Source organism: Somniosus microcephalus, chromosome 23 (genome assembly GCF_052327205.1).
Source record: "Somniosus microcephalus isolate GS21.2 chromosome 23, FLI_Smic_1.0, whole genome shotgun sequence".
Taxonomy (NCBI): domain Eukaryota; kingdom Metazoa; phylum Chordata; class Chondrichthyes; order Squaliformes; family Somniosidae; genus Somniosus; species Somniosus microcephalus.
Genome location: NC_141009.1, coordinates 42,352,146 through 42,424,234, shown reverse-complemented (window position 1 = coordinate 42,424,234; position 72,089 = coordinate 42,352,146).

The window sequence follows — 72,089 nt, the reverse complement described above, 5'->3', positions numbered from 1 at the left end:
CCACTTTGGTGTCAAAAACAGGAAGGCAGATTATTATCTGAATGGCAATAGATTGGGAGAAGGGGAAGTGCAACGAGACCTGGGTGCCCTTGTGCACCAGTCGCTGAAGGTAAGCATGCAGGTGCAGCAGGCGGTTAAGAAGGCAAATGGTATGTTGGCCTTTGTAGCGAGAGGGTTTGAGTACAGGAACAAGGATGTCTTGCTGCAGTTGTACAGGGCCTTGGTGAGACCACATCTTGAGTATTGTGGGCAGTTTTGTTCGCCTTATCTGAGGAAGGATGTTCTTGCTGATGTAATAAAGACTCGCTACGCATTTGGTTGAATATAAAGCAAGGCTTTAATCGACTTGTAACAAAACATGGAGGTCTAGTTGGTAGTCACTAGCTTCCTGTTTCCAGATTGTCTCTGGCCAAGTTGGGCCCACGCCCGAGTATTTATACTCCTCGGACGGCGCCCTCAGCTGGCCGTCCAGTAGTAATTCCTGAGTTACTTCTTGTAGAAGTTGCGATTTATGACATTCTTCCTCCCTAAAAGGTTTGGAAGTCCAGTCTTTCTTTAACAGACTAGGTGGACCAAAAATAGCCGTAGTCATTTAGCTTTCTGCTTGTGACCGGAAGGCATGTCTCCCCGGACCATGTCCTGGTCCCTGGGTCGCTTGGCCCGTACCGGTAAGTCAGTAGAGTCCTCCTGTGGAGGACTGGGAATATCATGACTCCGGGTGCGGGTCCCCACAGGCGCAGAGCTGGCCTCATCCTAGGTCGTAGTCGGAGATTGTCCGGCGTCCTGGTTTCGGGTCGCCATCCTACGGGGAGCGTTCGGCTCCCTGAGTTGATCCGGTAGCACTGCCGGCAGATCCCTCGATGTCCCAGGTAGGGCGTCATCTTCATAGGGGTGCGGAGTGTTGACATCATCGTCGTGGGACCCTTCATCATTCGGGCCCGTGTGACCGGTTGGGCAGGGAGCCAGATCTCTGAGCGAGACGGTGGACTCCCGAACATCAGGGTACCGCACGTGCGCATACGTGGGGTTTACCTCCGTTAACTCCACCTCGTCAACGAGAGGGTCGTTCTTGGCAGACCGGACGAACCTCCGGCGTAGCAAAGGGCCTGGAGCCACCAACCATGATGGTAGAGATGTCCCATGTGTAGAGCGACTTGAAGAATCGCTCATGAGGCGTGACATTAGTGGATGTGGAGAGAAGAGACCTGATAGAGTGTAACACGTCGGGGAGCACAGTTTCCCACTGCTGGTCTGGTAGGTTGCATGACCTCAGTGCCAGACGGACAGCGTTCCAGATGATGGCCTTGTATCGTTCAACCTGTCCATTGCCGATTTATGGTGTCGTCTTACTCGAGGCGATTCCCCGTTTGGAGAGATAACCTTCAAGTTCACTCGACATAAAGGAGGGACCCCGATCCGTGTGGATAAAATTGGCCATCCCGCAAAGGGAAAAGACCTGATCGAGGCATTTAATTACCGTAGAGGTAAGCATATTAGGACAGGGGAAGGCAAAGGGAAAGCGTGAATACTCGTCTACCATCATAAGTAGGTAGGTGTTCCGCGTCGACTAAGGCAATGGCCCTTTAAAGTCTATGCTGAGCCTCTGCGGAAGAATTGTGGTTTCAATTCTGCATAAATCCTACAGAAGGGCCATGTTTTCTTTACATCCTCCGTTGAGAATGGTAGACTTTTGGAGCGCACAAAGTGCAACATCCGGGTAACGCCAGGATGGCATAAGTCCATATGCAGATCCGCCAGAGTCGACATTGACATTGAAGAGCAAAATGCTCGTGTGAAGGTATCTGGAGCCACATTCTGTTTGCCGGGTCGGTAACAGATAGTATATCCAAAGGCGGCCAGCTCCATCCTCCAGAGTTGAATTTTATTATTTTTGACTTTCGTGCGCTTCCGGTTATCCAACATGAAGGCCACGGAGCGCTGGCCGGTATCCAAAACAGGCTGTAGAGGGCCCCACACAAACCCTCCCTCCCAAGTATTTTCCTGGCCAACGTCAGGTCACTAGAAAACAAAATGGATGAGATCAAACTGGATCTCTCCACACAGAAAAGGACAAAGGAATGCTGCGCCATGATCTTCACAGAGACCTGGCTGAACAACGGCATCCCTGACACCACCATCCAACTAGAAGGACGCACGGTCTTCCGCGCCGACAGAACTGCAGACTCCGGTAAGAGCAAGGCAGGCGGTTTGTGCATTTACACTAACAATGCCTGGTGCACTAACACGGACATAATCGATAGATCCTGCTCGGCTGATTTGGAATTCCTCATGGTAAGGTGCAGACCCTTCCACCTGCCTCGGGAATTCACGGCTGTTATCATTACTGCGGTCTACATCCCACCACACGCTAATGCCAAACTAGCACTGAAGGACCTCTACAGGGCCATCAGCGAACAACAAACTGCGCACCCAGACAGAGCTTTTATCGTCGCGGGGGACTTCAATCACATAAACCTAAAAACTGTACTACTGAAATTCCACCAGAATGTTTCCTGCCCCACAAGAGGGGAGAACACTCTGGATCAAGTCTACACGAGCATTGTAGACGCTTATAAGGCCATTCCCTGCCCCCACGTTGGGAAGTCTGACCACCTCTCCCTGTTTCTAGCCCCGGCATACAAACCGCTCATCAAAAGAGGGAGAACATCAGTGAGAGCAGTGAAAGTATGGCCAGAGGGGGCAGTATCGGAGCTTCAGGATTGCTTCGAACGCACTGATTGGGGCATGTTTGCCCATAATGACATCGAGGAATACGCATCCACAGTGCTATTCTACATTAACAGCTGCATCGAGGTCGTCACGACCCATAAAAATATCAGGACATACCCCAACCAGAAACCTTGGATGAACGGAGAGGTCCGCTCACTGTTGAAAGCACGCGACGCAGCATTTAAATCTGCTAGGACCAACCTAAAAAAGGGGATCAGGACTGCCAAAAGGAAACAGACACTGCAGATAAAGGATCATTTCCACAACAACTCGGACCCCCGGCGCATGTGGCAAGGCATCCCGTCCATCACTGACTACAAGGGCAAAAACACCAGCCCCCCGGTTAGCGATGCCTCCCTTCCGGAGGAGCTTAACAACTTCTACGCTCGCTTCGACAGGGACAACAGGGAGCCGGCTACCAAAGCCTTGCCACCCCCGGAAGACCAGGTGCTCACTCTGTCGACCTCCGACGTAAGTGGTGTTCTACGCGGAGTGAACACACGAAAGGCTGCTGGACCGGATAGCATCCCTGGACGGGTACTCAAGGAATGTGATGATCAGCTGGCTGATGTCTTCACCGCCATCTTCAATCTGTCATTGGCCCAGGCAGTAGTCCCTACATGCTTCAAGACCACTACCATTATTCCTGTGCCAAAACAAACGGCTGTGACGTGCCTGAACGACTATCAACCTGTCGCACTCACACCCATCATAATGAAGTGTTTCGAGAGACTGGTCCTGGCTCACATCAAAGCCAGTGTTCCCGCCTCTCTTGACCAACACCAGTTTGCCTATCATGCAAACAGATCAACGGAGGATGCAATCACAACTGCTCTACACTCGGCACTGAATCACTTAGATGGTAAGGAGACCTACATCAGAATGCTGTTCATAGACTACAGCTCAGCATTCAACACTATCGTCCCCAACAAGCTGGCCACCAAACTCCAAACTCTTGGCCTGAACACTTCCCTCTGCAACTGGACCCTGGACTTCCGAACAAACAGACCCCAGTCTGTCAAATTAGGTAACCACACCTCCCCCCCCGACCCTGAACACGGGGGCCCCACAAGGATGTGTGCTGAGCCCCCTCCTCTACTCCCTCTTCACCCACGACTGTGTGGCTGTTCATGGTTCCAACACCATCATCAAATTTGCGGATGATACCACGGTAGTAGGCCAGATCACCAACAACGATGAGTCAGCCTACAGGGAGGAGGTCCAGCATCTCGTGAAGTGGTGCGCCGATAACAACCTGGCCCTTAACATCAAGAAAACCAAAGAAATCATTGCGGAAGTCACACCCCCATCCACATCAATGGGGCTGTGGTGGAAAGGTGGACAGCTTTAAGTTCCTCGGAGTCCACATCACGGAAGACCTCTCCTGGTCCCTCAATACCTCCTCTCTGGTGAAGAAGGCCCAGCAGTGCCTATATTTCCTAAGGAGGCTGAAGGGATGTAATCTGTCACCCCTGATCCTCTCTAACTTTTACCACTGCACAATAGAGAGCATCCTGACAAACTGTATCACAGTATGGTATGGCAGCTGTAGCTACTATGACCGGAAAGCCCTGCAACGGGTAGTCAAAACTGCCCAACGCATTACCAGCACCCGGCTACCGACCATAGAGCACATATACCAGAAACGCTGTTTGCAGAGGTCACGGTCCATCATCAAAGACCCTACCCACCCCAGCCACAGTCTGTTCGCCCTCCTGCCATCTGGGAGACGCTACAGATGCATTTGCACCCGTACGACCAGATTTAGGAACAGCTTCTTTCCCAGGGCTGTCATCCTACTGAACTCCACAAATAAACGCTAAAGCCTGCACATCTGCCAATGCACTTTATTATGGTTATGTTTATGTTAATGTATTACAAGCCAAATGTATGTTGAATGTTTAAATATCTTAATCTAAATGTACACTCTCGGGAGCCGCAAGCCTACATTTCGTTGTACTGCACTTGTGCACTAACAATGACAATAAAAGATGATTTGATTTGATTTGTTATGAGTGTGAAATGACGCCGAGCAAGAAAATGACTCCATTGGCGTACAGCCTCGATGATGGCTGTAGCCTTCTTCTCGACGAGGGGGTAATGGAGCTCGCTACCCTGCAAGGTTCTGGATAGGAATGTCACGGGTCGACCACCTTGATTCAAGGTAGCTGAGATCGCCACCTCCGATGCATCGCATTCGACCACAAAGGGAAGGTTTTCGTCAATGGAGCGAAGCGTGGCTTTCTCCAGCTGTTGTTTGAGGAGGTTGGAGGCAGAAATAGCCGTTGCTTCCAATGGAAAAGACTTCGCATGAAGCAGGGGCTGTAGTTTATCGGAGAAGTGAGGTATCCACTTTGCGTAATAAGCAAACATGCCAAGTGCCCGATGAAGAGAGCCAAGATTTGTAGGGGGAGGGAGCTCCTGAAGTGGACGAAGTCGCTCTGGGTCCGGTTTAATAACACCGTTGCCCACCCAGTAGCCGAGAATGTTCACTGATGGCACCGATTTCACCGATTTGGATTCGTTTAACGTTAAGTGGCGACGACGGAGAACGTCAAAAAATCTCTGAAGATTGGCGTCATGCTCCTTTTGATCATGGCCGGCAATAGTGATATTGTCTAAATACGGAAAGGTATCCTTCAAGTTCTCTTGCCGGACTAGGCCATCCATTGCCTGTTGGAAGACGGCCACCCCATTGGTGACCCCAAATGGAAGGCGACGAAACTGATAAAGCCGACCATTGGCCTCAAAGGCCGTATACTTTTTGTCAGAGTCTTTCAGCGGTACCTAATGGTACATGCTCTTTAAATCGAAGGTTGAAAATACCTTGTATTTGGCAAGGTTGTTGACCATGTCATCTATGCGTGGTAGCGGGTAGGCATCCAGATCGGTATATTGATTAATAGTCTGCGAATAATCAATACACAGACGTTTCTTATGTTGTTTTAAAGGGTTTTTCACAACGACGACTTGAGCCCGCCAGGGAGATGAACACGGCTCGATAATACCTTCAGCTAAAAGGCGAGAGATTTCTGCCTCGATAAATGCTCGGTCATCTTGGCTAAAGCGCCGCGATTTGGTGGCTATGGGTTTAAGGCGGGGGGAGAGATTGGCAAACAGGGTGGGCTCACCGAGTAAGGCCACCGAGAGTGCACAAAACGGCACCTTAGAAATGGTAAGCTCCGGCTTCGACCCTCCAAACTCAAAAGTGAGTCTTTTGTGCTGCTTCTGGAAGTCCTGTCCCAGAAGCACATCACTGCATAAGTTTCCGAGTACTCCGAGCCGGGTGGAGGAATAAGTGCGGCCATTGAGGATGAGGTTGACAAGACAGAAGCCAGAAGAATTGGTGGTCAGAGTCGTCAGAGCCATTGCAATCTCCCTGTCCAAGGGATAAATGCGCAGTTTTAACCTGCTGACAGCCCGCTTACTAATGAAGCTGTCAGAGCTGCAGGAGTCGATTAGCGCGCTTAGATTGTGCCCATTTACTGAAACCTTCGTGGCTGCATGGGACAAACTTTGGGGAAAAACAGCTGTGATGGGAGGAGGGGTAATTTTTCCTTCGGCAGCTGTAGCCTTAGCAGTGGTTCTTGGGGGAGGAGCAGCTCAATAGATAGCAGCTATGAAGCTAACAGGAGCTCTCGACCGGTATACTTTAGAGGAGCGGCCTTTCTTGTTAGCAGAGGCCCGTGACTGGAATACCTTGGAAAAGTGTCCTTTCTTGCTGCAATGATTGCAGGTCGCATTACGAGCCGGGCAAAATTTTCTGCAATGGAACGTACCTCCACAAAAGAAACACTTTCTTCCTGATTGCCAGGATGCTGCTAGGGCGGGGTCATCATCAGCGAAGGCCTCTAGGGTAGGGTCGTCACCCGTTTGAGTAGAGTCATCATCAGCGGGGGCATCCGCCCGAGACCTATCGAAAGACTCATTAAAGGTGATAGCCGCCGCCCGTGCACGTGGTGGGAGATAAGTGTCTGCATTCTTCTTGGCCAAGTCCAGGGAACACGCCTGGTCATAAGCAGCCCGTAAGTTGAGGGTTTTATTTTCCAGCAGGCGCTGACATATAAAAGGGGACGCAATCCCATTGATAAAGGAATTGCGGATTAGTTCCTCTTGATACTGTTCAGCTGTAACCGCTTTAAGGTTACAATCTTTGCTGAGCCTGCGAAATTTCTGGAGGAATTCATCGAGTGATTCCCCAGGCTGCTGCCGAGTTGTGGCCAGTAGGTGTCGAGCAAAGATTTCATTCAGGGACTTGACATATAGCTACTGTAAAATTTGGATAGCAGCGTCGTAGTCTATACAGTCCTCAATATAATCATACACATAAGGGGATACGTAGTTAATAAGCATTCGTAACTTATTAGGGGCATCCGCCCCACATTTTTCAAGAAATTTGCTAAAGGTACGAAACCAATGCTTCCATACGTTTGCTGCCGCAGGTGCATTTGGGTCCAGGTCGAGACGAGCGGGTCTAAGGAGTTTTTCCATGATGGATCAGTTTCTTGCCCAAGTTCCTTTCTGTGGTTCGAGTTGCAGCTGGTTGTTCCAAATCACCCAAAGCATGGAGACGATAGCAAGTCGATTAAATTGACATAATAAAGATTCACTACGCACTTGGTTGAACATAAAGCAAGGCTTTAATCGACTTGTAACAAAACATGGAGGTCTAGTTAGTAGTCACTAGCTTCCTGTTTCCAGATTGTCTCTGGCCAAGTTGGGCCCACGCCCGAGCATTTATACTCCTCGGACGGCGCCCTCAGCTGGCCGTCCAGTAGTACTTCCTGAGTTACTTCTTGTAGAAGTTGCAATTTATGACACTTGCCATGGATGGAGTTCAGCGAAGATTCACCAGGCTGATACCTGGGATGGCAGGAATGACGGATGAGGAGAGATTGGGTCGATTGGGCTTATACTCGCTGGAGTTTAGAAGAATGAGAGGGGATCTCATTGAAACTTATAAAATTCTGACAGGACTGGACAGACTAGATGCAGGAAGGATGTTCCTGATGGTCGGGGAGTCCAGAACCAGGGGTCACAGTCTAAGGATAAGTGGTAAGCCATTTAGGACAGAAATTAGGAGGAATTTCTTCACCCAGACACTGGTGAACCTGTGGAATTCTCTACCACAGAAGGCAGTGGAGGCCAATTCATTAAATATATTCATGAAAGAGTTGGATATATTTCTTAAGGCTAAAGGGATCAAGGGATATGGGGAGAAAGCAGGGACAGGGTACTGAATTTGGATGATCAACCATGATCTCATTGACTGGCAGAGCAGGCTCGAAGGGTCGAATGGCCTACTCTTGCTCCTATCTTCTATGTTTCATTTAAAAGCTTGTGCTGAAACAAGTTGCTTCCAGACATGGGTGGCCTGGTGGGGCTTCCTCTGGAAATTGAACATGGCTGGGAGAAACCTTCATTCTGCAGCAGTCCTCTGTGCCACCTGTATTTGACCCACCATGGCAAGTCAAATTCTGGCTACTGGGCGACAAGGGTTATCCATTCATGACAAGGCACATATCTCCAGTCCAGAACCCATGCACACGTGCACAGCAGGCCTACAATCAGAGCCATGCTACCACAAGGAACATTATAGAGCACACCATCGGAGCCCGCATGCAATGCTTCCGCTGCTTGGACCACTCTGGAGGCGTCGTGCAGTACTTAGTTGAGCGGGTATCAAGATTTGTGGTAGTATGCTGCATGCTGCACAATCTCGCCATTAGGAAGGAACTGCCTCTGCCACCACCTATCACGGCACTGTAAAAATAGCTGACGTGTCCCTACAGGGAGTAAGCATTCCATTGTACTAGTACATATGGCAAATAAAATTGAATTGAATTGAATTGAAGCTGAGGATCAGCAGCAGGAGGAGGATGAGGTTTAACAGGAAGTGGAGAAACACAAAGAGGAAGGGAGGCTACAATGTGGACAGCCCCTTTCTGCCTGTGCTCTGCATGATCAAATAATTCATGAGTGATACCAATAACCTCAACCACACCTCCCCAATCACCAACAGTCCCATATTTCTTACCTTTCCTCTATCACTGCCCATCATATCATCCTCTTTCCGACAACACAAAAATAAAAACCACCAGAAAATGAACATTGTCATCCAATTTTATAAATTAAATCATTAAATAATGCATGCAAAAATAAACAAATCACCCTTGTGCATTCTCTTAGGGCCTGTCTCCCATGTGCCTTTGCCTATCCTAGTGCTCCTACGAGGTGCTTCGCCAGTGGCTGCAGCATTGCTGGTGGAAGGCTGCTGACCTTCAATTGAGGAGAATGCAGATGGCCTTGGAGGACGACCTCGAGCAGTTCTGGGCTTAGAGGGCCCAGTTTCAGACTGCACCATCTTGGTCTGGGTTGCAGCAGTCTGGGCTGGCTGGCTGACAGCCAACAGCAAGGGCACTGGCGGAGTGGCAGTGATGGGAGCAGGAATGCTGTCATCCTGAGGGAGGACAGCAGACTCATGCTCCGTGGAACCACTGCCACTCTCCCAGGGGGGCGCCTCAGCAAACCTAGTAATCTGTTGGAGAACAGATTGTTGGACTGCTGTGATGCTCTGGAAGCCCCTTTGAACAGGAGTATCGAGAGACACGATGGCAGTAGTCTAAGCTTGCACTACAGCACTCAGACCTCTGATGGAAGCTGTTTGTGCTGCAATGGAAGCTGTTTTGGCTACAATACAAGCTGTGACAACATCCATCAGATGCTGCACCATGTTGACCCCACAGTTGTGCTGATGGAGGTGACCACCCATTCCATGTTGAAAAGGATGGGCTCCAAGCTCTGGGCAAAGCCCTGTGCCAAGTTGGTGCTGGAATCCTCCATGCTCCTTGATATTGTACACAAGCTTTCTGGTAGGCTTTCCAGTACATCAAGTATTTGGTTATGTACACCCATCAGTCTTCTCCTGTAGCCAGGCCCATCAAAGTCCTCATCTGACTCCTCTGCAGCAGAACTAGTGTGTGGCCTCGCCCTACAGCAAGCTGGCATCTGTGCTATCCTTTCCCCCCACCCTGGTTCCTGCGCACTTGTGCCTGGTCTCTCACCACGTGTAGATCCCTCCTCAAGCCTAGCCTCTAAAATACACACCATGTCAGTCTCTGAGCTGCTGGCTGCGAGTGTACAATTGAGTGGCAGTGTCTCTTCATCTTCACTGTCTTCTTCCTGTTCCTCCTCTGACTGGGAAGGTTCCAGTTCTTGGGTATCTCAAATAAAAAAGCGACAAGGGTTGGGTTGTGGTGAGGGGAGAGGAGAAAGTAAGAAGTGCGTGCTTACGTTATCTGCAGCTTGTGAGTCATAGGAGATTGTGGGATGAGGGAGAAATGGGAAGAGAGAAGGAGGATTAGGTCTGCAGATACACTCATCATCAATCCCTCCAACCCCACCAGTGGCCACGGCCTCAGGGATGCCGCTTCCCACGATGGCCAGCATTGTCTCCTTGGGGGTTAAAACATGCAGGTGCACTTTTCCTCCTCCACTTCTTTCCTGCTGCCTCCTGTTATGCGCCACCTTCTCCTGCAAGAAACAGGGGAGTGTTTGGTGTTTTGCTGGTATGGCTGTTATGCTTGAACAGAAGCCAGTGAGTGCATATTTTGAGTTGTGTGCCATGAGGCTTGCAACAATGTGTGAGGGTGAGCTAAAGCATATGAATTGAAGGGTTGAGTACTGATTGATGGAACTTGTTGGTAGGTGGGTGATGGGGGTGTGGTGAATCGAGCAGTTGAATTAGGCTAGTGGTGCAGTTGGTAGTAAGTGTCAAATCTCGGTGTTTTCAATTATCATTATTCAATTAAAGTTTGCCTGTAGGAAGACTGTAACCTTAAGAACTTGTGTCAATTTAGGAAAGGAGACTGGATTAAATTACCTGTCTGATTTGCGGCATGCAATGGAGATTTGTGGTGTTTAACATCAAGATAGTGATGACCAAAACACAGCTTTACGAATAATTAGAATAATTCTCTCTCAATGGTCCATAGTGCAAATATATTCTTGAGCCTTGTTTCAACTGAATGTTTATGCTACACAGCTTGCATTCTGATATCTTTTAGTTAGTTTGTTGAGATACCGCGGCAAACGTGGGAGTCGAGACAGAGCTATTGAAAACACAACTGCTTTATTCTGACCACATGGCAAACAGGAGCTAGAAAAGCCCGCACATCCACTTAAATACTTCCCAGACAGGAAGTGCTCCCGGCAGCCTGTCCCTGCGGGAAACAAGTTGCTGGAGGAAAGGGCCCCCGGCTGGGGGCTTCTGCTTAGACTGTCTGTGCCGCCGTGAGCGGATTATGTCCAGTGGTGGCGTGTCGCCACAAGTTTTCCATTCACATAAATTGTGGTGGGAGTGTTGTGACATCATGAAAACCCACACAGGTGTGTCACGGCACAATTTCTTGACTACAATTACTAGCAAGTCACCTATGAATACTATTTTTGAAAGAGCTGAAGGGATTCACCATAAAGTTGCTACATATTTAAGTTTTGAAGCCAAGGTTACTTGTTTATTTGTCATCTGCCATGATTCCTTTCATCCCAACCAAAGATTTGGTACCTGCTCCTGATTAGATCCCCTCTGCAGTTGTTCATTATCTTCAGTCGCAAGAGTGGGACTATGGATCGCCCACCTACCTCAGGACAGTGTCCACCTCCAACAAGAGAGAATCTAAAACCCTTCCCTTGACATTCAATGGCATTACCATCATTGAATCCCCCACCAACAACATCCATTAACCAGAGTCTGAACTTGACCAGCCACATAAATACTGTGGCTACAAGAACAGGTCCGAGGCTGGGTATTCTGCAGCAAGTGACTCACCTCCTGACTCCCCAAAGCCTTTCTACCATCTACAAGGCACAAGTCAGGAGTGTGATGGAATACTCTCCACTTGCCTGGATGAGTGCAGCTCCAACAACACTCAAGAAGCTTGATACCATCCAGGACAAAGCAGTTTGCTTGATTGGAATCCCATCCATGACCTTAAACATTAACTCCCTCCACCACCAGCGTACCGTGGCTGCAGTGTGCACCATCTACAAAATGCACTGCAGCAACTCACCAAGGCTTCTTCGGCAGCACTTCCCAAACCCGCGACCTCTTCCACCTAGAAGGACAAGGGCAGCAGGCGCATGGGAACACCACCACCTCCAAGTTCCCCTCCAAGTCACACACCATCCTGACTTAGAAGTATATCGCCGATCCTTCATTGTCGCTGGGTCAAAATCCTGGAACTCCCTAACAGCACTGTGGGAGTACATTCACCACACGGACTGCAGCGGTTCAAGAAGGCAGCCCACCACCACCTTCTCAAGGGCAATTAGGGATGGGCAATAAATGCTGGCCTTGCCAGCGACACCCATATCTTGTGAATGATTAAATAAGATATTTTTTTAAATCATTGCTGATGGCCTGCTCTGCAATCAGCCGGCAGGTGGAACTGCTGTGATGGAGCTTTTTAACTTTTCTTGCCCTTGCTATTTCTGTTAAGTAGTTAATCAAGTAGCCTGGCAGCTGCTCAAACATGCCTGCTAAGGGAAACATAAGTGAAATGAATCAGAAGCAGGATTTGTACTTGAGTCTAAATTATTCAAGTCTAGTGTCATGTTAGTTAGCACTGCCCCCATTGCAATCAGCTTAAATTTGTTCTAAACTGCAATTATGAATGCTCACTTCATTTTCCTACCCAGCATGTCATAATTTCTTTAAACAGGTTATACTTTTCTAAAGCACAGTGGGAGGGGGAGCACCTGGTAGCCCATGATATGGGGGAGCGACAAACGATGCTAAAAATAGGCAACGTCCATATTTTGAACGAAAACCAATATCGACACAGTGGAGGAGCTGATTTCTTTTGCCCATATCATAAAATCGGTCCTCTGGAGAGTAAATTCCAGGAGTTTTTATACGTGAAATCCAATGAGCTTTTCATGCATGAGGGAGCACAAAACTATGATTTAAGGTTTAATTTCCACAGAAAAAGTAATGGGCGAACTCCAAGAACTAGCATTGGAAATTAAGCTGCCTTGCTGAGGAATTCAGGCGGAGTTGTCACATGAGCAGGATCAATGATCAGAATCAAGGGGCTCCTGACATGTCAGCTCGAGCAAATATGATTGGTCATTAGCGTAGATGACAAGGAAGGGAAACTGAAATTAGAATCAAAACTGCAATGTGAAGTATTTAGATACTGCAGTGCGAACTTGTGCGGATTAGCCCAATAAATAACTTACGCATGGTGCTTGCTTTGAACATGATAACACCGCCTAAGCTGTCAGATAGAAGTATGGGATAGGCTGGAAGCAGTGTGCCACTTGTGGAGTAACAGAGCATGGTGTGTTTAAGTTGTTTTCCTATTGGTCTTTTAAGTCAGATTCTGCATCTGTGGTGTTAAATCCAGTTTCTTAGACCTGCAGTAGACTTGTAAGCCTGTATCTACAAGTCTGTCACTGATCTCTGAAAAGCGGATTTAGCACCACAAATGCCAGGAGCTGGCACACAGACACTGGACTCCTAGAATACGACTTCAAAAAAGTTCAACATTAAAGGCCGTGTAGGAAATTTCCTAGAATGAATGGGTTGATCAACAAAATCACTGACTGGATTTGAAGAGACCAAATGGTCAAGCTAGAACACTGCCGTCTAAAGCTAACGTTTTAATTTGAGTGAAAGCTGCAAGCCGATATCTTTCGTCAACCTAGGTTTTACAATTTTGGCTAATGTATTGATCAAAAAGCTGGAGAAAGTCCTCAGGAAAATTATTTGGGAAGACTAGGTTGGCTTCATCAAGATTCAAAAGTCAGTAGACAACATGAGGTGACAACATAAGGTTGCGGGCTGGGCTTGTTTTCAATACAGTTACTAAAAAAAAATTTGCTGCATGTGGGGAGGAGGGAAATATGTTTCAAACACTGCACTCCAATATCTAAACCTTCTGAATTGGCCAGCATCGTGAAGAATTAGCTTGTCTATATAACAAGTACACCAAAATTAAAAAGGGATGTGAATCATAATAAATTTGGAGGGTATCAAACAGATGGAGAGCTAAATATAATTCCTGAACTAGGGATGCATAGTATCTTAAAAATAATTTTTTTAATAAGACTTGCATTTATATAGCGCCTTTCACGACCACGGGACATCCCAAAGCGCTTTACAACCAATGAATTATTTTTGAAGTGTAGTCACTGTTGTAATTTAGGAAACTAGACAGCCAATTTATGCACAGCAAGATCCCACAAACAGCAATGTGACAATGGCCAGTTTCAGTGATGTTGATTGAGGGATAAAAATGTGAACCCGAAGTTAAGTTGTATACAATGACAGTTCTTTACAAAGCTTCAAATATTTTAGGTGCAACTATCTGAAGTAAGACAAAAAGGTAACGCAAGAACGGCAATCAGTTTTGGGGTCATGGTTTTACCTAAATTGATCTTTCGTTTCTTCAGATTCCTGAAGAACGTAGGAATGCATTGTGCAGGGTTCAGATCCCTTAGTTGCTGTGGTGTAGAGCAGAGAAGAGGCAAACACAAGTAGCGAGGTTCCAGATGGTTCTTTCACCACTCCCCACGCTTGTTCCCCCCCACCCCCCAATCCCCTTTAAATTTACTGAGAACATGAAAGCCTACCCAGTAATTCATCAAAACTGGATAAATATACAGTGAATAGTTGGGATCCTACAGCCAAACACAGGAAACAATGAAAATAGGAACAGGAGTAGGCCATTCAGCCACTCAAACCATTCAGTTAGATCATGGTTGATCTGTATCTTAACTCCATTTACCCGCCTTGGTTCCGTAACCCTTAATACCCTTGTCTAATAAAAATCTGTCAATCTCAGTTTTGAAATGTTCAGTTGGCCCAGCCTCAACAGCGTTTTTGCAGGGAGAGAGTTGCCAGATTTATACTACCCTTTGTGTGAAGACATCACCCTGAACAGCCTAGCTCTAATTTAATGTGGATGAATGTGAGGTTATCCACTTTGGTGGCAAAAACAGGAAGGCACATTATTATTTGAATGGCAATAGATTGGGAGAAGGGGAAGTGCAAAGAGACCTGGGTGTTCTTGTGCACCAGTCGCTGAAGGTAAGCATGCAGGTGCAGCAGGCGGTTAAGAAGGCAAATGGTATGTTGGCCTTCGTAGCGAGAGGGTTCAAGTACAGGAACAAGGATGTCTTGCTACAGTTGTACAGGGCCTTGGTGAGACCACATCTTGAGTATTGTGTGCAGTTTTGGTCGCCTTATCAAAGGAAGGACGTTCTTGCCATGGAAGGAGTGCAGCAAAGATTCACCAGGCTGATACCTGGGATGGCAGGAATGACGTATGAGGAGAGATTGTGTCGATTGGGCTTATACTCACTGGAGTTTAGAAGATTGAGAGGGGATCTCATCGAAACCTATAAAATTCTGTCAGGCCTAGATGCTGGAAGGATGTTCCCAGTGGTCGGGGAGTCCAGAACCAGGGGTCATAGTCTAAGGATAAGGGGTAGGACATTTAGGACTGAAATTAGGAGGAATTTCTTCACCCAGAGAGTGGTGAACCTGTGGAATTCTCTGTCACAGAGGGCAGTAGAGGCCAATTCATTAAATATATTCAAGAAAGAGTTGGATATATTACTTAAGGCTAAAGGGATCAAAGGATATGGGGAGAAGGCAGGGACAGGGTACTGAATTTGGATGATCAGCCATGATCTCATTGAATGGCGGAGCAGGCTCAAAGGGCCGAATGGCCTACTCCTGCTCCTATCTTCTATGTTTCTATGCCCCCTTGTTCTGGACTCCTCACCCAGAGAAAATAGTTTATCTCCACCTACCCTATCAAATCCTTTAATCATCTTAAACACCTCAATGAGATCACCCCTTAATCTTCTACTCTCAAGGGGATACAAGCCTATGTTATGCAATCTGGCCTCCTAATTTAACCCTTTTAGCACCGGTATCATTCTGACTTCAATGGAAAGAGAAATTGGGCAAGGAGAACAAAGCGGGCTGAGCTGACATCGCCCGTTTTACACTATCACCAAAAATTAAAAATACCCTCAGTGATTTGTTTCACCCCTTTACTTAGATAGCAGGACAGTACTTCATTGGACACAGTAGCAACAATAAATAGGAACTCCTTTTATGATGAAAGATTGTATCATTTTACATCCCAAGCAGAGATTTGAACCAACAGCAACCATTTTACAATTTCTTACAGTTAACAGGAGTGTTTGGTGATAAAATGAAACTGTTGCATCCAAGAGAAGCAATAGAACTACTTTGGGCAACTTGTAGCCCTGCCCCCTCTACCCCCACAAAAAGTGTTAAAAATGTCAAATTTATCAAATCTGAACTTGACTTTCCTCAGAAGCAGGGAAAACTATACAAATGGTGTAAACTGGAAGGGATAGAGCAGAAGCATGGGTGCATCTTTCCTCCTGAACTTTAAACAGTTTCCCCTGAGTTTTTGCTCAGACCTCCTCTCTTAAAGATGTACTTCAAATCTCGGCTTTTAAAAATTGCTTCCACTTCATTTTAAATGTTTTTATATTTGGCTGAGAGGAGGATTGTGACTGAGTTAATGCTATTAAAAACTGTTGACAAAGTGGTGCAGCAAGGTCAAGGATAAGTTTCTAAAATAAGTGGTCATCAATGGAAGGGGTATCAAGGAGAATTGTTAACAAGACTAAGGGGGGCGATTTTGCCAATGGGGGCGCATTGGAGGCGGGACTGCTGCTTGTCGGGTCGTTGTCCCACCTCCATCAATTTGTGGCCAACCCACACTATTTTCCCTTGATTGACCTTGTTAAGCCCGCCCAGTGGGCTCAGCAGGCCAATTAAGGGAAAGCCGGTTACAGAGAATGTCAGCGTATGACGTTTCATCTGTCAAAGATTTTTGACAGGTAAATTGTCATCGTTTGACAGCTCTGTGAAGCTGTCAAACACTGACATTCTCTGTAGTTTGATGAGTTCTTGAATTCAAGACCTCATCAAACCTCTTTCTTTAGCAGAAATTAGATGGTTGATACAAGACTCTCCACATACCCAACGATTGAAGCCTGCAGGAAGAAACAAAGGTAAGTAAACTTTTTCTATCACCTTCCACTTACTTCACATACTCACCTCTCCACACTTGCACCCATCACTTACCTTCACCGTGCACTTTTGCACCCCTCCGACCCCCGCAGACCCACTGCTCACCTCGGTGACCCTGGCGGGGTTTGCAGCCTTCGGGAAGCCCGCACTTGTGTGGGCAAAATGAGGATAATCCTCTTATCTGCCTGTTAACTACCTGTTAACAGGCAGTTAAGTGGCTGTAATCCCCTTCCCGCCTCCAAGGAGACAGGACCCAGCGGGGGTCGGCTACCCGCCTCCTGGGAAGATGACATGAAGGCGGGTTGGGGGCGGGATGGGCACCCGCCCCCAGATTCTGCCATTTTCCAAGCAGTCCCACCTCTATACCCACCTCCCCAGAGCTGGCAAGATCGCGCCCTGAAGTACTGGGAAAGAAAAAATGGAAATAGGGTTGGAAGAGCACAGGGCTGATATAAATTGTATGTCTTTGTATGCACATCGAATGCTCAAAGTAAATCTTTCAAAACCAAAATCTCCTAAAAATATGTACCTGCATGCAAACAGATGAAAATACAATATGACAACAAATGTATTAGGGAACAGGAGTTTGAAGAAGATCCTAAATGACACTGGAAGTCATGAAGTAAAAGAACATACACAGATATTTAATACATTTTGTATTGTATGCTGTATCAATTGAGGATTCTTCTTTGCACAAAGGATGAAATGAAATTAGAGTGGTAGAAATCGCAATGAGCTGAAATTTATTGCAAGTTAGGGTTTCAATTGCATTAGCCTAGATATTGAAAAACAGCTTTATAGGGCTGTAATACAAAATCTCATTCCATTTGTTATATCAACTGAGTTGCCTGGGCTTTCCTCTCGATATCACAGTAGCTGCTCAATCGTGTTACTACCTTATAATGTCCTCCTGCCTATCTATTATTCTCTAAGGCCTGACAAATGCATTCTGCAATTAAAAGCATAAGCCACGGATATGAAATTCCTTTTCCAATATTTAAACTGAGTCAGTAACTTGTTAAAAATAAATGTTAAATATAATTGTAATGGTTGAGAACCTCCACTAAAATAGCAAAAACATGAATTTGGCAGTAAGTAGAGTGAAAATATTATTCAGCTTTAGGCTCTAAGGTGAAATCTGTTCCAATTGTGTTGAAAATCTCCTGTGACTGGTATTAATGGTTGTGATTTTCTGGATTAAAAAGAATACATATATCTGTAAAACTCTCACATCTAGCATATGTCCAACACAATCCAGACTTCATACTTCAAATTGTTGCATTTTATCACAGAGAAAAACAGTCTTTAAAAAAAAATCAGTCATTGATCTGGAGCATGAAATTCACAAACTGTTACAAGTGTTCTTTGAATGACCCCAACAATTTACAGCTATCTGCAATTGTTTGAGCTGAGCTATGGACCCATGAGGAACACCATGGAAAATCTGCTGTTAAATTTTAAGCTGGTATTACTTTAGATTTGTTTGGAGCTTTACAGCTGATCATATTTGACAGCACCACAAGACAAAATGATTGGGGTATGCCTTCTCCAAATAAACCCATGAGGAAACACCGGGATGTGTCATAAAAAAACAAAAAACAAAAGTGTCCCCTTTTAGAGAGGCGCAACTAATAAAGAACAGTACCATAAACCAAAGGAAACTTATTAAGTTAAATAAAAATACCCCAAGTGTTCACTATGCACTCCAGTCGCAGCAGTGCCCACCGGTAGAGGAAGGCCTCAGCATACCGACGGACACCGTGTGCTCCTTCACCAGGGCCACCTGTGCACAGAAGGGTTGCGGCAAAGAGGTAGGCAGTCAGAGCGACCACCCCCGCGGGCCACGTCCAACCTGGATCTGTAGATGGCTACCTTGGCCAGACCCAGGAGTAGACCCGCGAGGAGGTCCTCCGACTTGTCCGCTGCCCTCCGCACCAGATGACAAAAGATCAGGAATGTGACTGAAGTGGAGCCAGAAGTTTCAGTCCAAGTATAGCACGTTATTTTGCTCCACTAGATGCTCCTTTAGATTTTGATATTCAAATTACAGAATAAATTGGATCTGAAAAATTAATTTTCTCTGACAACCAGGAATGTCTCCATTAGTCTTTATTATTATTGTTATTCATTGTTGAGCGTTTTTAACCAAGGTTGCCTTTGCATAAATATATAAAAATGTCAAACATTACTGATGGTACAGTACCGACAATATGCAATAGCACACTTGCAACTTATCATTTTTTTTCTTTGATATGCTTCAGCTTTCATCTTTAGCTTCAGCTTATTACCTTCTGATGGCGTGGTACACAAGTGATAAGGCAAGAGAGCAGTTTTGGAAGAAGTAATGTCTGTGACCAAAAAAAGTACTCAAAATAGTTTGGCTGATGTATGCAGATATTATTTAGGTTGATTAATTTGATAATTGTTATTAGAATTGCTGATATTGGCTAGAGGTAGTGCAGTGAGAGAAAAATGTGTGTTCATCAAGGGCACAAAGTTCAAATGAGTATATAAACTGTCTGGAGATATGCAAGAAACTCTCATCCTTGTTAGGAAGGGGTAAAAAATTCTGGGTGAAAAATTGAGTCGCGCCCCTTTTGGGGGGCTAACTTCGTCGGGTTAGCGCCCCGGAAAAATTAGTGCCCCTGATGCGCTATCAATTACTCATAAAAGACTGAGCCCTAGAAATTGAGGTTGCGCTGCGCCGGGGCTTAACGCCGGAAATTTAGCGCCGGTGCTAAGTCGCGCTGTGCGCGCCAAAAATTCAGTAGCGCCGCGCCCAAACGGCTGCCGGCGCTACTGAAGGCTGTTTGCGCCTGAAAACTGGCGCTACGCGCCGCATTGCGGCGCTATTCCGGCGCTGCGGCGCCCGATGCGGTGCGGCAGGCTCGGGAAGTGCAGGCCTCCTCCTTCCGTTAAGGAGGAGCTGCCTGCACCCGGCCGCGGCCCGCGCAAATCTCTGCAAAAATGAGCCCGGCACCTCGGACAAGTGCCGGGCTTGCATCTGTTCCGGGGGGGGGGGGGGGGAGAAGTCCTGGGAGGGAGCTGCGGGCAGGCGGCCGGCGGGAAAGCGGCCGGCCGCCGCGCCTCCTTAAAGCGCCGGCGCAGACTCCGGCAACACTCATTTGCCGGAGTCTTAGTTGCGGCTGCCACTGGCGAGGCGGCCGCAACTGAATTTCGGCTTGGGGCCGGGTTACCACGGCAACCGGGACGCTGCGCACACCGATGACGTCATCGGTGCCAGCGCAGCGCTACCGGTCTACCGCCGCGGAAGGGCCCCAGGCAATTTAGGAACCGCCGCCAATTGCAGCGCTAGGCCCTCTAGCGCCACAAAATCGGTGCTAAGGGCACTGAATTTCTAGGCCAGTGAGTTAAGAGAGTAACTAAAGGCTTTTATTAACAAAAGAATGAAGGTCTGCCTCGAGTGGTCGACCGGTCCAGAAATACAAAGGGCTGGGAAGCAGTCACCTTTATACTAGGACTTGTGGGAGGAGTCAGCCGAGGCATGTCCAGGCATGTACACAGTGGAATACAAACAGTGGTTTACCACATTCACCCCTTGTTTAAAATTGAGTCCGGCGGGGTGAAGTGTATTAAAAGTTAGTGTATTGGAGTCTCTCCGGAGGTCTTGTCTGCCGCTGTGATCGGCGTGGCGACGGCAGGGGTAGTGGAGCTTCCGGCGTCGAGTCCTGCGTGGGCTGTGGCACAGGCGTGTCATCCTCGTAGATGTCGAGCGGGTCGCGGGGCCCAGGCCTGCCGTCTGCTGGGGCTGGATATCGGATCGTGGGGGGGGGTGGTAGTGAGTAGTGGGTTACTGCGGGCCCCCGAGGGTGCAAGGTCTCTTATGGAGACTGTGTCCTCCCGCCCGTCCGGGTATGCAACGTAAGCATACTGGGGGTTGGCGTGGAGGAGGTCGACCCTCTCGACCAGGGGGTCCGTTTTATGGGTCCTCACGTGCCTTCTCTGTAGGACCGGCCCTGGGGACGTCAGCCATGGCGGTAGCGATGTCCCCGATGTGGACTTCCTTGGGAAGACAAACATTTTCTCATGAGGGGTGGCGTTAGTGGCAGTGCAGAGCAGTGACCGAATAGAGTGGAGCGCATCGGGGAGCACATCCTGCCAGCGGGAGGTTGGAAGGCCCCTAGACTTTAAGGCTAGCAGGGCGGCCTTCCAAACTGTCGCATTTTCTCTTTCCACCTGTCCGTTCCCCCGGGGGTTGTAACTGGTGGTCCTGCTTGTGGCAATACCCCTAGTTAGCAGGTACTGACGGAGTTCGTCGCTCATAAACGATGAGCCCCGGTCGCTATGGATATAGCTGGGGAAACCGAACAGGGTGAAGAGGTCGTTCAGACATTTAATGACCGTGGCACTGGTCATGTCCGGGCAGGGGATGGCGAACGGGAAACGGGAGTACTCATCAATAATATTGAGGAAGTACACATTGCGGTCGGAGGAGGGGAGAGGCCCTTTAAAATCAACGCTCAGGCGCTCGAAGGGGCGAGTGGCTTTTATCAGGTGGGCCCTGTCTGGTCTATAAAAGTGCGGTTTGCACTCAGCGCAGACTTGGCAGTTCCTGGTCATGGTCCTGACCTCCTCAATAGAGTAAGGCAGGTTGCGGGCCTTGATGAAGTGGAAGAACCTGGTGACCCCCGGGTGGCAGAGGTCATTGTGGAGGGCCCGCAGTCTATCGATCTGTGCGCTGGCGCAGGTGCCACGCGATAGCGCATCCGGGGGTTCATTGAGCTTCCCGGGCCGGTACAAGATCTCGTAATTGTAGGTGGAAAGTTCGATTTTCCACCTCAAGATCTTGTCATTTTTGATTTTGCCCCTCTGCTTGTTGTTAAACATGAAAGCAACTGAACGTTGGTCAGTGAGCAGGGTAAATCGTTTTCCGGCCAGGTAGTGCCTCCAATGACGCACAGCCTCCACAATCGCCTGGGCCTCCTTCTCAACAGCGGAGTGTCTGGTCTCCGGGCCTTGGAGGGTTCGTGAAAAGAAGGCCACGGGTCTCCTCGCCTGATTGAGGGTAGCGGCCAGGGCAAAGTCGGACGCGTCGTTTCCACCTGGAAGGGGATGGATTCGTCCACTGCGTGCATGGTGGCTTTGGCAATGTCTTCCTTGATACGGTGGAAGGCTAAGTGGGCCTCTGCCGTCAAGGGAAAAGAGGTGGACTTGATCAGCGGATGGGCCTTGTCCGCATAGTAGGGGACCCACTGGGCATAATAGGAGAAAAACCCTAGGCACCTCTTCAGGGCCTTGAGGCAGTGGGGCAGTGGGAGTTCCATAAGGGGACGCATCCGGTCGGGGTCGGGGCCAATGACTCCGTGTTCCACAACACAGCCAAGGATGGCGAGGCGGTTTGTGCGGAATATGCACTTCTCCTTGTTATATGTCAGGTTCAGGAGTTGGGCGGTGCGGAGGAATTTTTCGAGGTTTGCGTCATGGTCCTGCAAGTCACGGCCGCAGATGGTCACATTGTCCAGATATGGGAAAGTGGCCTGCAACGCATTTTGATCTACCATCCGGTCCATCTCCCTTTGGAAGACGGAGACCCCGTTGGTGACGCCAAAGGGAACCCTAAGGAAGTGGTAGAGGCGGCCGTTTGCCTCAAAGGCAGTATACTGGCGGTCCTCAGGGCGGATAGGGAGCTGGTGGTACGCTGATTTCAGGTCAATGGTCGAGAAGACGCGGTACTGCGCGATCTGGTTGACCATATCATCTATGCGGGGGAGTGGGTAGGCGTCCAGCAGGGTGTAGCGATTTATTGTCTGGCTGTAGTCGATGACCAGGCGCTGCTTCTCGCCGGTCTTAACGACCACAACCTGGGCTCGCCAGGGGCTGGTGCTGCCCTCAATAATCCCTTCCTTCAGGAGCCGCTCCACTTCGGTTTTAATGAAAACCCTGTCCCCGGCACTGTATCGCCTGCTCTTTGTGGCGATGGGCTTACAGTCGGGGGAGAGGTTAGCAAACAGTGGGGGGGGCGGTGACTCTGAGTGTGGAGAGGTTGCACCTGGTGCGCGGCGGGCAATTTGGGAGCTGCTGGCTGCGGACTGTGAGTGGGGGTAGGGGTCCACCGTACGCCATCGTAACACTTTTAAGGTGGCACTGAAAATCTAACCCCAGCAGGACGGCAGCGCAGAGGTCGGGCAGGACCAGAAGTTTAAAATGATCGTATGCGGTCCTGTCTACTACGAGTGTCACTACGCAGTAGCCGCCGATGTCCGCCGACTGGGACTCGGAGGCCATAGAAATCCGCTGGTGCGCAGGCAGGACTGGGAGAGAGCAACGCCGCACCGTGTCGGGGTGGATGAAGCTCTCCGTGCTCCCAGAGTCAAAAAGGCAGATTGTACCGTGGCCATTTACCTTAATGTCCATTGTGGAACTGGCCAGCTGGTGTGGTCTCGCTTGGTCCAGTGTAACGGATGCCAGCGTAGGGGTCGGTGTGTCGCTGCGGGTATCAGATGAGGCGGTGTTGGGGGCCTGCTGCGTTCCGGCTGTCGTCCAAGATGGCGGCGTCCATGATCCCCATGTGGCTGGAGGTGTCCTAAATGGCTGCTGTACCGGTGGTTCGCACATGGCCGGGGAGGCCCAAGATGGCGGCCCGCATGGCCCACACGCGGCGCTGCTGGGGTTCGGGGTGGCTTTGGCCCTGCAGACGTTAGCGTAGTGTCCCTTCTTCCTGCAGCCCGAGCAGATTGCGTTTTTCGCCGGGCAGCGCGCTCTGGGGTGTTTTGCCTGGCCACAGAAGTAGCATTTCTGGCCTTGGGGCACTGCTGTCTGGCCTTGGGACACTGCTGCGGTAGTTGGGCCGTTGCTGGGGTGTGGCTGGGGTGGCACGGCGCTATGAGGCGGTCCTACCGTGTCCCAGGCTGTCATTCCTCGTGGCGTCCACGGTGCAGAGGAGTAGGCATCCATGCCCCGGTAGGCTGCATCCAATGATAGTGCGAGTTCAGAGGCCTTGTTGAGGTCGAGTTCACTCTGCTCCAACAGTCGCTGTCGGGTGTAATTGGATCTGTGGCCCGCTACAAAAGCGTCCCGGATAAGTTCCTCTGTGTACACGGCGGCCTTTACATCCTTACAGCCACAGGCCCGGCCAAGCACAGACAGTGCCTGAAGGTATTCCACGGTCGATTCCCCAGGTTGTTGTTTACGACTCCCCAGAAGGTGCCTGGCGTACACTTCGTTCACTGGGCGCGTGTACTGGTCCTTGAGGAGCTTGATAGCGTCCGCGTACGAGGTCGCGTCTTGGATGACCGAGTACACTCGGTGGTTCACTTTGGAGGTCAGGACATCCAGTTTGTCCTCGTCCGATTTGATTGCTGCGGAGGCGGTCAGGAATTTTTCGAAACACTTAAGCCAGTGAGTAAACTTGGTGGATGAGTCCGCCTCCCGATGATCTAAGTCCAGGCATGCTGGTGTGAGGATCTTCTCCATTATAAAAATGTTGTTAATAAAATTGATGCGCTATCAATTACTCATAAAAGACTGAGAGTTAAGAGAGTAACTAAAGGCTTTTATTAACAAAAGAATGAAGGTCTGCCTCGAGTGGTCGACCGGTCCAGAAATACAAAGGGCTGGGGAGCAGTCACCTTTATACTAGGACTTGTGGGAGGAGTCAGCCGAGGCATGTCCAGACATGTACACAGTGGAATACAAACAGTGGTTTACCACAGCCCCCACGACCGAAATTGAGTGGTTGCACCCCAAGAGGGAAGCGCAAGAGAAGTGCCGGACTCCTGGATGCAGCCGGCACTCGTGGTGGGCGGGGGTGGGGGGTGCGGTAAGGAGGCAGGTGCTGGCAGGCGGCCAGCAACAAAAATGACCGCCCGGCACTTCACCTTTAAATAACCCCGCCCTGGCCGCAGGTAGGCCCCCCTGACCCCGTCGGACATAGCGTCTGGCGTTAAGTCAGGGGGCGCTACCGAAGATCGCAGCCGGGGTGCAAGCGGGGCGCTGCGCACGGCAATGATGCCATCGCCGGCGGCGCAGCGCTGCGGGGCGCGAACGGATAGCACCACCGCTAACCTCCTGCTGAATTTCGCGGGAGGCGTCGGCAGCGCCGCGCCCGGGTGCTAGTTGCTTTGCGACCCGTTAGCGCCCCCTTAGGGCGGGAGGCGCAAAGCAACCAAATTTTTCCCCCTCTATCTCCACGTTTCTGACACACGTCAGAAATGCAGACCGCAGAATTGCACACTCCCATCTGTGTGTGTTTTCACATCCATTAATATTAATAGATGGAAATCCATAGGTTGGAGCTGTGCAATTTCATGTTATGTGCTCCTAATGTGTGCTAAGAGGGCAGCAGTGGAATTTCTACTCCTCAGTGCATGGCCTTAGTCTTAATTCCTCTTGACACCACACCAATGATCAGGACCATGCCATGTAAGAAATCCAGGTTATGAATAAGTATCCAACTGTTGCACAACCAGTAATCTGATGTCTTGTATTGCGATAATGTTACGTTAAGAAAGCTCTGGGATTGTTTATCTGTTAGAGGTAATCTACTTAGTACATAACTAAAGAAGCAACTTTCAAGAGAAAGAACATTCTTGCATTTATGTAGCATCTGTCATAACCTTGGGATGCCCCAAAATGCTTCACAGTCAATGAAGTAGTTTTGACGTGCAATCACTGTTGTAATGTGGAGAAGCACAACAGCCAATTTGTGCACAGCAAGATCCTTAATAACAGCAAAGAGACAAATGACCAGATAGTTTGTTTTAGTTGAGGGATAAATGGTGGCCAGCACTCCAGAAAAGCAGGCAATCTCCACAATTTCTAGACTTTATGTAGGTTGTTTATTTATGTACAGACACAGACAGATAGGCCTAAGTCTTCACCCTTAAACATATCCTTGATATCCCATCTTCCATCATCAGATCTCCCTTCACAAGCCGCATGAACACTACGGGCTGGATTTTGCTACGGGGGCGGGTTGGAGGTGGGAAACCCACATTCGGGCTTGTTGTCACGCCTCCATGGAGATGTGGCCAACCCACTGGATTTTCCTCTGATTGACCTTGTTGAACCCGCCCTGTGGGCTCAGCAGGCCAATTAAGGGCCACCCGGCAACAGGTGACGTCAGAGATTGACATTTCATCTGTCAAAAGCTTTTGGCAGATGAAATATCAGTGTTTAACAGCTGTTTGAAGCTGTCAAGCACTGAAAAACTGCTAATTCAGCCTCAGTCCTTTCTCAGGATAACTTTAAAATCATTTTGCTGCAGAAACCAAGAAGCTGATTTTTTTTTTAAAAATCGGAGCTTCTGTGGTTCTTGCAGCCGATTCCCGACACCGGAATGCAGGACTCCTGTAAAGGTAAGTAAAAGTAAGTTAAACTTTTTTAAACACTTTAAACACTTGCAAAACACTTACCTTTGCACTCCTGCACCCCTCACTCACCTGAACACTGGGCATCTTGACCCCTCCAAGACCTCAGACCCACGTCCCGCCTCGAAAACTTTTCGTGGTTTGGAGCTGTCGGGAAGCCCACAAACCAGCAATAAAAATCGCGAATAGGCAAAAAACTACCTGTTAACTACCTGTTAACAGGCAGTTTAATTGCCTTTAATCCCTTCCCGCCTCTGGGAGTCGGGTTCCAGCACTTGTCGGCAACCCGACTCCTATGAAATTGACATGGAGGCGGGATGGGGTCGGGACCCCCGGATCTCCAATTTTTATCGCCCGCACGCCTCCAACCCGACTCCTGGGGCTTAGGAAAATACATCTCATTAATAGAGTGACATATGGGCTTGAAGTGAAGTTACTGAATGCATCCCCTGCTATTTTCTTGCATTTCCATACATAGGTAACTTTTAGTTTGATTCATTCTTGGGATGAAGGTGTCGCTCGCAAAGCCGGCATTTATTGCCCATCCTTAGTTGCCCTGAGACGTTGGTGATACAACTTCAGAAGGCAGTCAAGCCACATTGGTGCGAGACTGGAGTCACATAGAGGCTAGACTGGAGTCACATATAGGCTAGACTGGAGTCACATATAGGCTAGACTGGAGTCACATATAGGCTAGACTGGAGTCACATAGAGGCTAGACTGGAGTCACATATAGGCTAGACTGGAGTCACATAGAGGCTAGACTGGAGTCACATAGAGGCTAGACTGGAGTCACATATAGGCTAGACTGGAGTCACATATAGGCTAGACTGGAGTCACATAGAGGCTAGACTGGAGTCACATATAGGCTAGACTGGAGTCACATATAGGCTAGACTGGAGTCACATAGAGGCTAGACTGGAGTCACATATAGGCTAGACTGGAGTCACATAGAGGCTAGACTGGAGTCACATATAGGCTAGACTGGGTAAGGACGGTAAGTTTCCTTCCCTAAACGACATCAGGGAACCAGTTGGGTTTTCACAATAATCTGACAGCTTCATGGTCAATCTTCTATGAATCAACAATCAGCAATCGGACAGCATACTAGAACGTAATTGTTTTTTTAAATTTGTATTAAAAAATATTCCTTGATATATTTAAGAGTGGAAATCTGGTGCAGTTTTATTGGGGGGAAATTTTACTTACCAACGCGTTGGGAACGGGGGGTGAGGGTGGGACAGGGGGTTCCAGTAGCACGCAGGAAATCCAGAAATCTGGGTCTCCCCGCACGCTGTGGAGATTTAACTCCACAGCGTGCGTCTTTCAACATTGACAGGTTCCCCGCCCGGAAGTCAGCCTGATTAACAGGCTTGGATTCCAGTCAGGTGTTAAGCACTCTGGAGGAGGACACAGGAATCAGTTAGTCCAATCCAAGTGGGCGTCTGATCCCCGACCCCAGGAGGGGGGGTCTGATCCCTGACCCCGGGGAAGGGTCTGATACCAGGGGGTTCCAATCCCTGACCCCGGACGGGGGTCCGCTTCCTGGGGGGGGGGGGGGGCAGCGCCCGATCACTGGGGAAGGTTTGTATGCAGGGGGGGGTGATCTGATGGTGAGGGAGCTTGGGGCACCAGGAAGAAGCACTCCTGCTCCTCCCAGCCCACAAGGAGTGTTCCCCGAGGCTGTCCTCACTCCTCACAGCTGCCGGGTTTCCCGAGGCCCGGGAAACGTGGCCAGCCACAGTAAAACCTACAAAGCAGGTTAAATACGAGGCTTCCAGCCTCATCAGCATATTTAAAAGGCCACCTCCTGGGCACGGGTTGGCGGCCTGCCCCTTGTCCCGCCTCGGGTAAAACCCGAAGGTCGGGGGTTGAAACCAGCGTTCCCAACACGCCTCGAATTTTTGGTCATTAATCTCCGCCCACACCCATTCCCATCCACACCCACTCCCACCCACTCACTCATGTTAAAATTCCCCCATTAATACAGCTGAAAGTGGGTTTATCACAAAAAAGAAGAATTTTTAATAAGAGTGAGTCATCTGATTTAAAATCACTGAAAATGTTTTTTTTAAATACTGAACCATTTACTAGTTTCACTGGTGTACACTAGTCAATTTCTTATGAATTAAATCATTTTTAATATGTAAAAATGTTTTAAACATGCCTACGGGTGCCTGTACACCTAACACTAATGAAGAAAATAATGGCACAGTAATGAAGAAAATAGTGTCAGCTGTGTCTCAGTTGGTAGCACACTCACCTCTGAGTCAGAAGGTTATGGGTTCATAGTCCCACTCCAGGGACTTGAGCACATAAAGCTAGGCTGACACTCCAGTGCAGAGCTGAGGGAGTGCTGCACTGTTGGAGGAGCCGTCTTTCAGATGAGACATTAAACCGAGGCCTCGTCTGCTCTCTCAGGTGGACGTAAAAGATCCCATGGCACTATTTCAAAGAAGAGCAGGGGAGTTATCCCCGGTGTCCTGGCCAATATTTATCCCTCAACCAACATAACAAAAACAGATTATCTGGTCATTATCATATTGCTGTTCGTGGGACCTTGCTGTGTGCAAATTGGCTGCCGCGTTTCCCACATTATAACAGTGACTCCCTTTCAAAAATTACTTCATTGGCTGTAAAGCGCTTTGAGACGTCCAGTGGTCATGAAAGACGCTATATGAATGCAAGTCTTTCTTTTTCTTTCTTTCACTAAAGAGTGACAAAGCCCCAGGGTCAGATGGTTTCCATCCCAAGGTTTAAAGGAAGTAGGTGAGCACATTGCAGATGCCCTAACTATAATCTTCCAAATTTCTCTAGATTCAGGAACTGTCCCTTTAGATTGGAAATTTGCACGTCATTCCGCTTTTTAAAAATGGCGAGAGAGGGAAACCAGGGAATTATAGACCAGTTAGCCTAATATCTGTTGTCGGGAAATTGCTAGAGTCTATAATTAAGGATAGGGTGACTAAACACCTCAGAAATCTTCAGTTCATCAGAGAGAGCCAGCATGGATTTGTGAAAGGTAGGTCATGCCTGACAAACCTGATTGAATTTTTTGAAGAGGTGACTATAATGGACAGGGGAATGTCTATGGATGTTATTTATATGGACTTCCAGAAGGCATTTGATAAAGTCCAATATAACAGATTGTTATCTAAGGCAGAAGCCCACGGAATTGAGGGCAAATTATTGTCCTGGTTAGGAAATTGGCTGAGCGGCAGGAGACAGAGAGTAGGGATAATGGGTAGGTACTCACATTGGCAGGACGTGACTAGTGGTGTCCTGCAGGGATCTGTGTTGGGGCCTCAACTATTCACAATATTTATTAATGAATTAGATGATGGCATAGAAAGTCATATATCAAAATTTGCCATTAACACAAAGATAGGCTGCATTGTTGGCAGTGTAGATAAAAGCATAAAATTACAAAGAGACATTGATAGATTAAGTGAATGGGTAAAAGTGTGGCAAATCTATTTCAATGTAAGCAAATGTGAGGTCATCCACTTTGGACCTAAAAATGATAGAACAGGGTACTTTCTAAATGGTGAAACATAGAAACATAGAAGATAGGAGCAGGAGTAGGCCATTCAGCCCCTCGAGCCTACTCTGCCATTCAATGAGATCATGGCTGATCATCCAAATTCAGTACCCTGTCCCTGCTTTCTCCCCATATCCCTTGATCCCTTTAGCCTTAAGAAATATATCTAACTCCTTCTTGAAGATATTTAATGAATTGGCCTCCATTGCCTTCTGTGGTAGACAATTCCACAGGTTCACCACTCTCTGGGTGAAGAAATTCCTCCTCATCTCTGTCCTAAATGGCTTACCCCTTATCCTTAGACTGTGACCACTGGTTCTGGACTCCCCGGCCATTGGGAACATCCTTCCTGCACCTAGTCTGTCTAGTCCTTTTAGAATTTTATAAGTTTCAATGAGATCCCCTCTCATCCTTCTAAACTCCAGCAAGTATAAGCCCAATCGACCCAATCTCTCCTCAGACGTCATTCCTGCCATCCCAGGTATCAGTCTGGTGAATCTTCGCTGCACTCCCTCCATGGCAAGAACATCCTTCCTCAGATAAGGCGACCAAAACTGCACACAATACTCAAGGTGTGGTCTCACTAAGGCCCTGTACAACTGCAGCAAGACATCCTTGTTCCTGTACTCGAACCCTCTCGCTACGAAGGCCAACATACCATTTGCCTTCTTAACCACCTGCTGCACCTGCATGCTTACCTTCAGCGACTGGTGCACAAGGAGACCCAGGTCTCATTGCACTTCCCCTTCTCCCAGTCTATTGCTGTTCAGATAATAATCTGCCTTCCTGTTTTTGCCACCAAAGTGGATAACCTTGCATTTATCCACATTATACTGCATCTGCCATGCTTCTGCCCAATCACCCAACCTGTCCGAATCATATTGGAGTTTCTCGGCATCCTCCTCACAGCACATATGCCCACCCAGCTTTGTGTCGTCTGCAAACATGGAGATATTACATCTAGTTCCCTCGTCTAGATCATTTATATATATCATTTATATATATATTGGGGTCCAAGGACCGATCCCTGCGGTACCCCACTAGTCACTGCCTGCCACTCGGAAAAAGACCCGTTTATTCCAACTCTTTGCTTCCTGTCTGCCAACCAGTTCTCTATCCAAGTCAGTACCTTGCCCCCAATCCCATGTGCCTTAACTTTACATGCTAATCTCTTATGCGGGACCTTATCGAAAGCATGCTGAAAATTCAAACACACCACATCCACTGGTTCTCCCTTATCTATTCTACCAGTTACATCCTCAAAAAATTCCAGTAGATTAGTCAAGCACGATTTACCTTTTGTAAATCCATGTTGACTTTGTCCGATCCTGTCACTGTTTTCCAAGTGCTCTGCTATTACATCTTTTATAATGCACTCTAGCATTTTCCCCACTACCGATGTCAGGCTTACTGGTCTATAATTCCCCGTTTTCTCTCTACCACCTTTTTTGAATAGTGGGGTAACATTAGCTACCCTCCAATTCATGGGAACTGTTCCAGAGTCTATAGAATTTTGGAAGATGACCAGCAATGCATCTACTATTTCTAGGGCCACTTCCTTAAGTACCCTAGGATGTAGATTATCAGGCCCTGGGGATTTATCGGCCTTCAATCCCGTCAATTTCCCTTACACCATTTCCCTACAAATACTGATTTCTTTCAGTTCCTCCTCTCATTAGACCCTATGTTCCCCGACATCTCTGGGAGGTTATTTGTGTCCTCCTTTGTGAAGACAGAACCAAAGTATGTAGTTAATTGGTCGGCCATTTCTTTGTTCCCCATTATAAATTCCCCTGATTCTGACTGCAAGGGACCTACGCTTCACTTCACCAATCTTTTTCTCTTCACATATCTATAAAAGCTTTTACAGTCAGTTTTTATGTTCCCTGAAAGCTTACTCTCATACTCTCTTTTCTTATTTTCATACCCTCTTAATTAGTTCCTTTGTCCTCCTTTGCTGAATCCTAAACTGCGCCCAATCCTCAGGTTTACTGCTCTTTCTGGCCAATTTATATATCCTCTCCTTGGATCTTATGCTATCCCCAATTTCCCTTGTTAGCCACGGTTGAGTCACCTTTTTTATTTTATTTTTATGCCATACAGTGATGAACAAATTCTATAGTTCATCCATGTGACCTTTGAATGTTTGCCATTGCCTATCCACCATCAACCCTTTGAGTAACATTCCCCAATCAATCCTACCCAACTCGCACCGCATACCATCATAGTTTCCTTCATTTAAATTCAGGACCCTAGTCTCTGAGTCAACTACTTCACTCTCCATCTTAATGAAGAATTCGATCATATTATGATCACTCCTCCCCAAGGGGCCTCGCACAACAAGATTGCTAATTAATCCTTTCTCATTACATAATACCCAGTCTAAGATGGCCTGATCTCTAGCTGGTTCCTCGACATATTGGTCCAGGAAACCGTCCCGTATGCACTCCAGGAATTCCTCCTCCACAGTATTGTTACTAATTTGGTTAACCCAATCTATATGTAGATTAAAGTCACCCATGATAACTGCTGAGCCCTTATTGCACACGTCTCTAATTTCCCATTTAATGCCATCCCCAACCTCCGCATTACTGTTTGGAGGTCTGTATACCCCTCCCACTAATGTTTTCTGCCCCTTGGTATTTCTCAGTTCCACCCATACAGATTCCACATCATCAGAGCTAATATCCTTCCTTTCAATTGTGTTAATCCCCTCTTTAACCAGCAATGCTACCCCACCTCCTTTTCCTTTTTGCCTATCTTTCCTGAATATTGAATACCACTGGATGTTGAGTTCCCAGCCTTGGTCACCCTGGAGCCATGTTTCCGTAATCCCAATCATATCATATCCGTTTACCTCTATTTGTGCAGCTAATTCATCCACCTTATTATGAATGCTCCTCGCATTAAGACACAAGGCCTTCAGGCTTGTTTTTTTAACACTCTTACACCTTTTAGAATTATTATTTACTGTGGCCATGTTTGATTTAAACCCTTGATTTCTCTGACTGCCATCTTTGTTTTTCTCCTTGTCTTTTGCTTCTATCCTTGTTTCCCTTCCCTTTCCTCTGTCTCCCTGCTCAGGTTCCCAACCCCCTGCCATTTTAGTTTAAACCCTCCCCCAGAGCACTAGCAAACACTCCCCCTAGGACATCAGTCCCGGTCCTGCCCAGGTGCAAACCGTCTCATTTGTACTGGTCCCATCTCCCCCAAAAGCTAAAAACAGTGGATGTCCAAAGAGACTTGGTGGTCCAGGTACATAGATGTTTAAAATGTCATGAACAGGTACAGAAAATAATCAAAAAGGCTAATGCAATGCTGGCCTTTATATCTAGAGGACTAGAGTACAAGGGGGTAGTAGTTATGCTGCAGCTGTACAAACCCCTGGTTAGACCACACCTGGAGTACTGTGAGCAGTTCTGGGCACCACACCTTAGGAAGGATATCTTGGCCTTGGAGGGAGTGCAGCGTAGGTTTGCCAGAATGATACCAGGACTTCAAGGGTTAAGTTACAAAGAGAGATTACACAAATTAGGGTTCTATTCCCTAGAATTTAAAAGGTTAAGGGGTGATCTGATCGAAGTGTTCAGGATATTAAGGGGAACAGGTAAGGTAGATAGAGAAATATTATTTCTGCTGGTTAAGGATTCTAGGACTAGGGGGCATAGTCTAAAAATTAGGGCCAGACCTTTCAGAAGTGAAATTAGGAAATACTTCTACACACAAAGGGTGGTAAAAGTTTGGAACCCTCTTCCACAAACGGCAATTGATGCTAGATCAATTGTTAATTTTAAATCTGAGATTGATAGCTTTTTGTTAACTAAAGGTATTAGGGGATATGGGCCAAAGGCAGGTATATGGAGTTAGATCGCAGATCAGCCATGATCTCATTGAATGTCGGAACAGGCTCAAGGGGCTGAATGGCCTACTCCTGTTCCTATGTTCCTAAGAAAACAAGCTCAATTTGAAGAGCCTCCTCGCAAACGGGCACAATCAGCAAAAACTCGTCATGCTCATTATTTTGGTCTGGGGGTGTGGCCAGTTTTGTGGGTGGGGCTAGCTTCAAGCAAAATGATTTTAAACCACATTAAAAATCACGCAAACTTGATTCATGCTTGACATAATTTATGTTTAAAATTTCCCCGAACCTTTGCGCTGGTTCAGCCGATTTCACCCAGATTGTGCTGATAAAATGAGTGCAAACTAGTGGAAATTTTACCCCCCTTATGCATCTGTCCTCTGGTCCTCCCTACTCCACCTCGCTCACATTGCCTATCCACAAGGATTGGAGTCTAATTTTTTCATTATAATTCTGTAAGATTTGGATCACAGGTCACACACAGATTACCCAAAGGGTCTTAGGAGTTGTAAGGCTTTTTATTAGAGAGCTACAGTTTAAGCATAATCAGATGCTACTACATGCAATTCAAATAGATACAGTAGACATACAACCCGTGACAGATGAGGGCGATCTACAACCCTTGAACGGAACTAAACGACCGGACAGATGGATGGACAGTGAGGCAGTATGGTGGTCCCGGATTGGGTGGGTACCTGCAGTCTGCGGCAGTGGTCACTTCCGTTGCATCGTCCCTCGAGCTGTTGGAGGTGTTAGGCCGTCAGTCAAGCAGTGATCCACCTCAAGAGGCTAAACTTGACCAAGGTGTTAGGCCGTAGCCACCTCAGGGAAGCCTTCTCCCCTAATTGCCTGTTTTCCTCTCTTGGTCACCTGTTTTTATACCTTATTTCGATGGGCTAGTGGATACCTGGTGTCAATCATTTTTACTCATCCCATTGTCCAATTACAAGGGAGAGGGTACCTCTGACAGCCCCCTCCCAGCCTCATGAGGTCATTTTCCTCCTTATCTCTGTTCTAAAGGTCTTGTAGACAGCTTGTTTATACTGCAGCTCCTTGCTGCATCCCTTATCAGGCATAGCTATGCTGACTCAAAGGCCTGTTTTTGTGTTCTGACCTCGTAATTCAGCTCTCTGTACAACTCCTTTTCTGACATGACTGGAATCCTTCTGTGTCATCAACTTAGGCAAACTGCTGATCTGGGGAACCCATAACAGACTATTATTTCTTTCAATGCATAATTTCTTACAATTCTGTAAAACATTAATTTATCTCCTTACAGATGCTGACTGAACAATTGTGTATTTCCAAAATGTTCTGTTTTGTGCTTTAATAATTTGGTATTTCTCATCCAGTCTAAACCTCAGCTTCCAATGCATTCTCACCCATCTAACTCTCAGCTGTTTGCTCATATTTAGTGGTCTTCATAACAGCAATTGTTCTGCTGGTTGAGTTATAGTGAAATGTATCTAACGATCACAATGATGAGCATAGCATCAGGGTATACAGTGTCCAGAAAGTGCTCCCGTACCAGCCAATTAATCCTCCAGTAAGTGTACTGCGTTTAGAGAAATTCATGTGGCATTTTCTTGTTAATGGTTCACTTGGGAATCTGTTGCTGTGTTACCGCAATGAGACTTCTGCTTTATTTGTTCATTATTATCATTTCGAAAACTGATTTACACGGTCTTGGTTTCTCCTTCACTTTACCATACTTAACAGTTTGCATTGTAGTCAGGATGACAAAAAGATAATAAAATATAGCTTCATCACTCATGCTCTTCCTATTTTATGGCTGGCCTGATACAAATTAAGATTCATGTTATCTTAAGCAATGATTTACTGTTCCATTTGAGAGAAAACAGTTGACTTATTCATAAATTCATGGCAAACCCTATTTCCCAGCACTGTCAAACATAAACAAAAGAGATAAATAAACCTTGGTGGTAGAAATGTTGAAGAGTTCCCAGGACTCCCTTTAAAATAATTTATGTGTCTCCATTTAATCTCTGTGTTTAAAATGAGCAAGCTTTCTTGTCCTTAGAGAACCGTACTTGGGCTGCAGTCATATTTGTCATCACTTGCTTGAAGCTCTGTCTCATTTGGGAATGGGAATTTAGAGAAGCTGCTTAATTATTTCCAAATCCTTACATCCATCCTCTTCCCTTGCCCTTGCCAAAATAGTCTTGAAGAATAAGGCAGAACTACTGGGGGAACATTCGCAAATGTTGGTGGGAATGCTCCCCAGCAAGAGGAAACATCAACGAGGAAACATTGGTACCAAGTGGGCTTCAGAAATAGTTTCTCACTCGTACCTCTGTGGCTCTGGCTGCAACTCCCCAGACCCTCCCCAGCTGCTGAATCAGCTGAAGCTGTTGGTACTCTAACCTGAGCTTTAAACCCAATCTGGTTCATTACCAAGATCTACTCACCAGTGCCCCTACCTTCACTCTCCTCCCCCCTCCCTACTGCTGCTGAAACCAACATCCATGCCGTCATTGTCTCAATACTTCAGTCCTCACTGGCCTTGCCATCTCCCTCATTCACCATTCACAAACTTCAGCTAATTCTGAACTCTGCGGTCTGAGTGCTGTCCCACACACAGTCCCATACTGCCCTCCTCACTCCACTGGGTCCCGTCCCCTAGAGAAACTATTTCAAGATCCATGTCCTCATTTTCAGATTCATTGACACGACAGAAGGAATCTGACCTTGGGTTACTTGTTCCCAATCCCCTCCACCATCTTTAAAAAATTGTGATGCTGCCTCTGGAATTCCCTTCCTATGCTTCTCTTCCTTGCTATTTGCTATCAAAGGTGTTAAGTCTGTGTGTTATATTGCGAATTACTACACAGACCACAAGAGTAAACTTTAACAGGACTTTACTGGTTGAAGGTCAGGGCGGAACTGCCCAATAAATCATTACACAGCACTTATATACCGGTGTGGTCACCGCCGGTATTACAGTATACAGCAGCCAAGATAAAGTAGTGCAACTCTTAAAATAGTTCTCTTAAAGGTGGAACGGTTACATACAATAGTTCTCTTAAAGGTGGAATGGTTACATACACTACAATCCTCCCTTTTTAGCTTACAATATACCTATTTCCCATTAAACATAACATCATAACATATATATCCAACTTCATGTAAAACAGTTCAGAGATTCAGTCTCTGCGGGAAACAGTTCACAGATTCAGTCTCTGCGGGAAACAGTTCACAGATTCAGTCTCTGCGGAGGCGCCTCCTGCACTTCCTGACTCGGTCCGGATAACGCCTCGGTGGTGTAGTAGTTCTCGGTGGTGTAGTAGGTTCATGTTGCTGGGGTGACTCATCCAATAGTCCTTCACTGGACTTAACAGCTTGAACTTTCGTAACTTCAGAACCAGCCTTGCTGACTTCTAAAGGCTCAAGTACCTTGGGAAGTTTTCCTACTTCCAGACTGATTTGGCTCAGTTCAGAGGGACCACGTGCGTGACCTGGAAGGGGTGATAATGGTTCAGATGAGTCATCATCTTCATCATCACGGGACAACTCACATGAATATACTAGATTGCTGTCCTCCTCAGTATCTACGTCCTCCACATGGTTTATTATTTCTATTTTTGGAGCTCCAACCGTGAGTGTGGCTGCGGTCTGTGCATTACTTGATTTGCAGCTATATTCACCAGAGTCTTTGGGGGTGAGATTTGTAATGGTAAGTTCTATCACATTCTTATTTTGTTTAAATTTGTAACGGTCAGAAGATTCGATTAAGCTCTGGTCTTTGTACCATCTGACCATCTTAGGAATAAGTGTAAACTCACAGTTCAAAGTAGCAGAATGCTTCTCTTCCACTGTAATGTTCTGTAGTTCTTTGACTACCTTTGACGGAGGCTCTTTAATAGTCAGCCTTGCCTCAGATTTTGATTTCCCTGCAATAAACTGCAGCAAGCCGGTCATCTTACAAGTTGTTTTTTTCAGAGTGAAACGATGAATAGTGCCACGATGTTCAATGTCCACATCTTCAGAAGCATGAAGAATTTCACCATTTAGTATCCATTTTGGAGACTTCACGTCAGCAACTGAAAGCTCACACTCAAAAATGGCGTCACTTGGCTCTGACACTTCCACATCACATATGGGTTTAATGATGGCAATTGATTGCTCTTCTACATATAACTTTGCTGTGCTTTGGTCATCTATGGCGTCGCACATGTAGTTGCCTTCATCTTCAAAAGTGACATTATTAATAACGAGCTTCCTGTACACATCTTCACTCACAATCTCATATTTATTACTGGGATGAATCTCATTGTCTTTGTAATACCACTTGACAGCAGCATTTGACCTGGAAACCTTGCATTCGAAAATGACACGATGTTTCTCCATGTCAATCTTCTCTCTCAAGGGTTTCACAATTTTAACTGGCAATTCTTTAATTCGAAGCAAAGCTCTAGAAGTAGCGCTTTCAGCAACAAACTTGATCTCTGCAGCATCTTCAGTTTTTGCCTCTGCCCCCAATTCCCTGAGTGGCTTATTACTGCTGACACTGCTCACAAAAGGGTGCTCTTTCTTCTTAGCTTTCAACTGATCGATGAATTCGACATATTCCCTTTCTTGCTCAGCTTTGATTCGTTTGGCCTCCTCGCGCAGACGGTTTGTGTGTTCCTGCTCCATTTTCTCAATCAGCTGCTTCAGCTGTCTTTCCAGATTCTCCCACTCTGTGTCAAAGAACTTTTTCTTCGCATTCATCTCTTGCTCAAAACGGCGAATCATTTGTTCCAATTGCTGTTGTAGTTTGAAATTGAGTTGAGTTCGAGCCCGGTGTTCCTCAGAATTGTGCATGTCTGTAGACTGGACAGACTCAGAATTCTCTGTCAAACTATGTCGTTGTTGTTCAGTGGAAATCTGTTCTGATACTTTGTTCTCTTCTGAAGCATTTATGCACTCCATCGTTTTTCCATCATTAGTCTGCAAGTCCATTTTAGACTTGTCTTTTGCACATGGGCTGGTCTTATCATCAACAGTTCCAGAGTCTGAGCTGATTGTCTTCACCGAGTTCTCACTCTCTGCTTTGTCACGGTCACTGTTGCATATGTCCTCATTCAATATTCTGGACAATCGTGCAGGTTTGACATTTTTCTTTCCGGAATCTACCGTTATTGCTTTTAGGGAGTGCCAGTCCATATTGATTTTCCTGATCCACTCCCGTCCCAGAAGTGGTGGACCTCCCTCAGGTAGTACATATAAGTCCATTCCTTGATGTTCTTTGCCCTTGTGTCTCACCTTGACTTTTATCTTTCCGATGGGGTATACTCTTTGCCCCGTGTATGTTTGCAATACTATCTTCGTATCCCGTAGGGGAATATGTGTGAATAACTTTTTGTAATCTTGTTTATTCATGACCGTCAACACCGATCCGGTGTCCAAGTCCATCTTCACGTGGACTCCTGCTATCTGCAGTGCGACCCAGATAGTTTGTCAGTCAGCTTCCTTACTCACATTGTGAATTCTCAGACTACCCAGTTCCTTGCTGTTGGAGTCTGAATCCGAATTCTGTTCATCCAAACTCTTCTCAGCCACTTGTGTACCTTGCTGTACTTTTCCTGCGGTGACTTTTTTTTGTTGCTGGTCTTCTTTCCTGACTGGCATACTTTAGCTATGTGACCAAGCTTGCCACATTTTCTACATTCCTGGTTTTTAAACCAGCATTGGTTCTGATCGTGTGTTGTCTTCCCACAACGATAACATTTCGTTGTACCCGAAGCCATTTGATCTATGCTGGGTACCGCTGCCTTCAGCTGCATTTCCGCAGTGCCTCTCGCTGCGGCTTCGTGCGATGCTGCAATAGTGACAGCCTTATCAAGTGTAAGATCATTCTCTTCGAGCAGTCGCTTTTGTGTTCCTTCCTTCGACAACCCACACACAAACTTGTCTCTCAGTGCCTCTGTCAGATTTTCCCCAAACTGACAGTATTTTGCTAGCCTACGCAGTTCAACCAAGTACTCCGCGTTGCTTTCCTCTTTCAGTTGCGTTCTCACATAAAATTTAAATCGTTCCGCTAACATCAGCGGTGTGGGGTTCAAATGATCCTTCAGGACAGCAACAATATTAGCGAAAGTCTGATCCACCGGTTTAGCTGGTGATAGAAGATGCTTCAATAGCCCGTATGTCTTCGCACCCATTGAGTTTAGTAAGGTTAGTGCTTTATCATCATTTGATATGTTATTTGCCTTACAATATATCTCTATGCGTTCTACATACGTGGCCCAATCTTCCACCTCGGGATCGAAATCGTTGATGTTACCACGCTTAGGCATCTTCGCAATCTTTTTGAGAAACAACAACGAAATTTTTCTTTAACTTTCTTTTTTTGTCAAAAATGGCGGTTTCCCGCGCTTGCCTTCTTCCCCGCCGCCGAAAATGGCGGTTTCCCGCGCTTGTCTTCTTCCCCGCCTCCGAAAATGGCGGTTTCCCGTGCTCACACGGTCTCCCTCGCTCGCTCGGTCTCGTTCTCCCTCGCTCGCTCGGTCTGTCTCTCCCGCTCGCTCGGGCTCTGTCTCTCCTGCTGGCTGTGACGGCGATTGCCGTATTGCTGCGTTCGCCCTCCCCAGCGGTTTTCAATCGCGCCTCCCAGCCCCTCTTGCAGTCCGGTCCTTTCCCCCCCCGGCTGCGGCTGAGTTCTCCGCGGTTTTCTTTATTTGTTTTATTTTCTCCTGCGCAAGCGGTTCTCGGTCGCTGCGCCTCGCGGCCTCGGTAGCTGCCAGGCCTTGTTTACCGGTCGCGGTCGAGCTTGCTCTCGACGCCGTTGCGTCTCCCAGCCCGCTTGCAGCCCGGTCTCTCACACCGGCTGCGTTTGCCTGCACCGCGGCTTCCGTGCCTTACGCTGCCCCAGTCTCAGCGCCTCTGGCCCCGACTTCTGTCCGGCTCTTTTCCCCCCCGGCCGTGGTCGAGTTCTCCGCCCTTATATCCTCCGTTTTTTTTTAAATTTTCTCCCCTACTCACAGTCAACGTGGCCGACTTGCTTTTCGTCGCTGATCGGCTCACCCACCACCGTGATAGAAGGGACGATCACTGCCTGTTGCTGATGGAAGGCTTCATGTCAGAATTCTTCCTTCTTCCTTGCTCTGCAGACTCGAGTCTTCTCTCAGCAGAATGACGAGGGCGGATGTCTCTTCTCGACGCCCGTTAACTGCCTTGGATGTATCCCTGCCGCAGGGTAAGATCAAACTCGTCACCACTGTTAAGTCTGTGTGTTATATTGCGAATTACTACACAGACCACAAGAGTAAACTTTAACAGGACTTTACTGGTTGAAGGTCAGGGCGGAACTGCCCAATAAATCATTACACAGCACTTATATACCGGTGTGGTCACCGCCGGTATTACAGTATACAGCAGCCAAGATAAAGTAGTGCAACTCTTAAAATAGTTCTCTTAAAGGTGGAACGGTTACATACAATAGTTCTCTTAAAGGTGGAACGGTTACATACACTACAAAAGGCCTTCTAAAAACGTACTATTTAAGAACATAAGAAGTTAAGAAATAGGAGCAGGAGTAGGCCATTAGGCCCATCGAGCCTGCTCTGCCATTCAATAAGATCATGGCTGATCTTCTACCTCAGTTCTACATTCCTGCATTATCCCCATATCCCTTGATTCCCTAAACATCCAAAAATCTATCGATCTCTGCCTTGAATATACTCAACGACTGAGCCTCCACAGCCCTCTGGGATGTCTTCAGTCTCCCCTCCTCCACCCAAATTCCCTTTATCCTTGCTCGGTGTCCCTCCTTCCTCCTTGTTAAGATATCTAACTAATTCTTTCACATGAGGTTTGTTATATAAGTGTAAGTTGTTCAATATACTGGGGCAGCCCTGGCTCCAGTTAAAGTCAGAGAAGCGGATAGGATGAGTTCACATTTTAAAGCATGATGTTTGACCTTGATACTGCTTTTGCTTCACTGTACTATAAACCTGACCGTATTGTAAAATAATTAGTATTATAGAATAGGAGGACAGGTGCAAAACCGCAATTTCCAGATGAAAGGAGAATTCTGAACTAGCAAGAAAAAGGATTACGGAGTAGGTTCCACAGAAAGAATTAGGACGTGGAAAAAAAAGAAGCAACCATTCATTGGGGTAATAAAAAGAAAATCAGCTAAAGTGCAAAATGGGCTGTCGGTTCACTATCACCCATTTTTTGCCTAGCAATAGAAGTTAAAATTACCCTTATTCTTACAGCGAAGGGCGGCATAACTAATTTTTTTACGGCATGTGACATTACCTGTGCCCGTTCACATATGGGTAGATTACTCTTACGCACTTATCACTAATCATGGGTGTAAAGACATGCAGAGGGTAAAATAAGTGTTCAAAATTGCAATATCAAGGCTGCAGAAACTTGACATAGTATAGAAACATAAATAGGGACATTTATAATGTTATTGATCAAAGGAAGCACAGGCCCACCAAGATAACTTGAGGTTACAGAAATTCAAATAAATGGATAACAGCATAGACCCAAAGAAAAGAGTGTGTTTTGCTTGAGTTACATCTGAACAGCAAATTAATAATTTGCACAATTAAGGCGAGAATCCTTGTTGAAACACATTTGCCATGTCTTCACCCCTGCGGGAATCATGTGTGTATGAGGAATACATCAGTTGAAGATGAGGTTTGTGTTGTCACCAGTTGGAAATGCAGAGAAAAATTGTAGAGGAACTCCAGTTTGAGATGTACTTAAGATCTATTCACAGTATTACAATTTCAAATTGAGTTCCATGTTTAAATACAGAACCATTAAAATTAGTGTGGCAGTAATCTGCAAATTCACCAAGACAGCTGATTGTACAGAAAGTTCACCAGACATCAGAGAAGCCCTGAAGCAGGAACACAACCTGATTTGTTTAATTACTGGTATTAGGATATTTTCTATCTTGCATTCTTATTATTATTTCTACCTTTTGTTATTCCTTCTTGTCCCATTCTCTAGTTTTCTTCCTCCTGTCCTGAAGGCACCAGTTAGAAGGTCGTGGGTTCAACTCCCACTCCAGAGATTTAAGCACATTCTCCAGGCCGACACTCCCAGTGTAGTACTGAGGGAGTGCTGCACTGCCAGAGGTAGCATCTTTCGGTTGAAATGTTAAACCAAGGCCCCTTCTCCTCGCTCAGGTGGACGTAACAGATCCCACGGCACTATTCGTAGAAAAACAGGGCAGTTTTCCCACTGTCCTGGCCAACAATAATCCCTCAACTAACACCTAAAAAAGATGGGGGGAGAAATTTGGTATCGCCCCGTTTGGGGCGCAATTATCGGCCGGGTGCTAACTTTAGTGCCTGGCGCTAATTATCACCTCTGACTGCAAGCTTGGCTTCTATCACCCTGGAGGTGATTGGAGTGCTAAATCAGGCGCTACACACCTCTCTTAAGGCACTAACGCCGAGGAGTGAGGCGTTAACTCAGTGCGCTGGCGAAGCTCAGGTGATGTCAGTTAGCAATGGAACACAGACACACTGGTGCCGGCCAGTTCTTAAAGGGGAGGGTCGAACTTGCTCTCCAGCCTCACCCTGCAGCCTTGAATCTCGGCCTGGACAGACCTGAACTTGAATTCTGCTGCAAAGAAGAATGGAGAGGCCCAGGGAACGAGCTCAGCACTTCAGCGACCGGGCCTTGGTGGCTCTGGTTGGTGCAGTGGAGTGCCGAAGATCAGTGCTCTACCCACAGAGTGGCAGGTGGCCATTGCCACGTGATTATAGAAGAGTGTGGAGGGAGGTGGCTCAGCACATCTCCTCCAGGAGCATGGTGCCCAGGACCCACACCCAATGTCGGAAGAAGTTCAATGACCTCACTCAGGTGGTCAGGGTGAGTGGCTGCTTTTCAATACCTCTACATACCTCCATCTAAACTTCACTCTGTGCCCAGAGGGTTTATAAACCCCAAATGCCCAGCACTCATCCAAGACCTATGGCCATCTCATAAAACACACATGCACATTCCACACCTTGCATATATTAAGGGCTATTCAACTATGGGAGACACATCAGGCAAGCACATGGCTGCACATTTACTCAGACGCGGTCCTTTTTCCTACAGGACAAGCTATCTCACAACAGGCAGCAGCAGCAACGGACGGGTGGAGGGCTGGCTGAGCTGTAGACCCTCAGCGATTTGGAGGCGCGCGTCCACAGGATCATTGCCATGGCCGCTGGAGAGGTCGACCCCCTTGGGGACAACAATGGTAAGTTCATCAGCTTTCTCTCCTCTCTCATTCCACTTGCCCCTCACAACACCAGCCTTTTACTCTTTCAATCCAACTAAATGTCTCCAGTCCTTGCTCCCTTATTGCCCCCCTGTCCTGACGCTAAAGCCACTCTTGTACCTCCCTGCTTTCAGACAGTGAACACCAGCAGAGCAGCCTGTCCCTCAACCAAGCAGTGGGAGCGACGGCCCAGGTGAGAAGGAAGAGGAAGCCGGAGCTTCAGCGCCTGCGTCCTGTCGAAGTCTCGACTCCCGAGTAAGACTCTTAAACACAAAGTATCGTTAAAGACAGGCTTTATTTGCTTGCAAGGGAAGAGTTGTGTAGCCAAGGGCTACATCAGACCTCTTCAAAGTAATACAGAATTTGTAACATATTTATACAGTACAGAAACAAAACAGGCTTTCTATGCCACATGACATAGTATTGAATCATACCTGATTACAAAGGCACAGACCTTGCGAATTATTGGAACAACGTATTCCAGGCTTCGTTAGAATAACGAACAGAAATACCTTGAGATAAGATTAATTAATCCTTTATTATGGGATCCTTCTGTTCTCCCACTGTACCAACTGAGCCTGTGGGCCGATGTTTACCTTATCCTGTCCTTGGCTATTTGTTTGGTAAACGAGGCTTCCTTGTTAAGCTTGTCACAGATAAGGAGTATGTATGTAGCATTCCTTTTATTGTCTCATCCCCTTGAAACTGATTAGTGAATCATGCTGTCGGCCATTTGAGTTTTTATTGTATGCCTAGGAAGCCATTTTATGTCTAAGTGAGAAACTGTACTTCCACATTCTTCCCTTTTGTCCTTACTAGGACAACATAACTGAAATTAACCTCTTCCTATTGGTCCTCGTACTAAATTTAGATTTTAGCCAAGGATACCGATTTCTTTGCCGTTTGAACCATCCCCAGGATTTACCTGTATTGATGGTTGACCTTGTCTAAGATCGTCTTTCTTCTTTGTCTATTCTTAGTGTTTGGGCGTGTGTTCTTGTAGGGTTTAATTATGTTTGATTTGATTTCAGGTTTATGTCTTTGTATAGTTCTGCAGCTTATGTTAGCCTGCAGTGTTCTAATTTTCCTGCAGCTTATATTAGCCTGCAGTTCGGGTGCCACTATGCACCTTCTAAGAAGATAGGGAACAGTAGCTTATAGAGGAGGACTAATTCATGGCCCACACAGTTTATAACTAACCTGTGGGGTTCTCCTAAGCACAAATGCTTCTATGTAAGCCCCCAAAGTGCGGACCAAGTGATATACAAAGTCGACGACACTGGTTTGTTGTTGAAAGGAGTCCTCTCTCTTTTTCCTAGCCTGCAGTTCCCATTTAAATGGAAAATGTGTTTTGCAGAAAGAGGAGAGCATGTGGAGTATATATATGTATATATTTGTCTAAGTTTTCTAATCCCTATAATTGTATTTTATTCAATCGTCTCAGTTCCTCATCCAGGGGACCATTCTTTTCCTCTACTGACTTTACTTCTCTCTGTATCATCATATTCATCGCAGGCAAGACTGCCTTGCCCAACCTATTGCAACAACACTTAATCATTGTGACAAACAGAGCAATGCATACAATCAGGGCTATTACTACTACCAGTCCATGCAATAATATTTGTCCTACTGATCCCAGCCATCCTCCCAATATCCAGTCAGCCCAGCCTTGGTTCTTTGGGTTTTCATACTGACTTACTGCGTCTAGCATATTCGTAAGACATGTACAAAAAAGTATTCATGTGTAATTCTCATTTCTTTCGGGATCTTTCCCCATCTCCTTGGCATATTAGACTCAGTAGTCCGATTAGTATACAAAATATAAGTAACGTCTTCATTGTTAGAGTCTTTCAAAATTCAATTGTCTCTATTCGGTGCCTTCTTGCAGTGGGATGCGTGAATCCAGGAAGATCTTTCCTTGACTTTTACGGCTGTGTTTGTAGTCAGGAGCACTTGATATGGTCCTTCGAAGCGTGGTTGCAGACCGTTCTTCCTTTTAAAAACCTTCACGTAGACGTCATCTCCAGGTTCTAAGTCGTGGCACTTTCCCTCTGCTGGACTCGTTTGAGCTTCCTTTACCTGTTGGTGAAAGCTGGAAATACATTTAGTTAATGCGATGCAATAGTTTAGCATAGCCTCGTCCATTTTAAGAATGTCCATTTGTTTCACCGTAAATGGTGCCGAAAATGGCAGTCTTAGGGGTCGTCCCATAACAATCTCATGTGGAGACAGTCCATTTGTCCTGTTAGTTGCTGCTTGCATTATCATCAATGCTAAGGGTAATAGTTCGACCCATTTAAGTCCAGTTTCACTGCAAAGTTTAGAAATTTTATTCTTCAGCACTCCATTATGTCTTTCCACCAGTCCTGCGGATTGTGGATGATAACTGCAGTGAAAATGCTGGTTAATCTGCAAAGCTTTACATAGTTCTTTTATGATTGCTCCAGTGAAGTGCGATCCTCTGTCGCTTGAAAGCTGCATAGGTATTCCAAACCTTGGTATGATTTCTTTTAACAAGCACTTTGCTACTGTTACAGCATCATTCTTTTTACATGGGAAAGCTTCGACCCATCTTGAAAACATATCTATAATTACTAACACATACTTAAATCCTAAACATGGAGGTAATTCAATAAAATCCATTTGCAAATTTACAAAAGGGCCTGATGGATTCGGTTGGGAGGCAGGCTGTACTTTCTCTGTTTTACCTGGATTCATTTCCTGGCATGTGGTGCACCTTTCACTGATTTGTTTTGCAATTGCCGAAATACCTGGTGCATACCATGTTTGGTTAATATAGTCTGCCATCCCCCCTTTGCCCGCATGCTTGAACACATGAACGCATCGGGCAATCCATGGGAGTAAAGATTTAGGCGCCACCATGCGGCCGTCATGGTGAACCCATATCCCTTCAGGCGTTTTAAAGCAAGAATCCCTTGCCCAAGCTAACACTTCGTCCGGGTTAGCCTGTGACTGAAAGGCTAAAACATCATTAATAGAAGGTGGGTCATTATCTGATTTTTGTTGACGCAAAACAAAGGCTGAGACCTGTGGCCCTGTACCTGACAGAGCGGCTGATTTAGCAGCTCTATCTGATTGCTCGTTACCCAAGGATATCTGATCCTGACTGCCTGTATGAGCCTGACATTTAATAACTGAAATCTTAGTGGGGCACACTAGAGCCTTTAAAAGATTATTGATTTGCTCAGCATTCTTAATAGTTGATCCTGAGGAAGTTAGAAACCCCCTTAATTTCCAGATCTGTCCATAATCGTGAGCAACTCCAAAAGCATAGCTGGAGTCGGTATAAATGTTAACAGTTTGATCAGTAGCCAATATACAAGCTCTGGTAAGAGCGAAGAGTTCTGCTTGTTGCGCTGAAAATGACTGAGGTAGTGAGAGCGCTTCCATAACTGAATGATCATCTGAAACGGCATACCCAGCCCTAGGTGATCCCTTGTCATCCCTAAGGGCCGATCCATCTACGTAGAATACGAAGTCACTATTAGGAATAGGAGTTTCAGATAGATCTGTTCGGGGCTTGGTAGCTAATTGGGTAACCGTCTCACAGCAGTGCGGGATTCCGTCCTCTTCTGTTGGTAGCAGCGTGGCTGGATTCAAAACTGAACATCTTTGAATTAGGAGATTGGAGTTGGATAACAGTGCAACCTCATATTTGCTGCTACGGGCTGATGTTAGATGCTGAGTGGCGTATTTTGATAACAGTACTTCCACTGAATGTGGTACAAACAAAACGGTTCGGTGATTAAGCGTGATGCCTTGAGCCCGTTGTACAGCATAATAGGCAGCAGCTAGAATTGGCAGGCATCCAGGCAGGCCGCATGCAACGGGATCCAATTGAGTAACTGTCTTTTATAGTCGTGTCTTTTCCCGTGCCTTCATAAAAGGCAGTGCAATGCAGATTCATGTGCCAGCTGTCTAATTTCTAATCCTTCTGGTACTCTGAGACTGTTCTTGAGGCACGGTGTAGTGCTCCTACAATTATCATTAGTTTATGGCTTATTTCTTGGTTTTCATTTGCCCACTGGTAGACAATGGGAGGGGAGCATTCTTGTAAAAGGCACATAGTACATCTATCGGTCGGAACGTGTATCTGCAGTCCCTTTTCTGAACAAATTATTGTTGCCTGCATTTTGCACAACAAGTCTCTCCCTAAAAGGTTCATGGGGGCGTCGTCTGATAACAAAAAAGCATGTTGGCCAGAAAAATTATCTGCTCGTATTTGTAACGGTTGTGACCATGTCAGAGTCTGTGAGACACCAGAAAGTCCTATGCAGGTAACATCCTTGTCAGTGCATGGAATTCCTGTAGCGTATTGTTTTGTCAATAGTGAGGTTGTGGCTCCTGTGTCGATGAGAAAAGGGACTTTCTTGCCTTGCATATTTATGGATAGATATGGCTCATCTCTAGAATTTAGCGATACTAGTGGTAATTGGAGAGTGTGGGTATTGTTTGGGGCCGTTTCTCCGTGTCATGCTGAATAATTTTGCCCTGGGGGTCCGAATTGTCCTTCCATAATCTGACCTCCCCAAGGATCCCCCGTTGTAAAGCCTGCTTGTGGACGAGTGTGAACCTGGGCTTGGGTATTTGTATTTACTGGGGCACCTCCCCAGCCTTGATTTTGCTGTTTGGGGAACGGGCAATTGGACTTCCAGTGTCCGATCTGACCACAGTTAAAACACGGAGAGTTTGTGCCTCTTCCGTTCCACTGGCCTCTGCCAGTCCCTCCTCTACTATTTCCTCTAAATCCGCCTCTGTTATACCCTCTACTTCGTCCCCTGTTTTGACCCTGGTAGTAAATAGTAGTCTGGGCGGTCGGGGCTGGAGAAGCTGCTTGCTCCATTAACAAGGAAACTTTACTCTTTTGATCTTTATTCCTTTCCTGTATTCCTTTCAAGATTTGTGTCAATTCAGGAATGGTTTTATGTCTCCAGTCAAGGCAAACTAAAGTCAACGGTTCCTTAAGTTCTGTTCTGAGGCCGTTTACAAGGGCGTTAATTAAAGGGATTTGGTAATTTTCTTTTGTCATACCCGAATGCTGTCCCATAACTGCTTCCATTCTTTCTAAAAAATCCTCAATGTCTTCATCCCTTTTCTGAGTTGTCTCAATTATCTTATCTAGTGTGGATTATATTCTCCTGACTTACAGCACTGGGGTCGGGTGATTCACCACCTGCTGCGCCTTGTTGTTGCACTTCGTATTCAGGAGGCGGGGCTGGTCTTCTGAACCATCCCTGATCCTCGTCATCACTGGAATGAGTCGTGGGCATGGGAGGATATTCACAGGGAGGAGCGGTAGGCTTCGGGTTTTGTGTTAAAGGCATTAGCGTAACCTTTTCTTGTTTAATCAATTTATTCATTAGATCTCTTTTCTTAATTTTTGTTCTCAATTTTACTAGCTAATATGCTGCGTTCCTTACGTTTTTCTGCTTCCCTTTTCCAATCTGAGAAGGCAGACCAATTTACTGACTTTGCACCCCTTCTCCTTGGGTCTCTGCCTGCTAGGCAGTTTTCTAGACACGTGATTCTATCTAGATTAAATGTACCATCCACGGGGAAAGGGTGTCTGTCTTTCTTGGTCCATCTAGCACACTTAGGTAAATCATTTATGGATATCTGACCATAGTAGGTAAAGACATAAGAAGTGGGAGTTCCTTTTTTTCTGGGATCTTGCTCTGTGCAGCTCCCGTCTTAGTTTGTATGTTTTTTTTTAAACTAGGCTCTCTTCTTCTAGATCGCAAGTTTCACCCCTTACCCCCTTACGACTATTACTGACTGTCCAAAGGACCACAAGTGATGAAAAATAACAAGTAATAACAACAGTCAAAGAAATGACAAGTAATGCAGCCACCCAAACAGGCAAACAGACCAAATATTCAGACATTTATCTTATACTCTAAACTAAACAAATAGTCAATTCTCAGTTTGCGTTGTACGCCACTACAAGCTGAGTCCTTAACATTTAACTTATACTTTATGTGAGAGTCTTCTGTCTTAACGTTGTCAACAATCAACAAACAAAACGGAAAACAATGGTTGCGATAATTCTTAACCTCTATATTCATATAAAATCCTTATGCTTTAATGCGAGGGGCTTGAACCCTCGTAGAAGGTATCTCAACGGAGAATAGTCCCGAGCCTGGTAATACAGGTCATTAAAACACAGTGACAATCCTCAAACGATACTTTCTGCCGCGGGTTTCTCACCCCGGCTCAAGGGACCCACCCTTGATACTGCAGTTTTAACTTGGTACCTTATCTGTCTGGGACTCAGCCCTGTCGACTTTCCTCTTGCCTTCTTTGCCCGATACTTTTTTTTTTAAAAGACTTGAGTTGTCAGTATTCTCCTCCTTTCAGTGGTCAACAATAAAAGAAGCAAAAGTTACAGGATTCAATTCAAGTCTGAAACACGAGTCTTAACTAGATCGCAGTACTCCCGTCAGAAGAAACAGACCACACCAACTTAATATCTAATGAGAAATCCTTTTATGTGATAAAACATCACTGTGGCCAGTCAGGATCTGTCATTAGAGATTCACGATGTCCTTGTCCGTGACTTACCGAAAGGCAGCAAGCGATCTCGGTGGAACCTCCAAGTAATACTGTCGAAGTCTCGACTCCCGAGTAAGACTCTTAAACACAAAGTATCGTTAAAGACAGGCTTTATTTGCTTGCAAGGGAAGAGTTGTGTAGTCAAGGTCTACATCAGACCTCTTCAAAGTAATACAGAATTTGTAACATATTTATACAGTACAGAAACAAAACAGGCTTTCTATGCCACATGACATAGTATTGAATCATACCTGATTACAAAGGCACAGACCTTGCGAATTATTGGAACAACGTATTCCAGGCTTCGTTAGAATAACGAACAGAAATACCTTGAGATAAGATTAATTAATCCTTTATTATGGGATCCTTCTGTTCTCCCACTGTACCAACTGAGCCTGTGAGCCGATGTTTACCTTATCCTGTCCTTGGCTATTTGTTTGGTAAACGAGGCTTTCTTGTTAAGCTTGTCACAGATAAGGAGTATGTATGTAGCATTCCTTTTATTGTCTCATCCCCTTGAAACTGATTAGTGAATCATGCTGTCAGCCATTTGAGTTTTTATTCTATGCCTAGGAAGCCATTTTATGTCTAAGTGAGAAACTGTACTTCCACAGTCCCGCAAGGGAGCCCATAGCCTTACTGGGACCACGTCTTCCCTGGAGGGGAGCAGGGGGGAAGGTTCTGATGAGGGTGAAGGTCCGGGACCCAGCGGGCTGCAGCAAAGCCATGGGGGTAGGGAAGCTCGGGGTCCATCTCCCCAGAGGGAGAGTAGGCCAGTGACTCCTGCTGCACTGGACGCAGAGGAGGAGCACCTCATTGCGGAAATGAATACCCAGGTGTTGAACAAGTACACTGAGCTCATGGGTGCAATGGGAAGTGTGCCCGAAAACATTCATGGACTGGCAAGGAGTGTGGAGCACTCCACTGCAGCACAGGCCGACGCAACGCAATAGCTTAGTGCTGTAATTCAGTCACTGGCTGCTGCAATCCAATCTCAGACTGCTCTCTTGCAGCCTCAGATTGATGTAACGCAAGCATTGACTGCTGCCATCATCGCTGGTGTTTGTAGTGTCCGAGTATAAATAATACACGGACTGTAGGAGAACAATAATAACAGGTATTTACTGAACAGAGGGTACTCTTTTATTTGGACCCAAAAAAAAACCCAATTCAACTGTAAATAAACAAAAGTTCAACTAAAGCTTAACAAATCAAATTAAAATTTGGTTTTCTGTGTTGATGATGCACTCCAGTCCCCGCGGCGCCCATCGGTTGCGGAAATACTCAAGCGCACCGGCGGACACCGCGTGCACCATCTCCAGGGCCACCCGGGCGCGAACATGGCCGCGGAAGAGATGCAGGCAATCCGGCTGGACGACCCCCTCGACCGCCCGCTGCCTGGACCAATTGATGGCTCTTTTAGCCAGGCCCAGGAGCAGGCCCACAAGGAGGTCCTCCAACCTGTCCGCTCCGCTCCGCACCGGGTGACCGTAGACCAAGAGCGTGGGACTGAAGTGCAACCAAAAATCGAGGAGCAGCCCCTTCAAGTAGTGAAAGAGGGGCTGCAACCTCTCACAATCCATATAAACGTGAAACACGGACTCCTCCAGGCCGCAAAAAATGCAGGCGGCCTGGGAGTCCGTGAACCTACTTAAAACCTTATTGCACGGGACCGCTCCGTGCAATACCCTCCAGGCCAAGTCCCCGATGGAACAAGGGAGGACTCCCGCATAGAGAGCCCTCCATTGGGGACCTCCGCTACCGCCGGTCGGCAAAACGCCACGCCAAGGCGTGTCCGGACGGTAGACGAAGATGGCAAAGTGGAGGGTGTGCAGGAGCAGCCCGTACAGGAAACCCCTCCGCGCGGAATGAAAAGGCACGGAGGGTATTTCCTCGAGACGGCTCAAGTTGTGAGGCGTCGGTTCCCGAGGGGAGTTTCGGGGCTGGGCGCCGATGAGGAATTCCGTCCGAACGGGGGTAAGCTCGGACGGGATCGCCCCACGTGCTTGAGCCGCCTCGATACACCTAGTGGAGTCGGGGCCCAGTGCCGCTTTTACCGATTCGATGGTTTCGACCGCGAGCCGGACGTTGGCCCAGGACAGGCGCCGCGCCAGCTCCTCCGGCGCCATCCAGCCCGCTCCTCCGCCATCGAGCAGGTCCCCGACTCTGGTCACCTTGCCAGCCACAGCCCTACCCTCCGCCAGCCGCCCGAACCCGTGTTCGTGGAGGTGCGGATTCCTGAGCAGCAGCTCCCGAAGGAGAGCCGCCGCTCCTGACGGGGGAGAGCTCCGCCTGGAAGCGACGTAGTTCCAAACCCATAGTAGTTCCTGGTAGAAGACAGGCAGCTCCCGCAGGCCGGCACGCCTGCTGCCCACTTTCGCAAACAGGAGCTGCGTGTCGTAATTGAGGCCATGCAGCTGGCGGAAGAAAAACGTCGCCAGCGCACACCATCTCGGAGGATTCTCGACGTACAGGTATCTCTGCAGCGTCTGAAGACGGAAAGTCGCAGCCTGGGTGCGAAGGCACACCAGCGCCTGACCGCCCTCCCTAAGCGGGAGACACAGAACCGCGGCAGAGACCCAGTGCTTCCTTTTGTCCCAGAAGAAGTCGATGAGCTTCTTCTGAATCTTGGCGACAAACGCAGGGGGAGGGATCAAAGTGACCAACCGGTACCACAACATGGAGGCCACCAGCTGGTTTATGACCAGCGCTCGACCCCTGCAGGACAACACTCGGAGCAGTCCTGTCCAGCGTCCTAGGCGAGCGGTGACTTTGGCCTCCAGCTCTTGCCAGTTCGCCGGCCAAGCGTCCTCGGCAGGGCTAAGGTAGACTCCCAAATAGAGGAGGTGCATGGTGCTCCAGGCGAAAGGCCTGAACTCCTCCGGCAGGGAGTCCACCCGCCACTGACCCACCAGGAGTCCGGAACATTTCTCCCAGTTGATCTTGGCGGAGGTTGCGTCCGAGTAAATCTGCTGGCATTCCCGCATCCTCTGCAAGTCAGCGGGATCCGTGACCATGAGGAGCACGTCAACGGCGTAAGCCGAGAGGACCACCTCCACGCCCGGCCCTTGCAGAGCCAGTCCCGTCAACCTCTTCCGCAAGAGGCGCAGGAAAGGCTCCACGCAAATGGCATATAACTGACCGGACATGGGGCATCCCTGACGCACCCCCCTCCCGAAGCGAAGGGGCGCCGTCAAGGACCCGTTAACTTCAATCAGACACTCCGCGGCGGCGTACAGAAGTCGGATCCGGGCGACGAAATGCGTCCCGAACCCGAATGCGCGCAGAGTCCCGAAGAGATACTCGTGATCCACCCTGTCGAACGCCTTCTTCTGATCCAGGGAAAGGAAGGTGACCGACAGACCAGCCCTCTGGGAGTGGTGGACCAGGTCCCGGACCAGATGGATGTTATCGTGGATGGTCCGGCCCGGGACCATGTACGACTGGTCGGGGTGGATCATGTGGGCCAGCACGGTGCCAAGGCGAGCAGACATGGCCCTGGCAAAGATTTTATAGTCCGTGCTGAGGAGGGAGACCGGGCGCCAATTCTTAAGGAGGCGGAGATCGCCCTTCTTAGGCAGCAGGACAATGACCGCCCTGCGCCAAGAGAGGGGCATCTCCCCGGTCGCCAAACTTTCCCCCAGGACCCGCACGTAGTCGCCCTCAAGACATCCCAGAACGCCCTGTGGAACTCCACGGTCAGCCCGTCCAGCCCCGGGGACTTTCCCCTAGAGAGCTGGCGGAGGGCGCCGGTCAGCTCCGCCAGACTTAGCGGAGCGTCCAATTTTTCGGCGCCCTCCGGGCCAACCTTCGTCAGGTCCTCCCACAAAACTCTGCGCGCATCCTCACTGGACGGATCCGGAGAGAACAGAACCCCGTAATAGGCGCGGGTCTCCGCGCTGATTCCCTCCGGATCCGAGACCAGAGATCCGTCGTCGGCCAGCAGCCCCAAGAGCTGCTTACGGACCCCCCGTCTTTTTTCCAGCGAGTAGAAGAAGGGGGAGCCGCGGTCCAGGTCCCGCAGGAGCTGGATCCACGACCTCACGTACGCGCCTCGGGACCCAACGAGCTGCAGGTCCTTCAGCGCACCCTTCTTCTCTTCGTACACCTTCCGCAGGGCCGGGTCCTCGACGACCTGACCGAGACGGGACTCCAGGTCGAGCACCTCCTTCTCCAACCGCCCGACCCGGGCCTCCCGCCTCTTGCTCGACCCCTTCGCGTACTCCTGATAGAAGAGACGGATGTGAGCCTTGCCCACAACCCACCATAGCCTCAAGGAGGGGAAGCCCCCCTGCTTCCTTCTCCAGTCGGCCCAGAATCGACGAAATGAATCCCGGAACCGTGCGTCCTCCAGCAGCAGGTTGTTAAAATGCCAGTACACGGACCCACCCCACGCGCGCAGCGGAGCGAGCTCCGCCCACACCAGGTGGTGGTCCGTGCACGGCACCGGCCGCATGGAAGCTGCCGGAACGCAGGAGACGTACGCCCGGGAAATGTAGAGGCGGTCGATTCGGGACCTTCCTCCCCCAGACCTCACGCTAGTGAAGGCGCTGGAGTCGGGGTGGAGATTTCGCCAGACGTCCACCAAGTCGAAGGACCCAACCAGGTCCCTCAACTTCTCCATCGCCGCCGGGCTTCGCGGGGGACCCGAACGGTCCCTCGCCTCGAGGGTGCAGTTAAAATCCCTCCCGAGGATGACGCACTCGCCCACGTCGATGGAGCCCAAGAGAGCGGACACTTCTTTGAAGAAGCGCACTTGCTGCGCACTGGTCTGAGGGGCGTACACGTTCACTAGATGGAGCGGCACGCCCCCCAGGCGAACAGTGACCTGGAGCAAGCGGCCCGGCACGTGCTCCTTGACCCCCAAGATCTCCGGCTGAAAATGCGGGGCCAGCAAGATAGCCACCCCGCTGGAATTGTTGGAGAGGTGACTCATGCTGACCCCTCCTTGCCACTCCAGGAGCCACGTGGCTTCGTCTCCCGGAACGGTGTGGGTTTCTTGCAGGAAGCACACCGCATACTTCCCGTCCCGAAGGACCGAGAAGTTATTGAATCTGCGGCGCGCCTCCCTGCTGCCGTTGATGTTGAGGCTGGCTATGGTTATCTTCATGTCAGAAGCATAGTGCAACCTCTACCTACACCTAACGGGGGGAGGAAGCGCAGCCGCTGGTCAGCCGCCACTTCCTCAGCAGCCCAGTGAGAAACGTTGTGAGCCGACGCAGCTCGAGCGGGTTCACACCCTCGTCCGCGCCCATGATCTTAACGGCGGCGCGGACGGAATCGATGAGCAGCGCCAGCTCCGACCACCTGTCGAGGGCCAGCCGGATCTTATTGCGCTGACCCAGGCACGTGGCCATAAAATCCCGGAGTTCCCTTACGGAAATGAGGGGAGACTCGGCAAGGGGCATGAGGTCATCCATCGCCACGTCGGCGCTGGAGTCCGAATCGTCCTCCGTGCCCATCACCGAGTCCCCATCCTCCTCCAGGGGGTCGTCACCAGCGGCCGACCCGTCCGCCGCGCAGTGCGAAGCGAACGACTCGGCCGCGCCAGCCAGCCCCGCCTCCGCCCGGATCCCACCCCCAGGATCGGCGGCAGCGGATTTCTCCCTGGGCTCCTCTAGGGGTGCCGGGCCAGAAGACGGCGGCGGTTCAGAGCTCCCCTCCGCCTCAGACGCCGGAACGACCGGAGAAACCGGGGAGAGAACAATTTCCAGCTCCTCCAGTACGTCCGGCACCAGAGACGCAGCCAGGGGGCCATCCTCCTCCCCGCCACCAACCTCCGACCCAGCGGACGGGGGGTTTTGAATTAAAAGCTCTACCAGGACGAGCATCCCCTGGGAGACGTCCGGGTCGCATTGGGCGAGCTCATTATCCTTGAGCTCGCCCGACCCAGCCCCTAGGCTGCCCGACCCGGCGAGGGGTAACGGCACCGATAAAAGGTCAATTTCAATTACTGCTGCGGGTTGTTCCGCAACCCCCCCCACGGGCAGGGTCTCATCCCCATCCCCGGGAGGCACGTGCTGGACAGACACATCTGCCTCAGCCTCCCGAGGGACAGGCGACCCCTGCCGATCGCTGGTGATGACGACAGCGCTGGGGGGGGGGGGGCGCAGTACCCGCGGCGGGCGACGACTCCCCCTGCTCGGAGGGACCTTCCTCCTCCCGGTCCTCCTCCTCATCCAGGGGGTCGCGCCTTCTTTTTAGCACGGAGGGAGCGAGGGAGACCTCCATGTCTGCAAAGGCCTCCTCCTCGACTCCCTCCGGCGGAGCAGGCTTGTTGGGTTCCTCGGGCCCGAGCCCGGCCGCAGGTATTGGCATTACCGCTGTGGCGGTTGCGGCCACAGGCTCGGGCACGAGGCCCCTCCCGCTCACATCTGCCCTGATCAACTCCGCGAGGAGCGCGGGTGTAAGGGGCTCAAGGGGCAAGGGCTCGCCATCCACGGGGGGACCCACCCTAAGGTGCTTCTTTTTTCCCCGCGCCTTCTTTCTGGCCGGACACGCTCCCTCCCCCCCGCCGGAGGCCTTGGTGGCATCGGCCCCCGACGTCAACCGCGCATCAGACGTACTTGACGCGCGGGCAGATCCGGGGGGAAGGGCGGCGGCGCCAGCCTCGGCCGCACGAGATGATCCGGCGGCCTTGGAGGCAGGGCAGTTCCTCCTGATGTGCCCCACCTCCCTGCAGGCATGGCACCTCACACCGTCCGACGTCCAAAAGGCGCGGTAGGCGGTCCCCTCGTGGAGGACGACGAACGCCCCGTCAGTGTCCTCCTCCCGCGCCAGCTGGATAAACAGCTGGCGCCGGAATGAGAAGACGTGGCGAAGGCTGGCCTCCCGGAAGCCGAGCGGGATGGGTGTGATCCCTGACCTCACCTCCCCAAGTTGTCGCAAATGGGGAAGGAGGAGCTCACCAGGAACATAGGGCGGGACGTTGGAAATAATGATCCTCTGCGCGGTGGCCTCGAGAGGATCCACCGGCAGGAAGGTCCCGCCCACGGTGAGCCCCTTGGCGACAGCCAGGGACACCGCCCGCTCCGACCCCAGGAAGAACACAGCCTTCCCATACATTTTCGAGGCCGCGACGATGGCTGAGGGGCCGACAACCCCAGCCATGGCCTTGACGCAGGCCTCGATGGTCATAGTGGGGTGAGTGTAGCTCTTCACCCCAAGCTTTTTTGTTATTAATCGAAAAGGTGACGGGGCAGCAGGAACAGCGGGAGCAGCTGTGGCTGTGGCTACCACTCTCGCATAGGTCCCGGCTGGCCCCGCCACCGGCGAAGATGCAGTCGCCATTCTGGGGTGCTTTTTTTAAGGGCTACACTCACCCCAAGTCACAGGCCTGAAGGTGTTAATGGCCTCGGTGTATATATATATTTTTTGTCCTCTATTGAGCAGAGGGAGCTGATTAAAATGAGGACACACCTCTCTCCTTATTGATTTAAATTGGGAGAGGGGCCCTCTCCCCTCTGCTCAATTGGCAATTAATAAAATAGATGAAACTAAGGTGCCTTAGAAAGACAGGCAGAGAGAGACAAAGAGAGAGACAGAGGTGGGGGGGTGGGAAGGAGGGAGGCCACAAAGGGCAGTGTTGCCACTCAGGATGGTGGGTGGGTGTTGGCAGGGTTGCACTCTCCGATGGAAAAAGTCTTTGGTGGTGGTGGTCTTCTGGCAGGGGGAGAAGACGTCTTCACCTGGAAAAGCTGGAGAAGCCCAGGCTCAGTCCTGCAACAGGTCTTAACGATGTAATTAAATTAAATTAAGGACTTCACCTTGGGCAGCTCCAAGCTCTCCCAGGGCAGGCAATAGAAGGGATGCTAATTAGTGGTGTGTGTGGCCTAGCTTTTAACAAGAGACACACACACACACACTACACCCCTTGATGATCCGGCCTTGCTTCTTCTTTTCTCCCCCCACCTAAAATACAAAGTCTTGGGAGAGTGCCCCAAATAACACCCACCTGTAGATGTTCCGGATGAAGTTTTCTTCCCTCCTTTCAAGCAGTTGGTTTCTCTCCCCTCTCTCCCTCTCCTGAAGTGGAGGCCAATTTGGGGAGGCAGTGATAGAAAAGGCCTCTCCCCTGGTTGATGTTGATGTAGGCCTCCTTTCTCCTTCTCCTCCTCTGTCCTCTCTCTCCAGGCACCTCAGTTGATGTAATGATGGTGGAGTTGGTGGTGGTGGTGGTCCAATGTTCTCCTCCTCTTCCTGGTCAGGGGACCACCACTTTAATCCACTTTCCAAAGTCTGGCTGCTCCCTCTGCTCGTGCTTGCAGCTGCACAGCCAACAATGCTGTGCAAACTGAACAGAGGGTACTCTTTTATTTGGACCCCAAAAAAACCAATTCGACTGTAAATAAACAAAAGTTCAACTAAAGCTTAACAAATCAAATTAAAATTTGGTTTTCCGTGTTGATGATGCACTCCAGTCCCCGCGGCGCCCACCAGTCGTGGAAATACTCAAGCGCACCGGCGGACACCGCGTGCTCCATCTCCAGGGCCACCCGGGCGCGAACATGGCCGCGGAAGAGATGCAGGCAATCCGGCTGGACGACCCCCTCGACCGCCCGCTGCCTGGACCAATTGATGGCTCTTTTAGCCAGGCCCAGGAGCAGGCCCACAAGGAGGTCCTCCAACCTGTCCGCTCCCCTCCGCACCGGGTGACCGTAGATCAAGAGCGTGGGACTGAAGTGCAACCAAAAATCGAGGAGCAGCCCCTTCAAGTAGTGAAAGAGGGGCTGCAACCTCTCACAATCCATATAAACGTGAAACACGGACTCCTCCAGGCCGCAAAAAATGCAGGCGGCCTGGGAGTCCGTGAACCTACTTAAAACCTTATTGCACGGGACCGCTCCATGCAACACCCTCCAGGCCAAATCCCCGATGGAACAAGGGAGGACTCCCGCATAGAGAGCCCTCCATTGGGGACCTCCGCTACCGCCGGTCGGCAAAACGCCACGCCAAGGCGTGTCCGGACGGTAGACGAAGATGGCAAAGTGGAGAGTGTGCAGGAGCAGCCCGTACAGGAAACCCCTCCGCGCGGAATGAAAAGGCACGGAGGGTATTTCCTCGAGACGGCTCAAGTTGTGAGGCGTCGGTTCCCGAGGGGAGTTTCGGGGCCGGGCGCCGATGAGGAATTCCATCCGAACGGGGGTAAGCTCGGACGGGATCACCCCACGTGCTTGAGCCGCCTCGATACACCTAGTGGAGTTGGGGCCCAGTGCCGCTTTTACCGATTCGATGGTTTCGACTGCGAGCTGGACGTTGGCAAAGGACAGGCGCCGCGCCAGCTCCTCCGGCGCCATCCAGCCCGCTTCTCCGCCATCGAGCAGGTCCCCAACTCTGGTCACCTTGCCAGCCACAGCCCTACCCTCCGCCAGCCGCCCGAACCCGTGTTCGTGGAGGTGCGGATTCCTGAGCAGCGGCTCCCGAAGGAGAGCCGCCGCTCCTGACGGGGGAGAGCTCTGCCTGGAAGCGACGTAGTTCCAAACCCATAGTAGTTCCTGGTAGAAGACAGGCAGCTCCCGCAGGCCGGCACGCCTGCTGCCCACTTTCGCAAACAGGAGCTGCGTGTCGTAATTGAGGCCATGCAGCTGGCGGAAGAAAAACGTCGCCAGCGCACACCATCTCGGAGGATTCTCGACGTACAGGTATCTCTGCAGCGTCTGAAGATGGAAAGTCGCAGCCTGGGTGTGAAGGCACACCAGCGCCTGACCGCCCTCCCTAAGCGGGAGACACAGAACCGCGGCAGAGACCCAGTGCTTCCTTTTGTCCCAGAAGAAGTCGATGAGCTTCTTCTGAATCTTGGCGACAAACGCAGGGGGAGGGATCAAAGTGACCAACTGGTACCACAACATGGCGGCCACCAGCTGGTTTATGACCAGCGCTCGACCCCTGTAGGACAACACTCGGAGCAGTCCTGTCCAGCGTCCTAGGCGAGCGGTGACTTTGGCCTCCAGCTCTTGCCAGTTCGCCGGCCAAGCATCCTCGGCAGGGCTAAGGTAGACTCCCAAATAGAGGAGGTGCGTGGTGCTCCAGGCGAAAGGCCTGAACTCCTCCGGCAGGGAGTCCACCCGCCACTGACCCACCAGGAGTCCGGAACATTTCTCCCAGTTGATCTTGGCGGAGGATGCGTCCGAGTAAATCTGCTGGCATTCCCGCATCCTCCGCAAGTCAGCGGGATCCGTGACCGTGAGGAGCACGTCATCGGCGTAAGCTGAGAGGACCACCTCCACGCCCGGCCCTTGCAGAACCAGTCCCGTCAACCTCTTCCGCAAGAGGCGCAGGAAAGGCTCCACGCAAATGGCATATAACTGACCGGACATGGGGCATCCCTGACGCACCCCCCTCCCGAAGCGAAGGGGCGCCGTCAAGGACCCGTTAACTTTAATCAGACACTCCGCGGCGGCGTACAGAAGTCGGATCCGGGCGACGAAATGCGTCCCGAACCTGAATGCGCGCAGAGTCCCGAAGAGATACTCGTGATCCACCCTGTCGAACGCCTTCTCCTGATCCAGGGAAAGGGAGGCGACCGACAGACCAGCCCTCTGGGAGTGGTGGACCAGGTCCCGGACCAGATGGATGTTATCGTGGATGGTCCGGCCCGGGACCGTGTAGGACTGGTCGGGGTGGATCATGTGGGCCAGCACGGTGCCAAGGCGAGCAGACATGGCCCTGGCAAAGATTTTATAGTCCGTGCTGAGGAGGGAGACCGGGCGCCAGTTCTTAAGGAGGCGGAGATCGCCCTTCTTAGGCAGCAGGACAATGACCGCCCTGCGCCAAGAGAGGGGCATCTCCCCGGTCGCCAAACTTTCCCCCAGGACCCGCGCGTAGTCGCCCCCCAAGACGTCCCAGAACGCCCTGTGGAACTCCACGGTCAGCCCGTCCAGCCCCGGGGACTTTCCCCTAGAGAGCTGGCGGAGGGCGCCGGTCAGCTCCGCCAGACTTAGCGGAGCGTCCAATTTTTCGGCGCCCTCCGGGCCAACCTTCGTCAGGTCCTCCCACAAAACTCTGCGCGCATCCTCGCTGGACGGATCCGGAGAGAACAGAGCCCCGTAATAGGCGCAGGTCTCCGCGCTGATTCCCTCCGGATCCGAGACCAGAGATCCGTCGTCGGCCAGCAGCCCCAAGAGCTGCTTACGGACCCCCCGTCTTTTTTCCAGCGAGTAGAAGAAGGGGGAGCCGCGGTCCAGGTCCCGCAGGAGCTGGATCCGCGACCTCACGTACGCGCCTCGGGACCCGACGAGCTGCAGGTCCTTCAGCGCGCCCTTCTTCTCTTCGTACACCTTCCGCAGGGCCGGGTCCTCGACGACCTGACCGAGACGGGACTCCAGGTCGAGCACCTCCTTCTCCAACCGCCCGACCCGGGCCTCCCGCCTCTTGGTCGACCCCTTCGCGTACTCCTGACAGAAGAGACGGATGTGAGCCTTGCCCACATCCCACCATAGCCTCAAGGAGGGGAAGCCCCCCTGCTTCCTTCTCCAGTCGGCCCAGAATCGACGAAACGAATCCCGGAACCGTGCGTCCTCCAGCAGCAGGTTGTTAAAATGCCAGTACACGGACCCCCCCCGCGCGCGCAGCGGAGCGAGCTCCGCCCACACCAGGTGGTGGTCCGTGCATGGCACCGGCCGCATGGAAGCTGCCGGAACGCAGGAGACGAACGCCCGGGAAATGTAGAGGCGGTCGATTCTGGACCTTCCTCCCCCAGACCTCACGCTAGTGAAGGCGCTGGAGTCGGGGTGGAGATTTCGCCAGACGTCCACCAAGTCGAAGGACCCAACCAGGTCCCTCAACTTCTCCATCGCCGCCGGGCTTCGCGGGGGACCCGAACGGTCCCTCGCCTCGAGGGTGCAGTTAAATTCCCCCCCGAGGATGACGCACTCGCCCACGTCGACGGAGCCCAAGAGAGCGGACACTTCTTCGAAGAAGCGCACTTGCTGCGCACTGGTCTGAGGGGCGTACACGTTCACTAGATGGAGCGGCACGCCCCCCAGGCGAACAGTGACATGGAGCAAGCGGCCCGGCACGTGCTCCTTGACCACCAAGATCTCCGGCTGAAAATGCGGGGCCAGCAAGATAGCCACCCCGCTGGAATTGTTGGAGAGGTGACTCATTCTGACCCCTCCTTGCCACTCCAGGAGCCACGTGGCTTCGTCTCCCGGAACGGTGTGGGTTTCTTGCAGGAAGCACACCGCATACTTCCCGTCCCGAAGGACCGAGAAGTTATTGAATCTGCGGCGCGCCTCCCTGCTGCCGTTGATGTTGAGGCTGGCTATGGTTATCTTCATGTCAGAAGCATAGTGCAACCTCTACCTACACCTAACGGGGCGAGGAAGCGCAGCCGCTGGTCCGCCGCCACTTCCTCAGCAGCCCAGTGAGAAACGTTGTGAGCCGACGCAGCTCGAGCGGGTTCACACCCTCGTCCGCGCCCAAGATCTTAACGGCGGCGCGGACGGAATCGTTGAGCAGCGCCAGCTCCGACCACCTGTCGAGGGCCAGCCGGACCTTATTGCGCTGACCCAGGCACGTGGCCATAAAATCCCGGAGTTCCCTTACGGAAATGAGGGGAGACTCGGCAAGGGGCACGAGGTCATCCATCGCCACGTCGGCGCTGGAGTCCGAATCGTCCTCCGTGCCCATCACCGAGTCCCCATCCTCCTCCAGGGGGTCGTCACCAGCGGCCGACCCGTCCGCCGCGCAGTGCGAAGCGAACGACTCGGCCGCGCCAGCCAGCCCCGCCTCCGCCCGGATCCCACCCCCAGGATCGGCGGCAGAGGATTTCTCCCTGGGCTCCTCTAGGGGTGCCGGGTCAGAAGACGGCGGCGGTTCAGAGCTCCCCTCCGCCTCAGACGCCGGAATGACCGGAGAAACCGGGGAGAGAACAATTTCCAGCTCCTCCAGTACGTCCGGCACCAGAGACGCAGCCAGGGGGCCATCCTCCTCCCCGCCACCAACCTCCGACCCAGCGGACGGGGGGTTTTGAATGAAAAGCTCTACCAGGACGAGCATCCCCTGGGAGACGTCCGGGTCGCATTGGGCGAGCTCATTAACCTCGAGCTCGCCCGACCCAGCCCCCAGGCTGCCCGACCCGGCGAGGGGTAACGACACCGATAAAAGGTCAACTTCAATTACTGCCGCGGGTTGTTCCGCAACCCCCCCCACGGGCAGGGTCTCATCCCCATCCCCGGGAGGCACGTGCTGGACAGACACATCTGCCTCAGCCTCCCGAGGGACAGGCGACCCCTGCCGATCGCTGGTGATGACGACAGTGCTGGGGGGGCGGGGGGGCGCAGTACCCGCGGCGGGCGACGACTCCCCCTGCTCGGAGGGACCTTCCTCCTCCCGGTCCTCCTCCTCATCCAGGGGGTCGCGCCTTCTTTTTAGCACGGAGGGAGCGAGGGAGACCTCCATGTCTGCAAAGGCCTCCTCCTCGACTCCCTCCGGCGGAGCAGGTTTGTCGGGTTCCTCGGGCCCGAGCCCGGCCGCAGGTATTGGCATTACCGCTGCGGCGGTTGCGGCCACAGGCTCGGGCACGGGGCCCCTCCCGCTCACATCTGCCCTGATCAACTCCGCGAGGAGCGCGGGTGTAAGGGGCTCAAGGGGCAAGGGCTCACCATCCACGGGGGGACCTGCCCTAAGGTGCTTCTTTTTTCCCCGCGCCTTCTTTCCGGCCGGACACGCTCCCTCCCCCCCGCCGGAGGCCTTGGTGGCATCGGCCCCCGACGTCAACCGCGCATCAGACGTACTTGACGCGCGGGCAGGTCCGGGGGGAAGGGCGGCGGCGGTGGCGCCAGCCTCAGCCGCACGATATGATCCGGCGGCCTTGGAGGCAGGGCAGTTCCTCCTGATGTGCCCCACCTCCCTGCAGGCATGGCACCTCACACCGTCCGACGTCCAAAAGGCGCGGTAGGCGGTCCCCTCGTGGAGGACGACGAACGCCCCTTCAGTGTCCTCCTCCCGCGCCAGCTGGATAAACAGCTGGCGCCGGAAGGAGAAGACGTGGTGAAGGCTGGCCTCTCGGAAGCCGAGCGGGATGGGCGTGATCCCCGACCTCACCTCCCCAAGTTGTCGCAAATGGGGAAGGAGGAGCTCACCAGGAACATAGGGCGGGACGTTGGAAATAATGATCCTCTGCGCGGTGGCCTCGAGAGGATCCACCGGCAGGAAGGTCCCGCCCACGGTGAGCCCCTTGGTGACAGCCAGGGACACCGCCCGCTCCGACCCCAGGAAGAACACAGCATTCCCATACATTTTCGAGGCCGCGACGATGGCTGAGGGGCCGACAACCCCAGCCATGGCCTTGACGCAGGCCTCGATGGTCATAGTGGGGTGAGTGTAGCTCTTCACCCCAAGCTTTTTTGTTATTAATCGAAAAGGTGACGGGGCAGCAGGAACAGCGGGAGCAGCTGTGGCTGTGGCTACCACTCTCGCATAGGTCCCGGCTGGCCCCGCCACCGGCGAAGATGCAGTCGCCATTCTGGGGTGCTTTTTTTAAGGGCTACACTCACCCCAAGTCACAGGCCTGAAGGTGTTAATGGCCTCGGTGTATATATATATTTTTTGTCCTCTATTGAGCAGAGGGAGCTGATTAAAATGAGGACACACCTCTCTCCTTATTGATTTAAATTGGGAGAGGGGCCCTCTCCCCTCTGCTCAATTGGCAATTAATAAAATAGATGAAACTAAGGTGCCTTAGAAAGACAGGCAGAGAGAGACAAAGAGAGAGACAGAGGTGGGGGGGTGGGAAGGAGGGAGGCCACAAAGGGCAGTGTTGCCACTCAGGATGGTGGGTGGGTGTTGGCAGGGTTGCACTCTCCGATGGAAAAAGTCTTTGGTGGTGGTGGTCTTCTGGCAGGGGGAGAAGACGTCTTCACCTGGAAAAGCTGGAGAAGCCCAGGCTCAGTCCTGCAACAGGTCTTAACGATGTAATTAAATTAAATTAAGGACTTCACCTTGGGCAGCTCCAAGCTCTCCCAGGGCAGGCAATAGAAGGGATGCTAATTAGTGGTGTGTGTGGCCTAGCTTTTAACAAGAGACACACACACACACACTACACCCCTTGATGATCCGGCCTTGCTTCTTCTTTTCTCCCCCCACCTAAAATACAAAGTCTTGGGAGAGTGCCCCAAATAACACCCACCTGTAGATGTTCCGGATGAAGTTTTCTTCCCTCCTTTCAAGCAGTTGGTTTCTCTCCCCTCTCTCCCTCTCCTGAAGTGGAGGCCAATTTGGGGAGGCAGTGATAGAAAAGGCCTCTCCCCTGGTTGATGTTGATGTAGGCCTCCTTTCTCCTTCTCCTCCTCTGTCCTCTCTCTCCAGGCACCTCAGTTGATGTAATGATGGTGGAGTTGGTGGTGGTGGTGGTCCAATGTTCTCCTCCTCTTCCTGGTCAGGGGACCACCACTTTAATCCACTTTCCAAAGTCTGGCTGCTCCCTCTGCTCGTGCTTGCAGCTGCACAGCCAACAATGCTGTGCAAACTGAACAGAGGGTACTCTTTTATTTGGACCCCAAAAAAACCAATTCGACTGTAAATAAACAAAAGTTCAACTAAAGCTTAACAAATCAAATTAAAATTTGGTTTTCCGTGTTGATGATGCACTCCAGTCCCCGCGGTGCCCACCAGTCGTGGAAATACTCAAGCGCACCGGCGGACACCGCGTGCTCCATCTCCAGGGCCACCCGGGCGCGAACATGGCCGCGGAAGAGATGCAGGCAATCCGGCTGGACGACCCCCTCGACCGCCCGCTGCCTGGACCAATTGATGGCTCTTTTAGCCAGGCCCAGGAGCAGGCCCACAAGGAGGTCCTCCAACCTGTCCGCTCCCCTCCGCACCGGGTGACCGTAGATCAAGAGCGTGGGACTGAAGTGCAACCAAAAATCGAGGAGCAGCCCCTTCAAGTAGTGAAAGAGGGGCTGCAACCTCTCACAATCCATATAAACGTGAAACACGGACTCCTCCAGGCCGCAAAAAATGCAGGCGGCCTGGGAGTCCGTGAACCTACTTAAAACCTTATTGCACGGGACCGCTCCATGCAACACCCTCCAGGCCAAATCCCCGATGGAACAAGGGAGGACTCCCGCATAGAGAGCCCTCCATTGGGGACCTCCGCTACCGCCGGTCGGCAAAACGCCACGCCAAGGCGTGTCCGGACGGTAGACGAAGATGGCAAAGTGGAGAGTGTGCAGGAGCAGCCCGTACAGGAAACCCCTCCGCGCGGAATGAAAAGGCACGGAGGGTATTTCCTCGAGACGGCTCAAGTTGTGAGGCGCCGGTTCCCGAGGGGAGTTTCGGGGCCGGGCGCCGATGAGGAATTCCATCCGAACGGGGGTAAGCTCGGACGGGATCACCCCACGTGCTTGAGCCGCCTCGATACACCTAGTGGAGTCGGGGCCCAGTGCCGCTTTTACCGATTCGATGGTTTCGACTGCGAGCTGGACGTTGGCAAAGGACAGGCGCCGCGCCAGCTCCTCCGGCGCCATCCAGCCCGCTTCTCCGCCATCGAGCAGGTCCCCAACTCTGGTCACCTTGCCAGCCACAGCCCTACCCTCCGCCAGCCGCCCGAACCCGTGTTCGTGGAGGTGCGGATTCCTGAGCAGCGGCTCCCGAAGGAGAGCCGCCGCTCCTGACGGGGGAGAGCTCTGCCTGGAAGCGACGTAGTTCCAAACCCATAGTAGTTCCTGGTAGAAGACAGGCAGCTCCCGCAGGCCGGCACGCCTGCTGCCCACTTTCGCAAACAGGAGCTGCGTGTCGTAATTGAGGCCATGCAGCTGGCGGAAGAAAAACGTCGCCAGCGCACACCATCTCGGAGGATTCTCGACGTACAGGTATCTCTGCAGCGTCTGAAGATGGAAAGTCGCAGCCTGGGTGCGAAGGCACACCAGCGCCTGACCGCCCTCCCTAAGCGGGAGACACAGAACCGCGGCAGAGACCCAGTGCTTCCTTTTGTCCCAGAAGAAGTCGATGAGCTTCTTCTGAATCTTGGCGACAAACGCAGGGGGAGGGATCAAAGTGACCAACTGGTACCACAACATGGCGGCCACCAGCTGGTTTATGACCAGCGCTCGACCCCTGTAGGACAACACTCGGAGCAGTCCTGTCCAGCGTCCTAGGCGAGCGGTGACTTTGGCCTCCAGCTCTTGCCAGTTCGCCGGCCAAGCATCCTCGGCAGGGCTAAGGTAGACTCCCAAATAGAGGAGGTGCGTGGTGCTCCAGGCGAAAGGCCTGAACTCCTCCGGCAGGGAGTCCACCCGCCACTGACCCACCAGGAGTCCGGAACATTTCTCCCAGTTGATCTTGGCGGAGGATGCGTCCGAGTAAATCTGCTGGCATTCCCGCATCCTCCGCAAGTCAGCGGGATCCGTGACCGTGAGGAGCACGTCATCGGCGTAAGCTGAGAGGACCACCTCCACGCCCGGCCCTTGCAGAACCAGTCCCGTCAACCTCTTCCGCAAGAGGCGCAGGAAAGGCTCCACGCAAATGGCATATAACTGACCGGACATGGGGCATCCCTGACGCACCCCCCTCCCGAAGCGAAGGGGCGCCGTCAAGGACCCGTTAACTTTAATCAGACACTCCGCGGCGGCGTACAGAAGTCGGATCCGGGCGACGAAATGCGTCCCGAACCTGAATGCGCGCAGAGTCCCGAAGAGATACTCGTGATCCACCCTGTCGAACGCCTTCTCCTGATCCAGGGAAAGGGAGGCGACCGACAGACCAGCCCTCTGGGAGTGGTGGACCAGGTCCCGGACCAGATGGATGTTATCGTGGATGGTCCGGCCCGGGACCGTGTAGGACTGGTCGGGGTGGATCATGTGGGCCAGCACGGTGCCAAGGCGAGCAGACATGGCCCTGGCAAAGATTTTATAGTCCGTGCTGAGGAGGGAGACCGGGCGCCAGTTCTTAAGGAGGCGGAGATCGCCCTTCTTAGGCAGCAGGACAATGACCGCCCTGCGCCAAGAGAGGGGCATCTCCCCGGTCGCCAAACTTTCCCCCAGGACCCGCGCGTAGTCGCCCCCCAAGACGTCCCAGAACGCCCTGTGGAACTCCACGGTCAGCCCGTCCAGCCCCGGGGACTTTCCCCTAGAGAGCTGGCGGAGGGCGCCGGTCAGCTCCGCCAGACTTAGCGGAGCGTCCAATTTTTCGGCGCCCTCCGGGCCAACCTTCGTCAGGTCCTCCCACAAAACTCTGCGCGCATCCTCGCTGGACGGATCCGGAGAGAACAGAGCCCCGTAATAGGCGCAGGTCTCCGCGCTGATTCCCTCCGGATCCGAGACCAGAGATCCGTCGTCGGCCAGCAGCCCCAAGAGCTGCTTACGGACCCCCCGTCTTTTTTCCAGCGAGTAGAAGAAGGGGGAGCCGCGGTCCAGGTCCCGCAGGAGCTGGATCCGCGACCTCACGTACGCGCCTCGGGACCCGACGAGCTGCAGGTCCTTCAGCGCGCCCTTCTTCTCTTCGTACACCTTCCGCAGGGCCGGGTCCTCGACGACCTGACCGAGACGGGACTCCAGGTCGAGCACCTCCTTCTCCAACCGCCCGACCCGGGCCTCCCGCCTCTTGGTCGACCCCTTCGCGTACTCCTGACAGAAGAGACGGATGTGAGCCTTGCCCACATCCCACCATAGCCTCAAGGAGGGGAAGCCCCCCTGCTTCCTTCTCCAGTCGGCCCAGAATCGACGAAACGAATCCCGGAACCGTGCGTCCTCCAGCAGCAGGTTGTTAAAATGCCAGTACACGGACCCCCCCCGCGCGCGCAGCGGAGCGAGCTCCGCCCACACCAGGTGGTGGTCCGTGCACGGCACCGGCCGCATGGAAGCTGCCGGAACGCAGGAGACGAACGCCCGGGAAATGTAGAGGCGGTCGATTCTGGACCTTCCTCCCCCAGACCTCACGCTAGTGAAGGCGCTGGAGTCGGGGTGGAGATTTCGCCAGACGTCCACCAAGTCGAAGGACCCAACCAGGTCCCTCAACTTCTCCATCGCCGCCGGGCTTCGCGGGGGACCCGAACGGTCCCTCGCCTCGAGGGTGCAGTTAAATTCCCCCCCGAGGATGACGCACTCGCCCACGTCGACGGAGCCCAAGAGAGCGGACACTTCTTCGAAGAAGCGCACTTGCTGCGCACTGGTCTGAGGGGCGTACACGTTCACTAGATGGAGCGGCACGCCCCCCAGGCGAACAGTGACATGGAGCAAGCGGCCCGGCACGTGCTCCTTGACCACCAAGATCTCCGGCTGAAAATGCGGGGCCAGCAAGATAGCCACCCCGCTGGAATTGTTGGAGAGGTGACTCATTCTGACCCCTCCTTGCCACTCCAGGAGCCACGTGGCTTCGTCTCCCGGAACGGTGTGGGTTTCTTGCAGGAAGCACACCGCATACTTCCCGTCCCGAAGGACCGAGAAGTTATTGAATCTGCGGCGCGCCTCCCTGCTGCCGTTGATGTTGAGGCTGGCTATGGTTATCTTCATGTCAGAAGCATAGTGCAACCTCTACCTACACCTAACGGGGCGAGGAAGCGCAGCCGCTGGTCCGCCGCCACTTCCTCAGCAGCCCAGTGAGAAACGTTGTGAGCCGACGCAGCTCGAGCGGGTTCACACCCTCGTCCGCGCCCAAGATCTTAACGGCGGCGCGGACGGAATCGTTGAGCAGCGCCAGCTCCGACCACCTGTCGAGGGCCAGCCGGACCTTATTGCGCTGACCCAGGCACGTGGCCATAAAATCCCGGAGTTCCCTTACGGAAATGAGGGGAGACTCGGCAAGGGGCACGAGGTCATCCATCGCCACGTCGGCGCTGGAGTCCGAATCGTCCTCCGTGCCCATCACCGAGTCCCCATCCTCCTCCAGGGGGTCGTCACCAGCGGCCGACCCGTCCGCCGCGCAGTGCGAAGCGAACGACTCGGCCGCGCCAGCCAGCCCCGCCTCCGCCCGGATCCCACCCCCAGGATCGGCGGCAGAGGATTTCTCCCTGGGCTCCTCTAGGGGTGCCGGGTCAGAAGACGGCGGCGGTTCAGAGCTCCCCTCCGCCTCAGACGCCGGAACGACCGGAGAAACCGGGGAGAGAACAATTTCCAGCTCCTCCAGTACGTCCGGCACCAGAGACGCAGCCAGGGGGCCATCCTCCTCCCCGCCACCAACCTCCGACCCAGCGGACGGGGGGTTTTGAATGAAAAGCTCTACCAGGACGAGCATCCCCTGGGAGACGTCCGGGTCGCATTGGGCGAGCTCATTAACCTCGAGCTCGCCCGACCCAGCCCCCAGGCTACCCGACCCGGCGAGGGGTAACGACACCGATAAAAGGTCAACTTCAATTACTGCCGCGGGTTGTTCCGCAACCCCCCCCACGGGCAGGGTCTCATCCCCATCCCCGGGAGGCACGTGCTGGACAGACACATCTGCCTCAGCCTCCCGAGGGACAGGCGACCCCTGCCGATCGCTGGTGATGACGACAGTGCTGGGGGGGCGGGGGGGCGCAGTACCCGCGGCGGGCGACGACTCCCCCTGCTCGGAGGGACCTTCCTCCTCCCGGTCCTCCTCCTCATCCAGGGGGTCGCGCCTTCTTTTTAGCACGGAGGGAGCGAGGGAGACCTCCATGTCTGCAAAGGCCTCCTCCTCGACTCCCTCCGGCGGAGCAGGTTTGTCGGGTTCCTCGGGCCCGAGCCCGGCCGCAGGTATTGGCATTACCGCTGCGGCGGTTGCGGCCACAGGCTCGGGCACGGGGCCCCTCCCGCTCACATCTGCCCTGATCAACTCCGCGAGGAGCGCGGGTGTAAGGGGCTCAAGGGGCAAGGGCTCACCATCCACGGGGGGACCTGCCCTAAGGTGCTTCTTTTTTCCCCGCGCCTTCTTTCCGGCCGGACACGCTCCCTCCCCCCCGCCGGAGGCCTTGGTGGCATCGGCCCCCGACGTCAACCGCGCATCAGACGTACTTGACGCGCGGGCAGGTCCGGGGGGAAGGGCGGCGGCGGTGGCGCCAGCCTCAGCCGCACGATATGATCCGGCGGCCTTGGAGGCAGGGCAGTTCCTCCTGATGTGCCCCACCTCCCTGCAGGCATGGCACCTCACACCGTCCGACGTCCAAAAGGCGCGGTAGGCGGTCCCCTCGTGGAGGACGACGAACGCCCCTTCAGTGTCCTCCTCCCGCGCCAGCTGGATAAACAGCTGGCGCCGGAAGGAGAAGACGTGGTGAAGGCTGGCCTCCCGGAAGCCGAGCGGGATGGGCGTGATCCCCGACCTCACCTCCCCAAGTTGTCGCAAATGGGGAAGGAGGAGCTCACCAGGAACATAGGGCGGGACGTTGGAAATAATGATCCTCTGCGCGGTGGCCTCGAGAGGATCCACCGGCAGGAAGGTCCCGCCCACGGTGAGCCCCTTGGTGACAGCCAGGGACACCGCCCGCTCCGACCCCAGGAAGAACACAGCATTCCCATACATTTTCGAGGCCGCGACGATGGCTGAGGGGCCGACAACCCCAGCCATGGCCTTGACGCAGGCCTCGATGGTCATAGTGGGGTGAGTGTAGCTCTTCACCCCAAGCTTTTTTGTTATTAATCGAAAAGGTGACGGGGCAGCAGGAACAGCGGGAGCAGCTGTGGCTGTGGCTACCACTCTCGCATAGGTCCCGGCTGGCCCCGCCACCGGCGAAGATGCAGTCGCCATTCTGGGGTGCTTTTTTTAAGGGCTACACTCACCCCAAGTCACAGGCCTGAAGGTGTTAATGGCCTCGGTGTATATATATTTTTTTGTCC